General features: G+C 42.4%; 3 protein-coding genes and 2 non-coding genes across 7 annotated transcripts; 1 reads left to right on the top strand and 4 right to left on the bottom strand.

The window, feature by feature from the left end:
* Positions 1-3,821: 3,821 nt before the first annotated feature.
* Positions 3,822-3,894, top strand: trnaf-gaa (transfer RNA phenylalanine (anticodon GAA)). The gene has a single exon. It is a non-coding gene; the product is annotated as a tRNA-Phe (tRNA).
* A 357-nt stretch (positions 3,895-4,251) lies between these two features.
* Positions 4,252-10,965, bottom strand: tbc1d25 (TBC1 domain family, member 25). 2 transcript variants are annotated; one of them, XM_076275897.1, is made up of 7 exons: positions 10,782-10,965; positions 9,773-9,882; positions 9,458-9,612; positions 9,177-9,367; positions 8,819-9,007; positions 8,202-8,477; positions 4,252-7,913 (listed from the first exon to the last, which is right to left on the bottom strand). In XM_076275897.1, exons 1-7 carry the CDS (start codon positions 10,824-10,826, stop codon positions 6,207-6,209), a joined length of 2,673 nt encoding a protein of 890 aa, XP_076132012.1. In that variant the 5' UTR covers positions 10,827-10,965; the 3' UTR covers positions 4,252-6,206. The 2 variants fall into 2 exon arrangements, with proteins under 2 accessions (XP_076132012.1, XP_076132013.1); XM_076275898.1 differs by having other exon boundaries at positions 9,243-9,367.
* Positions 10,966-16,309: 5,344 nt separating this feature from the next.
* Positions 16,310-16,381, bottom strand: trnah-gug (transfer RNA histidin (anticodon GUG)). Its single transcript has one exon. It is a non-coding gene; the product is annotated as a tRNA-His (tRNA).
* Positions 16,382-18,760: 2,379 nt separating this feature from the next.
* Positions 18,761-34,989, bottom strand: nt5dc2 (5'-nucleotidase domain containing 2). 2 transcript variants are annotated; one of them, XM_076275496.1, is made up of 14 exons: positions 34,409-34,987; positions 31,568-31,752; positions 30,708-30,782; positions 30,285-30,340; positions 28,666-28,759; positions 27,986-28,114; positions 26,813-26,873; positions 26,026-26,128; positions 25,660-25,761; positions 24,096-24,177; positions 23,187-23,273; positions 22,370-22,510; positions 20,894-20,958; positions 18,761-19,733 (listed from the first exon to the last, which is right to left on the bottom strand). In XM_076275496.1, the coding sequence occupies exons 1-14, from the start codon at positions 34,770-34,772 to the stop codon at positions 19,472-19,474; spliced, it is 1,806 nt and encodes a 601-aa protein (XP_076131611.1). In that variant the 5' UTR covers positions 34,773-34,987; the 3' UTR covers positions 18,761-19,471. The 2 variants fall into 2 exon arrangements, with proteins under 2 accessions (XP_076131611.1, XP_076131612.1); XM_076275497.1 differs by lacking the exon at positions 18,761-19,733 and adding an exon at positions 19,740-20,096 and having other exon boundaries at positions 34,409-34,989.
* A 1,859-nt stretch (positions 34,990-36,848) lies between these two features.
* Positions 36,849-66,201, bottom strand: ccdc22 (CCC complex scaffolding subunit CCDC22). Its single transcript, XM_076275906.1, has 16 exons — positions 65,751-66,201; positions 65,023-65,200; positions 64,150-64,282; positions 63,926-64,032; positions 63,563-63,647; positions 62,813-62,982; positions 58,326-58,538; positions 53,902-54,093; positions 53,593-53,712; positions 49,102-49,218; positions 48,680-48,781; positions 48,448-48,555; positions 48,254-48,349; positions 48,008-48,067; positions 47,794-47,868; positions 36,849-38,092 (listed from the first exon to the last, which is right to left on the bottom strand). Exons 1-16 carry the CDS (start codon positions 65,798-65,800, stop codon positions 37,979-37,981), a joined length of 1,920 nt encoding a protein of 639 aa, XP_076132021.1. The 5' UTR covers positions 65,801-66,201; the 3' UTR covers positions 36,849-37,978.
* Between the last annotated feature and the right edge of the window lie 5,433 nt (positions 66,202-71,634).

Raw genomic sequence — 71,634 nt, 5'->3', positions numbered from 1 at the left:
TGAGGCCTAGTCCACACGTACCAAACCGATCTTTTTTTGCTCCGTCTTCCCTGGAACCGTATCAAGAATATTTGCGTCCAAACGGATCCATCTCAACACGATTCAACACGTTACTTCATACCCCAGGCCTATAGGTGGCACTGTTTCTTTACAGAAATTGACCAAAACTTGCGCTTTACAAACAGACAGAATAGGCTACGACGAAATGGCTAGTGCAAGGAAACCAGAATTGTTTGTGTGGACTGATGGTGAACTGTCAACTGTAGTCAACTGTAAAACTAATAAACTTTATTTTACGGTTTGTGAAGGGTGCAGTCCCGTCCTTTATTTGGCTAACGCAGGTAGGCCTACTAATCACCTTTACTTTCTTTGGTTGGAGGATAGTCCGTGATTCACATTAGTTTTGGCTATCACCGCAATTAGGCTACTAAACGCAAGGCTTACCCAAGTTCTAGGCTATTCTGTCGCCACATTTATGATATTGCTATAAAACCTTCGTTAGTAACAGTCAATACTTTTGCCTGCATCAAATCGCGCATTTGCATTCAGTGTGCTACCATCGGCTTAACGTGAGTTCTAAGCGTCTTTGTATGCTTATATCTGATTTCACTCGACTTTGAATGCATGTATATATGTTGTAAGACATGTAAAATAAATGAATGACACTAGCACTACGCACAAATTAATGTAGCCTAAACTTACACCGCACTTTCCTAATAACTTAAGTTCTCTCGCGTCACTGACAGTAGCTAGAATGCATAAAAAAACACTGGGAAAAACAGTGTTCAGTCCACCAAGTCATTAGCTATCGGCGCTGCGCAGCACCAATTGTGATATTTATCTTACGGAGTGTAATCGTAGGTAAAGTCATGTATGAAAACTAGTTTTGTTAGGCAATACTATAAATGCAAGTCCAGGGCAGCTGAGGTGTGGCGATGACATCATCGATATGCAAGCAGGATGTGTGGTTTCGCTGTCTAAACAAATTCAAACGGGCTACGGTTTCAGATTTTTCCACTCTGGGACCAGGTTTCAAAAAAGTGCGGTTTCGGGCATTGCATTTACAGGATTTGTTTGGACGCTCGGCCAGGACGGAGCAAAACCTCTACGTTTAACCTAAAAAGCGGCTCCGTGTGGACAGGCCCTGAATCAGCATGTTTCAAGCCACCACCATTCCTTCAGATGCAAAGAAAGGCCCACATGGTGGTCCGGACTTAGTCTGATATGTATGGCCAGTCAGGGACAGTGAGACACGCCACCTAGGTGTTTGGAAGCAGAGGAGAGTGTTGATGCTTGATAAGAAGAAGCAGGAAGGAAAGACAAGAAGTAACATCCAATTTACTAGGAGCCAGGAGGATGCCACCCATCCCAGGATGCAGCAGGAGAGGTTTCTAAGCAATCTTGACCTTTGAACTCTTCCTGTTTGTGTGTGGACAATCAGCAATCTAGGGCGGGACAAACAACAACCTAGCAGACATGCAAAGGAGGAAGTAGACCAAGGCAGCTGCAAACATGCAGGGACCTCAGCAGGGCCAACCCACAGGGTCTTTAGCAGGGTACTTAACAGGGGCCTTAGCAGGAAAAGGCAGACTGTCAGGGGTCTAACTGTCTAACAGGGTCTAACTGTAGGGCCCAGGGAGTCAGGTGTCATCTCTCCGAAAATGATGGGTGAATGACTTATGTTAATACACACATTCTGCTAGATGTGGCAGTGTATGAGTGTGTGTGTGTGTGTGTGTGTGTGCGTGTGTGAGAGAGAGAGAGAGAGAGAAAGAGAGAGAGAGAGAAAGACAGAGGAGAGAGAGAGAGACAGTCTGGTTGTGAAATCACATAGGACATCTGAGGTCGCTGCCAGTCATTGTCAAGGTGTGATCATGCAAAACATGTTTGTGCGTGTGTGAGAGTGTGTGTGTGTGTGTGTGTGTGTAAGAGAGAGAGAGAGAGAAAGAGAGAGAGAGAGAGAGAGAGAGTGTGTGTGTGTGTGTGTGTGTGTGTGTGTGTGTGTGTGTGTGTGTGTGTGTGTGTGTGTGTGTGTGTGTGTGTGCATTTTTATACTTACAACCAATACCTCTCATACATTGGATTTCCATGTGACAGACCAAAGCACACGGGCCAATCTAATGCACACTGATCAAATCAGCGAATTAGAACATAAAAGTGCCCTTTCCCCAATGCCTTTGTGTTGCCACCACTACTGCACATACCTCTTTGTCTATATTCCATACATATAACTCTCTTTGTCTATATTCCATACATATAACTCTCTTTGTGAGAGAGAGAGAGAGATAGAGAGAGAGAGTGTGTGTGTGTGTGGGCACATATCTCTTTGTCTATATTCCATATATATACCTCTCTTTGTGTGTGTGTGTGTGAGAGAGAGAAAGAGAGAGAGTGTGTGTGTGTGTGCACATATCTCTTTGTCTATATTCCATACATATAACTCTCTTTTTCTATATTCCATACATATAACTCTCTTTGTGTGAGAGAGAGAGAAAGAGAGAGAGAGAGAGAGAGAGAGAGAGTGTGCGTGTGTGTGCACATATCTCTTTGTCTATATTCCATACATATAACTCTCTTTGTCTATATTCCATACATATAACACCTCCCCAACCCTGCGTTGAGTTGCTGCATTGTGTGAGTTACCATGTTTGTGCTCATGTGGAATCCGACCCTGTCTGACCGCCATGCTAACTGGATTAGCCCTGAATCACTGGGGTGTCATATGTGCAATGGGAGGTGTGAGACTGACACAGACACAGACACACTTAAGCAATAGCCCATAATCCCCACCTCTGTATCTCACTGTGGATTTGCCCAATGCCATATAGCATTAACCACAGAGAGGAGATGAAGAGAGAGGAGGGGTATAACAGATAGACTTCAAGATACAGGAAAGAATACACATTGTTGGACAATCTCATGAATAGAGCAACTGCTCCTCCCTCTGGTCGGCATATGTCTGTTCCTATAGGCTATTACCAATTAAATACGTTTCTGACAGTTGATGACAACTGGTTTTGTACATTAGACCTGAGACATCTGGCACTATCAAGCCCTACTTGCTTACATTTTTCGAATGTACAGGATAACTTAAATTTGGTAGGCTTTTTTTCAAAATGTATTTTTTCAAAATTAAGTTTATACATTTACATTATACAATTGCAACATTACATTTACTTTGAAACAAACGCCAAAATAATGATCATACAGAAAGTTTAGTGTGTGACGGTGCTCCAGAGGGAGGAGGCCCTACCATTATCTCAAATGTTATAAAATGTAAGATTTGCCTTATATGAGTAACCAGGAATACTGGAGCATTATGATACAGTGTAATGATTCTGCGTGAAATTGACGAGCGTAAACAGGTCTATAAACCTAAAAGGAGATGTCTCCCCCTTGTGGTAGTAATCTGGTGAAGGAGGTAGGGATGTATAAAGTGACGTCATGAATGCGACGGCTAGCATCACGGCTATGCGGCTAGGCCCACTGATCTATAAAGAACACTGGATAGACTATCCCATTGTTGCCGCCCCATCAACAATGTTCTTTATAGATCAGTGGGCTAGGCCACACATATCAGTGCTAGCCATGGTGCTAGCCTAGAGCTAAAGTCTACCAATTTCTGACAAATTTAACACATTTGTAGCCAAGCGCTCAATTTTCCTATAACTTTCTCGAGCAGCAAATCTTTTATGCATGAATGTGATCGAAGAGGTGGTATTGGACTAATGAACGTTTGGAAGGATAGTAAACGAAGTAGGCTGTTGACGACAGTCAGGTAAGCATTTATAAGGTAGAGGGTGCTATAGTACTTTTCATCAGCCGAAATAGCTCAGTTGGGAGAGCGTTAGACTGAAGATCTAAAGGTCCCTGGTTCGATCCCGGGTTTCGGCATTTTGTGCCCACGGGTCTGACGCGGGTGATGACTGATCTTGAACTAACCAGCAGTACGGACGGATGTAAAAATGAAATCTGAATATATGTAGAGACCAGAGACATGCGCCATTGGTTTGGAATGAGAACTGAAAGATGGACACACTGATCTGTGCTAGTCAGTAGGCCTAACTACATGCATACGGAAGTTAAGTAGTTCCTTAGTTATTTCTCAGAGTTTTCAGACACAAAAAGGCCTATAGGGCCTGCTTCTTCATTAATCCATTAAGCCCTAGGCTATATATCTTATTTTTCATGTACATTTCTAACTTCCAAATGCGATTGATTGTTTCTGGACAAGCAAACAAAACATTTAAATTGGGGAAGTTTATTTTACAAATATCTGTATTGCTAGCATTCAGTCCAGCAACATTTTCAATGCATAAATATACAAAACAAAAAAGGTATAGGCTACTCATAAACATTCAATACTAAAAATCACACATAAGCACAAGGCCTTTAATATCTCCTACCTTAGGAAATATGCTTTTGGTCCTTGCGAGGGACCTGCTAAAAGCACTTGTAAATGTGAAGGAAAGAAATCAAAAGAACACTTGGTGTTAAGACTTGTAAATAATTTCAGTCAGAAATTGTCCCAACTAGGGACTATTGTGCAAAGCATTGACTAGAACACTTGGGTGGGCTGTTAGTTATTACAAGACCCTAACTGGCCACACAGACCTCACTAGCAAAATGTCCCATTAGTGAAAAACTTGATGGCTCATGACTAGCCTATTTCATCCAATGCCATGTGTCTGTATATTTAGGTACGTGGTCCCTGAATGAATTAACTGTTGCAGGAATATGGAAAATATATTGATCTTCACTGGTGTGATAAATAATTTCAGTGAGTCAACTCTGGTATGAGATTTAAAACAAAACAAAACTAGCAAGGACTATACAGCAACTGCATCTATACAGAATAAAAAGCTGAAGTAAAATTTGTAAAGTTAGACTGATTCACTGTTTGATTATGTAGTGTAATATATTTTGTATAGAACTTTACTTATGTACTTACTGAACGTTCAAATTCTAACAAACGTTCTTGGTAAACAAGGGAATCAAATGCTAATGTAATATGCTCTCATCACACATCTTTTCTTTTTATGTCACTGTAACTTGCTGACAGGCAACTTCCAGTTGTTTTCAAATATAAAGGGAATATTGAAATAAACATTTTGAACAGATTTCTATTTCAATAGCAACAGTTACATTGTATAAAGTGGAGCTATACAGCTGAAGTTTTCCAGTCACCCAGTTTGAAATCAGACACAACAGGATAAAGTACAAGCTTGAGTCATTTTTTCTGATATCCTGTGTGTTTGATAGGTTTTCACATTTATGAACCGGCTTGCCACCTATTGCTACAGTCAATACGTTTTCTCATAGTGAAAAAAATCGAAACACTGAAATATTTAATTGTAAGTAGTAGTACCATCAACATAACCCCAGGTATATCTTACTCTGTGGGTTTAAACAGCTTTTGGCAATGGCCATTTTAGACCATTCGGTCATTTTTTCGGCTAAATAACACGGTCTGTTCTCTTTGGAATGGACTGCTTCAATGCTCCAATAAGTCTAAATTCTAAAAGCGCTAAAGGCAAATACCAGTTATACGCATTCCTTGAATGTACAGATGTACAATAACAGTAATTATGTGCAGAAAAAACATCAGTCGTCAAGTTTCATCACAAATATAAGTAAATAAATGTGTGTTTTCCAAGACCCAATAAAATACTCAAATCAAGTTTAGGATATGTCTGCATATTCACATTGACATTTCTGAACATTAGCCAAAATCAACAATGCACATCCATATTCTGAGCAATATAACAAACAAAAATATTTTTTCCCTTTAATTAAGTAACTTTGGTAAAGCATAAGAACCAACAAAACCTACTGAAAATCATTTGTAAACCTGAAAAATCAAAGATTCCATAATAGCAAGGGCAACTCAAGACACAACAAGGCTGGAATTAAAAGTCAAAGGCAAGAATGTGGGTATGAATTGCTGGGAAAAGAAGGTGAGGAGTGGATCTGAAGGTCTCCTGTGAAAGAGTGATGTACACATTATGCAAGTGGTGGGACAGTGGGGATTTTAGCTATGGTAAATTTGCAATCAGTTAATAATGACATGTAATGACTGGGAACAATCTCAGAAAATGAAGTTTGATCTATGGTGTATATTATACGATGTGGGCTGTGGCATGGGGAGGGAACACAGGAAGTTCCCTTCCTGTGTTGAGATGCAAGTCAAGGAGAAGGAGAAGTAGTCATGAGGAGGGAGAAGAGAGAGGAATTTGATTTGTGGGCGAGGGAATAGTGGAAGCAAGGTTGTAGGTCGAGTTGGATGAGGAAGTGGCCTGAGTCGGCGACTGCTGACTGGGAATTGTTGATCTGTTAGTGGGAGAATGGAGGCTGTTGTCAGCTGTGGTGGGAGATTCCAGGCTGACCTCATCCCCTTCCTCAGAGTCCCAGACCTCACTTTGAAGGTAATCGGCAAAAAGCGCTTTAGCACGTTGCAGCACCCTCCCAAGATTGTGTCTCCGAACAAGCCTGTCAAAGTGCATGGCCAGTTCGTTATAATCTAAACTGTTCTTAATAATGTGGTCACGGTGCTCTAGTAGAATAGACAAGCACAGAAACAGCATGAAGGGATTGCCTTTGCCAAACTCTTGTGGAGGTGGCAAAGAACAGGGCTTCATGGGTGCACTGTTAGTGTTAGGGGAATTCACCGTGGTAGTGGAGGTTTTGGAGCAAGGGGAAGGGAGATTGCTGGAAAAAGGCCTGGGTAGAGAGGGGGATCTGGTGAAAGACAAGACAGGAGAGGACAGCAAAGAGCGATTCTGAGGGAAGGCCAGAGTCGGGGAGGAAAGAGTTGACTTTCCGGGGGGCGTGGAGGGAGAGTTAGCCGCCCCCGTTCCATGAGAGGCCGGAGGAGGTGATGCGGGTCTCCCAGGTGTTTCATCTGGAGATGTTGGTCTTCCATTCATTAAAGTAGACACACCGTAATGGGAGGGCGGGCTTTCCGGGGAGGTTCCTCTCCAGTTGGATAGTGAGGGGGATTTGGTGAGAGAATGGCTGGATTCGGTGTTCCTAGTAGGCAGGCATGAAGGCAGTGGTGAAACTGGAGATGCTTGCCCATTGGGTGAGCTCCTTTGCTCCGTGTCTGGAGTTGATGAATTGATCAAAGGCGCCCTCTCTCCAGGGTCATCCTCACTGTCCTCCGTTGACTGGCGAACTGGCAAAGGTGACGCAGGACTACAAGAATGAAACTCTGGGGTGGAAATAGTGGATGCCTCAAAACTGTCCTCATTTCTGGCACTGTAGTATTTGAATTCACCAAAACTGGCTTGTTTCTCAAATGGAGGGACCACAGCATTGCTCATCTTTGCCTCGTATGCTGAGCGGTAGTCTCCTTCACCATCACGTCTTGGTCCTGCCTCAACCTTTGGCTCGTCTTCTAAGGTCATCTTCCTTTCGCCATCGGCCTCTTCTCGTGACGGCCGTAACATATGGCGCTTTCGTTGCTTTTCGGTTTGCTCACCTTCGGTCATTTCCCCCTCTGCAATTCCGCAGCCCTTCTCTGAGCTGTCATTTTTGTCCGACTCCAGAGGTGGACCAATCAACTCCACTTCTGTTTCAGGGGGATCAGGTGGAAGGGAACTCCAGGTTACCTCCAGCATCCTGAGGGCGTCATCGAACGCAAACTCCCGCTTCAGCTCTAGGAGTAGCCAGCGGTAACAGAAGAACAGGTCATCGGCTCCCTTGGAAACCAAATAGGCGTAGAATTCCGGGTCGGAATACTGGAGCAGCAGCTTCAGATGCTGGAATTTGATTGACATGAGCTGACCATCAGGACGGAAGTTGCCTTCCAGCCTCTTCATGATTCCACAGAAGCAGATAAATGCATGTGCTTCATTGTCCATCACTGCGAGAATTGGTGATGCAATATCACTCATACCCTGGCAGTAGGATACCTTTGAGGAACGACAGAAAACAAACCTTGAGCTATTTCAGGACAGCATTTGTTAAGACAACAAAGTTCAGATTCATAAACTGCATCTGCACATTTTTTGCTTGGTTACATAAATGAATATTACAAAATGCCATGTAAAGTTAAAAAATGAACAGTTAGTTAGCAGAGCTGGTAGGAATATGGCTTTGTCAGTAGTGACAATAAAATCACCAGAGGTTATTATGGTCTTAACCATTACATGTACATACTGCCACTTATAAAAGCATGAGCTGATAGCAGAGGTTTATACCTGTGGATGTGTGATGGCATAGGTTGTCAGGAGGTCTGTCAGAGCTGTGAGGTGGGGGCTGTCCTCCGAGCCAGCGTAGTAATGGTGTGCTCGGTCAGTTCTTAGCACATCCTTCATGACATTTCCTCTGATGAACTCCAGATCTTCTGAGCTGACCCTGGCTGTCCACTCCCTTTTCAGCTGGTCATACTCTCGAGTCTTTCTCTTCATGTAATCCATCCTCTCTTGACCAGTCAACCCATCTGGATACACGTTCAGGAGATATCGCCACACCACCTAAAAGAATGGAGTAAGGAACAGTGACAAATAGAAAGAAAAAGCTCAAGTATTTGGCTTAATTAATGACAATTGTAAATACAGCTCATTGAATTTACATTATACCCCGTGCTATGTCTATGAGTATTTGGTTACATAACAACAATACAACAGAACATCACAAATAATATAAATGACAAACAACATAGTATCTCTGGTGTACATACAGACAACCAAGTAGAGAATAGAATTCCAATTATAGGAACTACAGTATCGTCCATTTACTGATTTCACTTTTGCACTCATAGGCGGGTACTCCTCTGATTCATCATGACAGCTCTTTCTCTTCCTCGCTCACATACTTTGCGCAACGATGGCTCCACTCCCCCGTGGTAGATGCGCAGTCGGAGGTCCTCTGGCCGCGAGAGCTGCCCCAAGCTGTTGAGATAGCTGTGGAACTCGCCGTCACTCAGGGGTGGCTTGAAGGGCTTCACCTCTTCCCCATAAGACCAGCTCAAGGCTTGCTGCACTCTGGACAGTGTCCGGCCCATCTGAGAACAGTGACATTGAGAGAGAGACAGAGAAAGAGAGAGAGAAATTGACAGATACTGATTGATCACGACAACACATTAGGGAAGAAGAGCGCGGTTTGGAAAGCGGTGTGCTTTTTTTGTTTGTTTGTTTGTTTTTACTTCAACTTGATTACATTAGGAGATGAACCTGACTGAAAGCAGCAGAGACTGGAAAAGAGTTGGCTGAAAAGAGCTGGCTGACGGGCTCAGTAACCTGGGACAGGAGGGACTGGGTGAAGGGGAGGGCCGCGGCTGCGAGGGATCGCTTCTCGCCTGCGAGCTGATCAGAACCGATCACATCCTTGGGGCTGATGATGTCCCAGTCCTCCAGAACTGGACCTGTAGACAGAAACACCACCATTAGCCCAACTCTCATGTGAATATGTCATATGCAGAGGCTATACTGTATTCTAAGAAAGCTAAGCTCACTGTCTTCAGATGGTTTGATGTCTATCTTGAGCTGCAGGTATGGTTTCGCTGCCGAGACAAATGCAGCATCTAAATCCCAATCAGACAGGAGAGAAAGGTACACTTCCACCCCCGAGCGATCACGAGACAGGTAGCTTATTCCAAAATTCCTCTTCCTGTGAACAGAACATGAATACAAGATTGTTTTAAACCATTCTACAAACAATTTCACTTTTTCACAATTTATTACATGCAACATACCGTATAATACACAATACATTCAAATTATATATCCAAGATGTTCATTCACCATCAGTCTTCCCGCCCTATACTAACCCGTTCAGTTCAAAGGCCCGGATGAGAATGTGCTGTAGGACCTCCAGAGAGGTTATCTGAGGGTCTACAGCAAAAGACCGGAACTCCACGGGCAGCATCCCCTCACACTTCTACAAGGAAATGAGCAAGAGAAATCCATGACATGCTGGCATAAGCTGAAATTAATGGCCAGTGCACAATAAGCAAGAACACCACTTAACTTTATATTTAAACTGGTCACAAAAAGTGCTGGCCATGTAATTGCAATTCTCTAATGAGTCTATGTCTACTGTGAAAGCATGCTTCCAAATTGATGTTTGTGATGAAGTTGGCAAAAGCTACTTTGATGTGAGAGAAGAGTAAAAAGCGTTGTATATCCTAGAGCAGAAGTGAAGAATTCACACTTCAACCCAGAGCAGAAGTAGACACTTTCCGATGACGTCAGTGCTGTTTAAATAAATGACTCACAAAACCCGGATTGTGTGCCTACAATCAGGACTCTGCTACTACCCCTTCTCACGAACCTTGTTGACGTTCATTGCAACACCACGTTACACATTCCTTGACACCTGTGCAGTTTCATCTGACAGCTGTCGACATAATGTCCAAAAAACTAGACTTTTACTTTCTGTTTCTATGTGCATGGGACATGTTCATTGTATCCTAGGCTAATTGATTGCGACCGTGTCCACTTGAATAAGATAAAATATTAAGAGTCTATTCAACATGAATGTTTACACTACCAAATATAATGTTAGTGTTTTCCATCGGGATTACGATGACTATAGCCAAGGGAAAACACCAGCATCTTATCATTGTGGAAATTACTGTGCAAACAATGCCAATTGTTAACAAGATTTCTGACAGCGAAACAGTTATAGTAATAGTAACCTAATAGATTTATGGAAAATAGCTGATCACACTGTCCAATTCCTGATCAGAATTATCACAAGGCAGGTATCCTGGCGGCAGCTCGATTTATCCTTAACGTTACCGCTGCTGTTGTTGTTGGCTTCATAAAATTCCTCACCTTGACTTTGACACGAACAACCCCCCTCTCCTCCTCAGCTGCCATGTTGGGGAGTCCACTCGATAATCCAAAGGAATGGGATATTTCACAGATGTTACAGTGTCATAAAAATTAACATGAAAACAATCAACAGCTGTGAACTAGCCGTTTTTCTCCACGTACCGCTTTGTCTGGTACAGTGAAAACATCGCTATCACGGAGGAGTACTTCCTGTATCGCAAAGCAAACTGATTTCAAAATACAAGCATTTTCCTCTACATTTTTATAGTTCAAATCTTTTAATAATGTATTGTAGTAGTCTTATTCTGCGCCTGTCACGTTGATATGACTCGAGGGAGGTTTAAATGTAGGCGATGACCAGATAATCATAGCCTATATAAATTCTGGCAACGTTTCAGATTGTATTCCAATGTTGCGTAAATTAACTGCATGAGCTGGAGCCATACTGATGAATGGGATATATTTCATTTGATCTAAATCTATAATACATTTATTAGCACATGTCCTGGCTTTTAATATTTGTTTTGTGCTAATGTTAGGCTATTTTTCCTGGATAACATTTTACTGTCTATGTGGCCACTTATTTGGACAGGATGTGACATCAAATAAACATTACATCACTGTTTTTGTTTCAGAAAGCGAGAGTGGTGAAAACGCTGTGGAGCAGCAAGTCAAGCACTCACACTACACTTAACATTAAGAGCCCCTGTGCGCTTGGCTGGGAATTAGGCTATATAATCGACATCGAGAAACTTCTGCACTCTTTTGGTGAAGTTTAAACTTTAAACTCCGTATACCATATTATAATTAAGGAATTAGCTGTAGGCATGTCATAGGCCAAATAGACTTGGGACATGATCGCAACCCGTGGATGCACCTGATGCACTAAGATTATGTAGTCTAGACCAGTGTTTCTCAAAGTGTGGTCCGCAAGCTATCCCAAGTGGTCCGCGAGCAGACGTGGTAAAGTATAATATAGATGAGTTGTTTGCAATATTGAACCAACTTGTATGTGAATCCAAACAGTTCTGCAACACTAGCTATGTAAGCTATGCCAATTTAAATCATATGAATCCTCTGACACAATAAGCAAGGTGCAATAAGCACGGTGGTTCAGTGAGTAGGCCTATTGTGTTGTTTTTTCTACTGGTTAAGTGGTCCTTGGTCTGAAAAAGTTTGAGAAACACTGGTCTAGTGTTTCTCAAACTTTTTCAGACCAAGGACCACTTAACCAATAAAAAAGAAATGCATGGACCACCTAAAAAAAAGATTAGAACTACTTTAACAGTATTAGCCTAATAGGCCTACTCATTGAACCACCTTGTCTTTGCACTTTGCTTATGATTTAAACTGGCATATATCTTACATAGACAGTGTTGCAGAACTGTTTGGATTTACACCAGTGCTCCACCAGTGGTCCCCTAGCCTGGGGTTTCCCATGCTGCCTTGCTACGCACGACCATACCAGAGCCCTTACGCGCGCGATTTTATTCAGGTCTGACGTTAGCCAGGCTAGTGGTCCCCGGACCACACTTTGAGAAACACTGAAGAGAGAATTTCTAATTCCGTGAACGCGCCCTGGTATGGACCATCCATAGACATTAAATCACATCAGTGATGCGAGTAGATCTTTCGGTGTAAAAATTAGTTAGTCAGTAAAGACCCATGATATTCAACAAGGTAAATTGCCGTTTTGCCCTAAATAATTTGTATTATAAGTTGTCATCACAATAGTGAAATTCAGTGATATCTTTAGTTCACAGTAATGAAGTAGTGTAATTCAGTGATCTTCACAGTATAGTCCGGTGGACAGCCCATAGAGCCCCATTGTGGACCCGGAAATGTTGAGTACACCAAAGTTTTATGATGGAAATATATAGTATGGGTTCCCAGCATGCAGAAACTGCCGGATGCTAATTTGCATATGTTGGGCAATTTGTGTAATTGAGCTAATTAGCATAAATTAGCATAATCGCCTATATTGATCATATTATAAGAGCTGCTTGGCCAAAATGGACAATGTTAGTATGTTTTTAGGGGTTACTGGAGATGCTGAGTCCATATCTGACATTTTCAAGATTCAAAATCACTATTTAAACTTGGTTTGGTCACATTTTACTCTCATTAAGCTGATTTTGCTGAGTTTTTTGGTACAATTTAGACAGATTTTTGGAGGATAGGGCTGTAGCGATATACAGTAGGGCTGTAACGATACACCAACCTAACAATTCGATTCATATCACGATTTTTGACCCACGGTTTGATACGAACCTCGATTTTTCTTTTTTTTGGGGGGGGGGGGGGCTAGACATTTTAATAGCCTACCTTAGAAGACCAGAGGAGTACAATGTAATATCTCTATTATTTTATATCCTGATATAAAAAGAGAGAATACTGAATGTCTGATATTTATGACAGCACACTCAGCTGTCTGGTTGAAACCTGGAATATTGTAAACAAAGTAGCATAGTTGGCTAGCTTATCCTAGTCTATTGATTGGACTGTTCAGTTTCCTCATGTGTGGTTAAGGTAATACTGTTCTCCTTGGGACAAGCCTTTTGGGAAACATTGGTATTGAGATGATCATTCAGTTCTCCCAGAATCCCCAGTGCGAAACATTGTGGGAATCTCAAGCACAGTCCAGCACGCTGGCGTTGCACAGCTCCTCCAACAGGCCATTGCCATCCTCAGCGCGGGCGTTCCCACATTCAGTCCAACAATTAGTCTCTGGCACTGCCACACAGCAGGTGGGGTGCACACACCGCAAGGGCCCTACTCACCCTGGGGAACCACAACCACCAGCGGCCCAATGCGGGGCGTGCTAGCAGTCACCTGGTCTGTCGCCTCTCGTCCCCAGCTCCCTTCAGAGAACGCCCTCAGGTCGCACTTTCGCAGTGTGCACCACCGCAACGTTCCTCCAACACCTGGCGGGGCATAGCCTCCACTGCCACAGACTCCCCGGCGCTGAGCACCGTAACTGGCACTGCACCTCCGATGCTCCACTCCGTCGTCTCGCCAGTCAGTTCCATCGCAGCTGGACCACGCTGCGCAATCAGGCTACAGCTACCGAGGTTGGTGTCCCTCCTCTGCTGCCTTGTCGCAGAGCTGTCCTCCGCTGTTCCGGCCGCTCCACACCACCATGATTGCGCCAAGGCCTAGACCTTCTCTCTGGCTCGTGTCATCGGATTTCACACAACAAACTTTTTTTCCTCCTTATTTTTCTAAAGAGCACCGGCGAACAGGCCGACTCGAACAGGCTCCGCCAACCGTCCGTCCTCAAGGTACCACCTCCTTGCCGCTCCACCTCTGCTCTGCTCCGCAGCCAGGGCCACCGCCAACTCCAGCCTAAAGCCGCCCGGCGGGGGCAGGGCCTCCAGGTCTTCTCACGGTGAAGTCAGCACCCAGGCCGGTGTCACCACCTCATCTTCCAAGGCCGCTTCCTCAGGCCGCTCTCCCGGTTGCGTGAAGTCCTTCTCCGCAGTGCCCACTGCATGGAGACCCTCTTCAGGCAAGCACTCCTCCCGTAGCCAGGCCCAGGCGACAGCTGGTCTCCTCCCGCGGCTTCTACTGAAGGCCTCTGTAAGCTTTTTAGTACCCCTTACAAGGGCTCTCTTCGGATCCTTTTGCTTGGGCCTCCACCTAGCGGTGAGCATGGACGGATTATGAACTTTCGGGCCCCTGGGCCCGGATGTATTAAGGGCCCCCTATTAATTGTCGCATATGTGGAAGGGGGGTTTGGGGGTCAGAAATGTTTTATTTTGTTTGATGTGATTTCCTGTATTCTGTTGCATTTTGGGGATGGCCAATACTAAATTCAATCAGATTCATAGCCTACATTCTGATGTGTTGATTATTTGGTGCTTCACTCCCCTCCCTGAAAGACATCTACACCACCCACCTCACCCACAAGGCGACCACAATTATGAGTGATGCAAGTCACCCCGCTCACAATTTGTTTGATCCACTGCCCTCTGGGAAGAGGTACAGAAGCCTGCGCTCCCGCACCACCAGACTCACCAACAGCTTCATACACCAGGCTGTTAGGATGCTGAACTCTCTCCCCCCTCTCCCCCCTCCACCCTCAGCTACATAACATCCTGGACTTTGGACCCACAATGGCTGCCTTGCACTTGTACACTTGCACACTTTGCAACTTGTTGTTGTTGTCCTGAAAACACAACACACTTCTGCTGCTCTTACATAACTTGCACCACTATGCCACTTGCTTACTTAGGTCAAACAGAACTACCTCAGCCATTTATTGGCCTGACTTTGCACTATTATATTGACTGTCTATGCACAATTGCATAATTTCAACCCAATTTTGCTGCTCTTATTTCTTCATTGTATGTGCCTTCTTATTTACTTTTTATTGTTTACTTGAATGTTATGTTTGTCTGTGGACTTAATTTGGTAAAATATGTCTTGTCTCCACCGTGTGATAGTGAGAAACGTAATTTCGATCTCTTTGTATGTCTTGGCATGTGAAGACATTGACAATAAAGCAGACTTTGACTTGAGGCAATGATTTCATGCAAAGGCTTCAGGGCCCCCTGACCCCTTGGGCCCCTGGGCTGGGCCTGGTAGGCCCGTGCAGTAATTCATCCCTGGCGGTAAGGTCTCCCACTCCCGGCTCCTCCAGCACTGATGACACAGTCTCCTACAGAACGCATGGAAAATGTGCCCATCTACAGGTGCTGCTTTGGAAAGCATGGAAAACGTGCCCATCTACAGGTGCTGCTTTGGAAAGCAGCAGACCGTCCTGATCCACCGGCTGTGGATATAACCGCGTTTGGAGGGAGTTAGAAGACAGGTATGAAGAAAGGAGAGGAACTTGCCCACCCTCGATTCAAGTCCTGTTGCTCCTCCTGATTTGTTAGATGTTATCAGCTTTAACTGCAAAGCTGGGTTAAAACTGTGTATACATGTATCTGGAAAGTGCAGCTGTGCAGCTGCAGGCTTGGCCTGTACTAATTATTGTTTCTGCAAAGGCAGTGATGTTACATGTGGCAAAATATTTACACAGCAAAAACAGCAGAAGGACAGGGATGAAGAGTCTGGAGTAGATGGCGACAGGACAAGGGATGAGGACAGTGAGGAGTAGTAGAGGCTAGTTCTTCCCTTTGTTACTCAATTGTGAGTCACAGCAGAGGGCCAGTGAATATCTATTTCCAAAATGATTGTGGAATTCAAAAATAACTTGAGGATCCAAATTATTCCTAAACACTGAACATTTTTATCATCCAAAAATCCGTCTAAATCGCCCCCAAAAACTCAAACCCATACTATATATTTCCATCATAAAACTTTGGTGTACTGAACATTTCCGGGTTCACCTTTCTGTCCACTGGACTAATAATGAAGTAGGCTAGTGAAATTCAGTGATCTGATCACTGAAGAGTCTTTGTGGGAAAAGGGTCAGTAGTGAAATTCAGTGATCTTCACAGTAGATCACTGAAGGGTCTTTGAATACAGATGCTGCTAAGTAACCTTTATGGTTTCTGAACAAAAATCAAATCTGCCGACACTGCCGTGACCCGGATTCGAACCGGGGTTGCTGCGGCCACAACGCAGAGTACTAACCACTATACGATCACGGCGAGCTACTTGTCAGCGATGCAGGCACGAGGATAAATTCAGGTAAAATAGCCTTTCCGGATTAACCGTTTTAAATTTTTTTTTATTTGTTTAGAGAAACCAAGATGATACAAAATAGAATATCTTCAGTGGACTGCAAGAATTCCAAAGTTGTTTTCAAAGTAGATGCTAACTAACGTTGTTACACTAGCCTTTAGCCACCAAAAAAAAAAAAAAGCAAATCGGTGACACTCCCATGGCACTGCTGGCGATACAGATCATGTTGTAGGCCTACCGTGAAGCTTTTCTCCATGTTCGTCTTCCGTCCGCGCAAGTGAATTCGTGTTTATCTTGAATTGGGGGCCAAGCAGCGAAGCTTGTGTTTCTACGTTTGTGTTGTGTTTCTACGTTTTCCTATTATTATTATTACATGCAATGGAAGTCAATGGCAGCATTGGCAGCCCATAGAACCTTCTGGTAAAAAGTTGTAAAATTTGGCAGACTAATTGGGGACGGTCCCATGATTCATGTCACCAAGTTTCATGTCGGCAACTCGAACCCTCTAGCGCCACCAACAGGCCAAAGTTGGAAGTGTGTTCACTCACGTAACTTTTGACCCGTAGGTCCGATTTTCAAAAGTCAGGTATCGTTGGAATCCTTGGACCAAGTCGAGTTCAACCACTGATCCAAGTGAGTTCAACGCACCCTATGACGTCATTTTCCGCCATGATGGATTTTCCGCCATTTTGGATTTCATCAAAAACACTTAAAATGTATCAGGGGTCACATACTTTCTCTGATTCCCACCAAATTTTACACAGATCATCTTCAGACCAAGCCTCACAAAAGTTATCACTTTTCGTCTTCGGAAGTATTACCGTTCGCCCGTAACAGCCAATCAAAATTTGCGGCGAAGCCGCCAAACAGGAAGCGAGCTCATATCTCAGCAACCCATTCATTTGTCATAACCAAACTTAGTACATGTACTCAGGACCCAATCAGGGGGACGCTCAAGAAATCTGGTGACCTTTGACCTCTAGGGGGCGCTGTAATTAAGAAACATGCCTTTTGGCCTGTAGCTGCTGTTGTGCTTAGAATTAAAATGCACTAGTGGTTTCAGGTAATACTGTTGGAGGTCCTTAGGCCAACTGAGGCCAACTTGTGATGTCATCATAATTGATTCGGCCGCCATATTGGATTTAATCAAAAACATCAAAAAGTTTTCACAGGTCACAAATTTCATCTGATCTTCACCAAAATTGGCACAGACCATCTTCAGACCATTACCTATCAATATATTGCTTTCTTGAACAATTGACAAAAGTAGTCTTCCGTAACAGCCAATCGAAATTGCGAAGCCGCCAAACAGGAAATAAGCTCATATCTCATCAACCCTACTATGTATCATAACCAAACTTACTACATAGATTCATGACCCCATTAGGAGGACGCACAAAACATTTTGTGACCTTTGACCTGTAGGGGGCGCTGTAATTAGCAATATTACATTTTGATCTGTAGTTGCTGATGTGTTTCGATCTTTTATTTTTTGATGTGAAACTGATGACATGTTCCATCCAGTTCATTCTAATGCGTGCATGCAACGGCAGGGCGGGGTGGGACGGGCAGGGGTGATTAGGTGGGGGGGGCTGGCTGGCGGAGGCGGAAGCAATACTCAGCCCTGTTTCAGCCCAACAAAGTCAGTTATGTTTTGATGTGACACTTGTTGAAAGTGTTGATCGCGGGTGTCTGAGTTCTATCTTGTCGCCGTGGCTACTCCGGCCTATTCTGCTTGGCCCCCTCATTGCTGCTTGCAGCTATATTTCTTTTTAAATTACTCACATGATTAATTAAATTGGCACAATTGGTTTGTAAAACAGGTCCTTAATTTTTCCTTAAAATTCCATTTTAACCCCTTAATTTAAGGTATCAAGTCAGGGCTTTGTTTGTTGTGATTAAGGGGGTAGACAAGGCCTAATTAAGGACTATTTAAGTATATCTTAATTTTATTTTAAGGTGTTAATCTATGCACATATTTCTGAATCATCAAAAACCCAGAATCCAATCTTATCGGGGCATGCTTTATATGATGACCGGTAGAGCAGAGCATTCAACACAACCAACCAAACTGCGCTAATGGCGACAAGGTTAAGGCACATCTATTTTATACAGCATGCATACAACTCAATGCTAAGATCAGAATACTCCATGACTCAATTATTGCAGATTCAGACTATGACCTTATTTGCATGGCAGTTATTCAGAATATTGTCTTAATCGGGTTAATATTGGAATATTAATGTCCATGTAAATAGAACTCATCAATGAGGGTATGCACAATATAAAGAAACCAAATCCATTGTCTATTACAGGGAGAAATAAAACTGTCAATGTTCAATAAATATTTTCAAAATATATTTTGATCAACAATTTATTCTCCAACATTTACAAAAGTTCATGGGAAAATGCCAATGTAAAAACTTGGTTCAAAATGATCTTTTCTTTATTAATAAGTTGAGGTAGAAAATAAAGTGTTAAGTCATGTAACAGATTGTCCAATGTAAATGTAATGTAAAAACATGCAAATTGAAAGTAGCTTTTCATTAGTAGTATTAAAAAATGTAAATGTTTAGAGAACCTTGTCTACATGAAATCAACTGACAATACAATTAGCTATTAAGTTTCTAACAGTCATATCCAACAACTGTTGCAATTGACCTAGAAGTGGAGATGCAACAAAACGTATGCTACAAATTAATGTAAAAATACCACCACCATGTATGCCAAGTACCTCAGGGAAAAAAACAAACAATTTTCAGGTAGTTGAAGGAAACCTGTCAGTATCCTTGCAGGAAACCTATAAGTAAACTTTTAAGTTTGTGCTACTATTTGCACAATTTTGTTCTTCAAAATGCTATATATCTGCTCTTCCAGAAGGTGGTGCCACAGCTTGAACAGCCATAACTAAGGCTGCCACGTTAGCAGAACTATCTTCCGCCTGAAGAGCTCGGCACATGTCCTGATAAGTCAGGCTCAGCACTCATCTAGAAGTAATTTCAGGTCCTAATCGCCGCCAAAGCCATGGAATATAAGACGATTCTATGACTTCTAGGTCAACGGATGTAGGCCATCTCCTCCAGGAATGGAGTCTTCATGCAGCCGGTGCAGAGCTGGTCCATCCACAGAGGGGCTTCATGCTGTAGTGGGGTGCGGCGTGGGTAAAAGGTGTAGGAGAGGTCGTAGTTCAGCAGACAGCTGATGGAGGCCATGTAAAGGTCAGAGAAGCGGCACAGACGCCTGGAGAAGTAGGTGGGGTTGTGGCACGTACGGAAAATGCTTCCAAATTGAGGGTTGAAGAGGTTCTTTGTGACAGCTCTGTGAGGAGGAACAAAAACAAAGGAAACTTCCAATGAGAGATCAGGGACAAAATACTGAGACATTTGGGACAAAATACTGAGACATTTAAAGAAGCACTATGCAACAATTTTATAGCCTGGCTAACGTCAGACCTCATCTCATTGAGATGGGGTCTGGGAACTAGACATTTATTTTCTCGTATTTGAAACGTGGTTTATGAATGCCCAGAGCCGTTTATTGGGCACTACGAATGTCTATCAAATGCGTCTGTACGTAGCTCATAATGGCTTCGGTGTGTCGTCATCGTCTTGCTGCCCTCCCTCCGTTCTGCGATTGGTTCCTTCGTTGAGGTGAAAACGAAGTCCATAGAATCCAGGCTGCCTAGCACCGTGAATAAAATTGCGCGTGTAAGGCAGCATGGGAAAACCCAGGCTAACAATTTTAGCAAAAATGACCTTAATTATGCAGGTTGAGTCTTTCTGATGGTTCTACTTTCTGGGTCGTTTGGTGGGTGCTTCGGCTCCCCCTATCGCTTCTCCTCGGAAAAAACAAATATGCAACTTTCTGGACCCAGTCTGGGTAAATCCGGATGTGACTCAGCGAAAGTATCCAATCGCGCCTCGAAAATGTAGTCAGATTGGAGTTTCGAAGAAGACTGCAAAACGGACGCCGACTTGGCTTTGTTGCTGTTGAAATTGTAAGTAGCCTACCCTTGGGTGACCTTCGTCTTTGTAATGTGGTTTGATAGTCTCTTGAACAATGTGTTTGCTCGACCGTTTTATTGTCAGCCCTGTATGTGTTTAGCTTGGTTTCTTGATGGATAGTTCGCTAGCTAGTGGGGGTTTAGTGTAGCAGTCACTTGCTACCGAAGCTGCAGGGGGAGCTGTGTAGTGAAAAATGCGAGCCCAAATCCGACGAAAACCCAGAAACAGCGAAGGAATAACCAGACCTACATAGTGCTTCTTTAAATAATTAAAACTTTATCTAAACATAAAATTACCAACACAATCAAAATAATTGTTCCATCGCCTGTCAAAATGCACCTCTCCCAACCATTCTGATTAAAAAAATACTCATTTGGTTAAAATCTACCAGAAATTTAAGTTTTAACCCCAATTCTTTTTGTCTTTCCACCAGCTGGAAAAACAGGACAACTGCACGAGTCATATTTGACTTACCTCAGCTCTTCTCTCTCCTTCAGCCAGTCTTCTAGAATCTTCTTAGACTCTGGGTCTTTGTGCATCTATAAAACAGGAATCACAATGGTACTTGCAGAGAAGCAGCCCGTTATCACATAGCCTATAGGCTAATATTTTTTTTGGTAGGCATTAGGAAAACTAAGCTACATGTCTGCTGATAGTTAGTTTCTCACATTTCGTTTTAGCAAGAAGAATGAATGATGCAAGTAATGCATCACATTAATTATTTAATTCAAAATGGTTAAATGCCTAAATCCTATCACTAGTATTTTAGGTATTGTTTGAAGCCAAGATGCCCACTGAAAAGAGTCAGATTCAGGAGAGGGAGAGACAATTCAGGGAGGCAGCAATCACTGCAGGGTTGGCTGCGAAAAAGCCAAGCCAGGTGAAACAGAGACTTTGCACTGTGATAAAGATCACATGACACTGACACAAATTGATTAATTAATCAGACTCATATTTTAACCTACTAATGGCAATGTTTCATAATTACATTACATTTAAGATGAGGAGCAGTCACAAGCCTCCAGACTATGTGAGGAAAATGTGGACCAGGAGGAGGCACAGAGGACAGGAAGGCCTAAGTGATGATCACCAAATATGAGATGAGAGGACCATGCTAGAAAGTACAGGATTAAAGAGCTGCATGCTAAATTATTGTAATCTAAAAAAACATAGGCTATTTTAGAGGTCATTTCAAAGATCTTGCCTGAGCAGAACATAAATACCACTAGTGGGCATTAAAATAATAATGATAATTAAGGTGATTCAGTGCTGTATTTCAGTGTTTTACTTCTTTGTGTATATATTTTGAAAAAGACGCTGTTATTCTCAGTCCTGCATATAGCCTGTGAGGTTTTTTTTTTGGGTGGTGGTGGGGGGGGGGGGGGGGGGGGGGATATTGCCCTTTTTTCAGGTCAGAGCAACTGCCCCTCAAAATTCCTGTGCACATCCCTGAGGCTTGGCCTTCAGCCTGAAAACATCTGCATCAAGTCAAATGCTTGTCAGTCTAGAGGTAAAAAAAATCTGCCCAGACCAGTCTAGAGGTCAGAATCTGCCTGGGCCTGTAACAACTCCTAGGAATATTGCGGTCATGCCTTTTCTAACCACAATGCCCATGCTTTCCAGTGTGAATCACTAAATAAAGGCCTTACAAATGTGATTTGTCAGCTGTACGTTTTTTTTGTTATCTGCGTCATGCCCGTCACAAAGTTTCTGAATTGCTCAACTTCTTTTCTTTTCTTTTACATTGAGTTTACAATGACCGGTCAAACCCCATTCCATAAAACATATTTATGTAAAAAATTCTCTGAACAGTACACATACACGCAAGGATTCTGCTATGAGCCAGACAACTAACACACAGGACATGTGAAAACTTGATCCACCTTTAAAGGCTTGCAGAAGCTTAACAGTACTGTGCTGTCTTCTTTGGTTGATTCTTTCCGCACGTACCTGTAAGCGTTCCAGTAAGCCTGTAAGTGCCTGCAGCCAGGTGAGGCTCTGGGCGTACTGCTCTGTGTTCACCACTCTGGTCTCCACCTCCAACTCTGGCACGATGGCGCCGGTCCTCCAGCCATGGCGAAGCATAAGGTCCTGCAAAAGAACATTGAAACGACCAAGCTTAGGGCTTCAAAGGACAGAGATATGGTGAATCTCAATTATCCCCCCTAAGGTCTAAGCCCTGAACCCTCAAAGACTTCACTGATGTCTGTTGATAAGAGATTGAGTTTGAGAGGCTATAAAAGGTCCAAAACGCTAACCCTGAATGCTCAGGTTGTGAAAGTAGTAGAAAAAAGACCACACCCGGATGAAGACCCAGTGAGGGTTGAAACCGGTTGGCATTTTTTACCCATGCTATGCCCAAACTTTAAATGAAGGATTTTTAACCTTATCCTTGCCTTGATGCGAGAGTGCCAGAAGTGAGCCCAATGACCAAGCTTTACACTTTGCTTTCCTTTGCTTTAATGGACTTCTTTCTATTAGTTCCATGATAACACTGATCTAATCTACTCTAAATGGACTAATCTACTCTAAATGGAATCTAATCTACTCCCAGTGTTGTTGGATGTCTCTTTGACTGGCATGACACAGACGTGAATAAAAGCCCACTGGTGTTTGGAGTTTGTTTATAGTACACTTAAGTTTGAACAATAATCTGTTAGCTGGAAAACACTGCAAAAGTCTGCAAAAGTGAAGACCATTGGAAACATGTTGGGGAAACAGACCTATGTCAACACGCACTATGCAAGCAGATATGAGAATGACTCACAGCTAAATCACTGTAGAGATGGTCTCCAAAATAGAGCACTTTGGATCCCCGCCAACCTGTCAGCCGTAGAAAGTCATAAAGATTTCCCTGAAACGAGAGGCATGCATACAAAGCTCTTAGATTAAATGACTTTTTTCCCTTCACGATAATGATGAGATTAAGATGGATTGACGTGAATTTACCATGACAATGTCTGTTAATCTAATTCTAAAAGAGTGGTTCATTGACTTGCTTAACAAAGGGCAGGGCTTCACTGGATAGTCCTGAGACAAATGGACTAACAGTGGTTGTCATGCGCAAAGTATGCGTGTGTGTGTGGGGGGGGGGGGACTGCAACTGCCAAGCTTAGAAAGTGAAGAAAAAGAGGGGACATGCTCCAGAATAGACTTCAATTGAATGTTTTAATTTGACAGAGACAATGCTGTAGCCAAATGTGTGGAGTGATGTGCCTTGTGTTTTTCAAATTGTAATGAGATGAATTTGTAATTTGTGAATGTCCATTCCTCCAAGGTGTCAGAAATGCACATAATTCTGTTGCAGCTGCAGATGTATGGCTACAGATCTCAGTAAGAGCAGCAACCTAAAAAAGGCCCAGTTCAAGAACAATAGCTCTTTCCACATATCCCCACAAAAGTTGGCTTTACATTTTGTTCCCGGTGTTGACACCCATTTCCTAGTCTCTACAACAAATAATCAAAAATCTAATTTTCGTGTTATTTCAAGTACCCAGAGGAAAAATATTTGGCCAGTATTACTATTTCCATAATACTGCAGTCACAGAGTTAGAAAAAGGGTCATGTAGAAGAGTTTCGTATATTGTAATAGACAATGTACTGTTTATAAATGAAATTAAAACTGATGTAGGGAGCAAATTTAAAGTACATAGAATATAGATGAATTAATTTATACCTGTTTGTAGATTTGTCCCTTCTCTAAAGCCTTGATCTTATCCCACTGGAGGTCTCCATTACTATCCAACCTTCTGAATGGTCTGCAAAAAAAAAAAGTGTCATATTTACATGGGCACATAATTATAATGTTTTAATCCACTGCTTGGTTGAATTTGGGCAGCCGTGGCCCACTGGTTAGCACTCTGTACTTGTAACCGGAGGGTTGCCGGTTCGAGCCCCGACCAGTGGGCCGCGGCTGAAGTGCCCTTGAGCAAGGTACCTAACCCCTCACTGCTCCCCGAGCGCCGCTGTTGTAGCAGGCAGCTCACAGCGCCGGGATTAGTGTGTGCTTCACCTCACTGTGTGTTCACTGTGTGCTGTTTGTGTTTCACTAATTCACCGATTGGGTTAAATGCAGAGACCAAATTTCCCTCACAGGATCAAAAAAGTATATATATCTATATATCTATATATATATATATATATATAGAGATGTTTCAAAGCTAAAGTTCATCAGAATCTTGGGATACGCCCGCTTGACAACGGGAGAGATAGAACTAACGACTGGCCTTTGGCCGTAGCAACCATCCATTTAGAACTAGTAACGGCAGTTTGTCCTGCAAGTTGAGAAATTAGTTGATATGTGTCGGTAGAAATTAGTTCTACAAACAAGACAGTTTTAGCGATTAAAACGTTAAAATTGTATCAGGAAATGAACACAACGCAAGAGTCAACAGTGGAATAAGCGGGATAATGGACTCCACGGTGGTCTGTTCACAGAAATTAATGCACTTACGAGGTTTACAACCTCGGCTGTGCATTAACTTCTGTGAACAGACCACCGTGTCGTCCATTATCCCTTACTTCAACAATTGTGTAGGACACAAGGACAGTCACTACAAATGAACACACAAGAAAGAGACATACATACCCAAGAACACTAACATATCAGTGCTGCTCTCAGATGTATTGGCTTTGTATTTCAAACGCACACTATGCTGGGTGTCATTTCATATGGGTCGTCATCACATGTTTTTTTATGTAATTATGAGATTATGAGATACTCGATTCAGTTTTTAACACTATTTTAACACGGTCATCATTAACAGTGTTGTCATCATAATAAAGTCATTGTCATCTTAATAAAGAAAGGGTAAAGTGATAAATATAACATTTAATTGTTATATTCATAACCCTAACTGAGGGGAAAGTGATAACTATAACATTTAAGTTAATGGATGTCCTTGTGTTCGCAAGCAGAAATAGACCAATGAGGTAAGCTATAATGAAGAATGTGGAATTCCATGGACAACTTGGAATTTAACAAAGAAGCAAAGACGACAATCACAGAATTCCGACATAACCTAATCAAATTCCTTGGACTATATACTCCAAAAATGCAGAAATTCTAATCACACAATTACGTCATAACCTAATGGTTTTAATCTAGCAGCCTAAATGTGACCGACACGTAAGAGTTAACACAACCTGGACAAAATACTCTTGGATTGTTGACAGCAAAAAAAAAAAAAAAAACAGTAATGTGCAGATTTGTTGTGTAAATACAGTACAGCGATACTCACTTGACACAGTCATTAAAAAAGTGTGGTTTGTCTGCTTGAACAATGACGACATCAAAGAATTCCCTCCAGTCCTTCCCAACCATGTACTTCATACCCTTATCCCTGCAAATGGAAAAGAATGACCATCGTCAAACAAGGAGGCTCCTCACATCTCATACCAGTCACACCACAGGGCTAACGTGGATCCTGGATATTGTGCATGTGTCAGCATTCATCACCAGAAAATAATCTTGATATTTACTTATAAGTGCACTGGGAATTTGATTTTTCAAAAATTGTCGATTACGTTGTAAAGGTGTTTCTAAATATGTAAATATTCATATACAGTATGCACATCAGTACACTTTAACTAGTGAGTGCACTCACACAAAGCTGAAAGGGCTGTTCGTGATCAGGAAGAGTTTCTTCCCATGATTCACCAGGCGGTGCAGGACAGCATAAGTCTCATCCCCTCGGAGGATGTATTTCTCTGGGGGGAAAAAATACAAGCAGACATTCTCAACCAACCTCAACTACTCAACCTTCAGCACTCTTACATGTCCATAGCAAAATACACTAATGTCTCAGACCACACAGCTGTGGGAACTGGCTTGATTGAGCCTCTGGGGTATGTCTGCCTAACATTATCATTACAGATAAAAAAAACAGTTCAACTGCATGGACTGCAAAAACAGTTCCCTGTGCAAGGAAATGGAATAGTCCAAGTATGTGATTTCCTGTGAAGCAGTGTTGCATAACGCTCTTCCTCAATTTTGATTTAGAAACTGATATCTCTGGTCTCGCAGTTAGTCAACAACATCTATCACTGCAGCACTTGTAATTCCCAAAGTTCTTATTTCTTATGACAACACAGTCATGTATTATTACAACGTTGTAAGACGCAGCTGGACAGACACTTGATAACTGGCTGAAAGGGATGGTTTATGAATAGAGGTGAAAAGACATTGCAGTCCTTGTACATTTAACTATTAGAGTAGTTAGGCTCATCTTTTGACTTTAATGTTAGAACACATAAAAGGACTGGAAAAACATTACAACATATCCCTTCATTTGTAAACTGACAGTTGTAAAACTCGTTTTTCAGCCTTTTTTTATTGCACCACTGAAGAGGGTGCTAACAAATGTGATGATCATAGAAGTACGGTGTTCTCACCGAGGTCTTGCATTATCCACTTGTACATGTACCCCTTTATGTGGACCATCCCTATGGCCTCCTGCAAAGACATTTTATTCATGTTTACACAGCAGATCATGACATTTTCATCCTCTTTTCCATACTCAGGTCAAAAGCACACTCTCTCACACTCCCACTTTCTCCCTCACAGCTTCCAGTCGCTGCCAATAAGGCGTCAGAGCTGACCACTAGAGACCGACTCCATTCGCATTCCAGTGCGAATGTACAGTACACCCTGTTCCTCTGTACCACAGTGGCTTTCACCAAGAGAGTGAAGGGAAAGAAAAAGCAAACCTTCACCTATTTTTTTTTTTTTTTTTTTTGGGGCTTTTTATGCCTTTAATTAGATAGGATAGTGGAGATTGACAGGAAGCGAGTGGGAGAGAGAGTCGGGGTGGGATCTGGAAAGGACCACGGGGCGGGAATCGAACCCGGGTCGCCGGCGTACGATGCAGGTGCCCCAGCCAGTCGCGCCACAGCTGGGTCAACCTTCACCTATTTTTGAAACCAAAGAGATCTTATTTGAAACCAGGATGATGATATGGGAAGCATGGAATGAGACTAACTTTTCCCATCCAGCCCCTGCAATTTATTACACTCTTTATGCAACTCCAGAATGAAGCCATTGAAGGGGCTTGGTTGTGTGGAAGAGCCAAGGAATGGGTGCTGCCAGATCCTGCAGTTAAATTGGGTCCTCAGCAGCACTGCCAGTTGGACTTAGTCACTGACTGAGCGAGCGACTCCTTTTCACAGCGATGGGGTGTGTGATGGGGGGGGGGTGGGGGTTGATAGGAATCAAAAAGAAAAGACCTCCCCCTGGCACACTGACCAAAAAGTTTGCAAACAAAAAGCTCCCCCTTGATAGGAGTCTGGACAGAGTAAACATCTAAAGCCCATTAGGGAAACAAATTGCATTGGATCACTGTCCAAGAAAATAAACAAGGTCAAATGCAAGTGCAGATCAGTAATAAATTACACATTCTGAGATTATATCCACTTCACAACAGCTATTATAACCTAGGTCGAAACTTAAGCCTGAGGGCAGCTTAGAAGCCACTTTTGTAAACTACTGGAACAACCATATGGGTTACAACATCTAAATGCAGAGGATGTTGACATGAGGGTCGAGGAGAAAAGGCCGAATACACTCACCGATACGTCCCTGTAGAGGTGCACGGGGTCGTACTCGATGTCATTGGAGATGAAGAAGTCATTGGCAGCAGCTAGCAGAGTCATTTCTGGGATTGAAAACACATCCATGTACTGTTTCATTTTGGGCCCCTGCCAGTTTGGGAGAGAAAGCACACAGAGCTGAACAGTCTATTACAAACGGGTGATGTGAATTTGAACACATGCTGGGAGTGGATTCGGTTAAACAAAGGCTAGCTGACTGCTAGATATCGCAAAATAAGGTCATGCAGAAGGATTTGAAAACAATGTCAACAAAATACTCTCTCCAGTATTGTTCCCTACAAAATTGTCAAGTCATAGATACAAGCATTCCTGCAAGCTTAAAGCTGCTGAAATTGAAGATTTGAAATGATGAAATGAAATTAAAATTTTCACTCAAAGCCAATCTGCTTCACTGGGATGCAGTACTTGCATTAGTGTCTGCAACCTTGATTATGACTAATTACCATTCTCAAATAAGAGAAGGGCACAAGTCAAATATAAATATAGCTTATAAGGATCTCTGCGTCTCCGGTGCATTTGAAGACAGAAGAACAGGCAAAGACCACAGGGGGACCACAATAAAACATGGACCTATTAAACCTGTCTGCATCCCTTTCTGTGAGTAAACACAAGTCTTCAGGCGGGCGTCCTCCACTGACCTTCCCATAAAACCCGCTGACTTGGTGAAGAGGGACGTGATTGGTGCCCCCATAAAGCTGCATGACCTCCTCATCAGGGACAGCCTTCAAACCCCTGAGGACATTAATCGGGTTCAAGTCAGTGAGATAGAGTGGAGGACAAGCCCACACAGCTTGCATTCGTTTAGTTATGAAATTTATTGTGAGGAGGATAACCCCTTCAGATGAGACATCTCGTTTTCGAGGGGGTCCTCGTGACACAAGACAAAGACAGTACAGCACATGTACATTCACACCCTCTAAAGCTCTCCCTCATCCCACCTCGCCCACCACAACCACCCCGCCGGGTCCTTAGTGAAAACCAGACCATGTATTAAACATAATACAGTATTAAGAGGCATGACAACATTTAGCCCATACACATATGTATTTACATACCAGTAAATACATATACACACATGATATGGTCCTATATACGCACACTTACACCCATAGTCACATACTGTATAAACACAAAAACACATGAGTAGAAAGTAAGGACAAAAAGTATCCCACATGGTAGTATAGAAAACAAAGGACCAGTCACACATGAGAAAAACATTTACAGGAACAGTTTACTTGCAAGGGTTTTAAAGGAATGCAAAGAAGTGGCAGATCTTAGAGACCCAGGTAGGCAATTCCAGTCTGAAGGGGCTTTAAATTTAAAGGTACATCTACCACTCTCTTTGGAGATGTTTGGCACAGTGAAGGAGGGATATTCAGTGTGTCTCAGTCTATAGCTGGGTCTATATGGAATTAAATAATCCTTGAGGTAAGAAGGATTATCAGTGTACACACATTAAAAATAATCTGAAACCAGTGGTACGGTCTTCTGGCTTTAGGTGATAATAAGTTCAGTGAGTCATACATTACACAGTGATGAGTAGTAAAAGGGCATCTTAGCACAAATCTGCATATATTATTGAACGCAACATTTAATGATTTTTGGTGTGATTCTGATGTGTTTTGGTAGACAACATCCGCATAGTCTAAGATAGAAAATATTAGTTGAGACACAATCCTTAACCTAATCGGTTGAGTAAAACAATTAATGGAGCGATACACAATTCGTAAATTACAGTTGATCTTTTTTACAACAGAATTAATGTGACACCTAAAGGAGAGTTGTGAGTCAAGCCAAAGGCCCAAGTATTTAATTTCATTAACTAGTATCAGTGGAGTATTATCTGAGAATTTGAGAGAAAGAGTGTTATCTTGATTTGATGTAGCTGATCTGGTGGGGAACAGCATACTGTGTGACTTTTTCTTGTTCAGACACCAGCAGACAGATTACATTATCGTGTTGCAAGATCCTTCAAAAATGTTGGCAAATGAACAGATTGTGATCATCCAAACATGTGTAAATAACTCGACTAACATGCTCAACACCTACGTAAGTATAGGCTCAACAGGGTGTTGAATCTTTCCGAGCCTCACAATAAACTTTATGAATGAAGTTTATATTGAGGCTCGGGGAGGATTAAAAGAAAATGGTGCACATAAACCAATGCATTTCTACCTTAAACTCGAGATTTATTACAATGAATAATGTGTGCAGATGTATATAAGAGTAAGAACATTAAATTGCACAGATTTCTCACCTATACACGGTCCCCATCTGTATATAATGAAAGGCATCTATTTTCATCAGAAGTCCCTATGGCAAATAAATATTAGTTATGAGTGTTTTTATCACAACAAAGCATAATGCATAATTCATCCTTAAGCAAACTACGTGAATTTTTTATTTAGTTTATATAGAATATTTAGTATTTAGTATTTTCTTATCTTCTACTGTCTCTATTGTACAGTGGAGTTTTCATATATGTATATACTTATATTTACTTTTTCTGCTGTAAGTGCATGTTGTGTGTGATGTCTGTATGCTACTGAGACCTGGCTGGATGTATGGATGTATGGATGTATGTGTATCTATCTATCTATCTATCTATCTGCAATTAGATTCAAACTCAACCAGTCATTTTTGTCCACGGAGAGAAAAGTACACGCTTGCAGGTCCGTACCTTGTGGATATCATAGTGCAGCCCTCGTGCAGCAAAGTTGGGGATGTAGTCATATTTGCTGATACCTTGTGGATACTGCAGGAGTAGGAAACAGGGAAATCAAACAAAGGGTATTGCATCTGATATTGAAAGGACTACAAGAAGAGAATCCACAACTAGGCCTGATGCCTGTATCCCATCTTTGGTATATGAACATTTTGAAAGTCCATTGTTGTGAAACTCTGCTATTGAAAGTTGGTGACCAACTTTATCTAATCTCTTCCAGGTCAGAAGGGGTCAATAAAGGCCCTCATGCTTTTGATTAGAGTGGCAACCACAGCAGAGTGCATTGTGATGTCCATGTTTGGGAGTTCTTTGTGGGCAATGAGACCTGAGGCAAATGTACCGGTAGGTTCATTGATTGAGCTCTGCTGCTATCAATAGTGAATGATCCATATCTGGTGGTATAGACATAACAGGATGCTGGGTACACTGATTAGCAAATTCTTCTACTTCCTCCCTTTAACAGTCACTTATCTAATTGTATTTCCAATGAACAATGAATACAATACTCTTTATCCAAGACCTGTTGTGATGTGTCTACAAAACAGAACATGGAGTAACTGCACTAACCTAGTATGAATCAACTTTAAAGTGGCTCTGTAATCTCATCAAAGGTGAATTGTCATCCTCATTTACAAAAATCAATTTGCTAGATGTTTCTGTGGACAGTTGCACTAGACATGTAGTGCAACTGTCCACAGAAACATCTAGCAAATTGATTTTTGTCAGACTAGACTCTAGAGGAACCTAAAAGATAACATATTATGCGTTATGTAGGATGTTTCACAGTGATGAGAGATTGGGCACTGCAGACAGACCTTGTAATGTTCGACAAGGAAGTCCCGTGCTTTGTTGTAGATCATTTCATCAAGGGCACTGGAGTACAGGGCCAGGGTGTAGTCGTAATCAAACCCATAGATATCCACTTCATCTAGATGAACTTCATTATTGGCATACATTGTGGCTGGGTTAAGCTGATTGCAAACCCCTGGAGGGATAAGATCTGTGGATAAAGCAGGAATAATACATTTTAATGTAACCCAATATTCTGGTTTAATTTTCATTTGATCTTAGGGACTGTACGATATTTAGGGGGGGGGGGAGGGCCAGTCGTCAGGGGGGGGAGGGCCTAAGAGAATTTTTTAAGCCTTAGGGGAAGGCCCAGGAGAAATGTTTTGGCCTGGGGGAAGGGTCGAGGAAAATTATTTTTTCCTGATCCATGATATTTTTTTCCCCTGATCAGGCGCGCCTGCAGGTGTACGTCCGTACGCACTGTGCGTACCATCAGGCTCAACAACGAGAGAAAATGTCCCTTGTGTGTGTGTAATGTGTATTCACACCAAATTGGCCCACCATACCTTCCCAACTATGGACAGTATCCCATTAGCTGCCATCAGGCTATTTACAATTTTTTATTACGTAACTTAGTGAACACTTATCAAAATTAACGCGCACACATTTTGTTTGAGCAGCAGACACAATACGCATGCAGGCATGTAGGCTACTTGTTTTCTTTTACTCGGCTATCTATCTATATATGGTTATCAGCACACAATGTTGAGCTAATTCACTAATTCAATACTCATGATGGACCTCAAGTTTAAACAACAGAAAGTATGGAGGCAGCAAAGCTAGAGGATTTATTCCAGATGGGCAAGAACAGGGTAGGCAATTGGTGTGCTTGTCAGAACGTTAGACTGCATTACAGCTGTTTAAAGCCAGACGTCAAGAACAAAACAAGGTAACTTCAGCCTGTATAAGGCTGTATCAAGTTGTCCAAATGAATAGGTCATAGTAGACGTTGTTGTTGTATAATTGCATGTGGATGTTGTTATGCTATGTAGGCTAATTGTTGCTGACCAATGCACGGCTAAACCGGGAAACGGACAAATATTGTCCACGCGTATTTTATTTTATTTTTTGCGGGGGGGGCGATGGGTCGGGTGTGCGTACCATAGCATTCATTCCTGCAGGCGCCCCTGCCCCTGATCAATGATCCGTTTTCGATATTTTAAAAGGTTTGTAGGCCAAAACATGATTCGCGTCTCTTTGACAGAGTGGGCGAGTCCAAAAAGTCGCAACCTACCCTACCTGAATCTCCCACAACTCCCCTCGTAAGCTTGCACGTCACCCATGGTTATGAGTCATAAACCAAATATTTTAATGATATTCGGGTCATTTGCGGGCGGGTCAGTTAAAATTAATTAAATATATATTTTCTACAAATAGGCCTACTTAAAATATCACGAGAAGGCTAGCATCAATACAGTAAAGGATCAATACAGTAAGTCAACAGTAAAGAAGCTGAAGACGCGAGTTAAAATAATAAAGACACCCCTTCAGGAAAAGCGATATAGGCTATGGGAAATATTGGGAAAAGTTCTTAAAGAAGATGACAGTTATGGTCTATGTAGGCCTACTTCTTGCGAAGCCATTTAAAAGTATGACAGCCGAAACGGGCAGCCTGCAGGAATAAATCTTATGGCACAGACTACACAGCCATATCTATCGGTATGTATAGGTTCGCGCATGCATAAAAGTTACCTTAGTTCGTTGTGTTTGTGACTTTAAACAGTGGATGTGCTTTAGTAAAGCATTGTGCTTCATTCAGCATTTTAAACCAGTTCTTACGCTACCGTTTTGACCAGCAATGTATCTCTCTTGCCTACCTTGCCTCCCCATTTCTATTTTCGAAAGAAGTATGTCCATGGCCAACTCTTATCCTAGTGTTCTAATCCTTGGTGGTTGCGTGCGTGCTTGCGCTCTTATTCTCATTCTCTCTCCTGCGCAAACAGTATGTCCTGCATGCCTTCGTGTAGTTCTACTGCATAAAGTTTCGCAAATAAATTAGTTTGTTTTACAGAAATGGACTACTGCATGCAGGCTATAACCAAAAGCACACATTTTGTAAATAAGCGGGTCGGATCGCGGGTCGGGTATAATTTTGTCCTAATTAATATTCGCGGTCCGAGTTGCAGTTGGGTTGATTAAAAAAATTAATTTGCGCAAATTTAAGGATATGCACAGGCTGTCCCAATTAATGCTACATAACAATTTGCCATTGTGATGACCAACTCTGCTTTTTGGTTTCAGAGATGATGAACAAATCTTTCCTAAATGCACAATTCTACTTTAGATGTGAGTGAGTCTGTATGATCCTTATCAAGCATTTTCACTTCGTACATTCACATTCACACATCTTTCTAGTCAACATGCAACAATTTTAAAGCAACACCAAAGAACTTTCCCTCTGTCGCACGCACGCTATTTGTTTATCCAGCACCAGCTTTGCAAATAACGATGTCCACAGACAAGGTAGAATATGTTGCACGATTTATGAAAGTACGATGTATTGCGACATCAGATGCAAGTCGTAGTTTCTTATGTCTCATTCCATCGAACTACAGACCCGCTACCCGATCTGGCAAACTTACATAGTGCGGTTATAGCCGATAGAGGGCCGCAACGCGAATGCAGAAGTGCCGTTCACCCTGTTACAAGTTGATGAACCACTGCAACGATTTTGGAAACATTATCTTAAGGTACAAAAAACTCTATGGTGTTGCTTTAAGAGTGAAACTGAGAGCGAAATGGCGTTCCATTGTCTGCATGCTTGGTGAAGATAGCAAAGTCGTACACAAAGGCAATCTATACCGTACCGTGAACGAGTCGTTTCATTTCATTGTATTTTGCCCAAAGATAAGTCTTGGGATCAACTTGAGGGGCTGTGGAGGAATACGCTCTTCCCGACCTGGAAAGCAATTCCTCGCCTCTCTTCTTTCCAGCTTGGTGCCTGTGAGGAGCTGGAGATGAATGGCAGCCTGCTGAACCACTCACTTTAGTGTCACCACTCGCAGCATTTTTGCTGCTTTTCTTTCCATTAACATCCAGACCACTCGATGCTAACGTGCCACATGTGAAGGCAGGAATCTTCGATGCTGTGCAAGTTGCTGTCCTGCGACTTTTCCTGCACAATGCACGGCCAAGCGCTCCAATTTTCTGGTAGGAAATGTTGAGTGACATCTTCTGTGTACTTCGCGTTTATCAACTCCAGCAAAGAAGACCAACTGTACAATGAAAACACCTAACGGTTACATATGTTCAGCGCTGCTCGTGGTCCCACTGCGGGTCGCTGAAATAAAGTTAAATGGTAATTAACAGCGAGGATTAGTAAAAGACTGAACTCTTTCACCAATCATCTGAGGAAGATATGTTGTTGCGTTTGTTCTTGACCAATGGGTGTGTACATGCCAGTCTGGCCAATACGTGGCGAGATAAATAGCAGAGAACTGAATGCGCATGTTTTTGATTGGTTAAACCAACGAGTCAAGCAGGCGAAATCTATGCCACCGCCTACATGTGGTACGTGACCGAAGTCTAGGAAGGGGGTAGATGCTGAATTTCGGAAGTCACCCTGACCAGAGAATGTCCTTAGAAGGGCTCTGCCCTGACCCACTGAGATGTTACGACTGGAAAATAGCCTGGGTGTTCCTATGCTGCCTTGCGCGCGATTTGATTCACGCTGCTAAGGCAGCCTGGAGACCATGGAGCAAATTTTCGCCTGAGATAGGAGACCAATCACAGAACAAGGAATGCACAGACGCATTTGATAGACATCCGTGGCACCCAATAAACGGATCTGGGCATTTTTTTCAAATACGAGAAAATTAAAGTTTGGTTTCCAGGTCTCATTGAGAAGTGGTGGCGCTAGCCAGGCTAACTGGAAAACAGAGGATTCAATGAATTTGAACATTAAATCGGGCATAATCCAACCATTCAATTATTGTATGAGAGGAAATGGAAAATTGATAGGCTTAGCTTATAAACAATGCAATATACCCACTACAAACAAATTAAGTACAAATTTAGACTGAACAGCGACAGATACGTGAATGTGTCTTTTATGCAACATCCATCATCCTATACCATCCAAGCAGCCTCCTACTAGTCAGCAACCTCCCTAAATCTAGTGGACCTAACCATAGGCAATATTACATTTTAGGGTTTCCGTGATATGGTTGTTGTGCCAATGTGATCATTTTCAAAAGCAATGGCAAACTACACCACCACGTGGTGTTGCCACATAGCATAGAAATCTAGACGCACCCTAGCGGCAGCAAATTACATTTGCTTCCAGGGCTAGTCTAACAACGCAACGTTGGCTTGTGAGCTCGAAAAATTAAACTTCTATCAGGCCAATCAAATCGTGTTAGGTGGGCTTAACATAATGATTAATGGCAGAGTTGCAACGGTTTGGCTTGAATTCTCTGCTACTTGAAAACAAAGAAGATGGATGTTGCTGTTGGCCAACAGTGTGACACGAGTTAAGCTTGTTTTAAAATGGCAAAAGTTTGAACTAGCCAACTAGCTCCGCTGGTGGGAAAACGCATTGGACTCAGCTGTCCTATTGCGTGCAGAGGAAATTTGAAAGACAACCGATTATCCCGCCCCTCGGACTGAGCACTGCGAACGGTGAGTGCCCAGACCCTACATTTTAATGTGGGTCTGGCTCGTCAGGCTAGTTGCCACATACACTAACCCTGAATTTAGAACCTCCACTCATGTGTAGTGCACTATGTCCTGAATAACTAAAGTGGTTATTCACTATAGTGCACTACATAGCAAATGAGTGGCTGTTCTGAATGCAGGCTAGGAAATAAAATAAAGCACGCCTCCCAAATACAGGTTACCCAGCCAGGTTGCATGTGTGTGTGGTGAGTGTGTCTGTGCATGTACTGTATGTGTTGGGCCAAAACTATTATTACCCTCATCAGCCATGTGGGGCTACAAGCACACCAAGTTTCTTGTGCACAGGACAGGTGATCGGTGTCCTGGATCACACTGACCAAATATTGAGATGCATTATCAAGATAACGGTCCTGCAGTGGCAGTCATTATACATCTGAACCTCTGAATGTGGCACATTCACAAATAACTGATATGACACACAAAAGGTAACATTTGCATATTTCGCACTTGTGTTACATTCATAGAGTTATCACTTCTGAGAAGTAATGAAGGTTAAATTAACAAAAAATAATAAAAAAAAACAAAAAACATAAATAAATATATAAATAATATTTTCAAACAAACAGAAAATATATTTCAATGAGCCTGCTGTTGCTTAGGCTATTGTTTAATTATCAGATGGACACATGGAGGTAAGATGTAAAATGTGTATTTTAGGGGCTTTCTGATATTAATATTGAAATGGAATTCTAGAATTATCTTCCATTTTCACAATTTGGAAATGCATACAATAAGTGAATCTTGGCACAGGCTCCAGCAATTCTCAACATGAAGGTTCTTCCCATTGATATAGCCTGTTCTCGAGAAAACAGAGGCAGACGGAGTCACTTAACATGAAGATTACAAAACAGGAATAACAAGTTTTCCCAGACATTCATACTGTAGTCTACTTTGCAGTTGACCAGTTCAGAGTACAAAGACTGCGTAGCATTACTTGCACCATAGGTGTTCACATTGTACCTTTCCAGTCTAAGGCATTAAACTGTCAACAGGCAGCATGGCAGCTGGAAATTCTGCATGTTGACATTCAAAATGCTGATTAGTCAAGAACATAGATCCAACAGCTACCTACAAAAGGTCCCCACGATCAAATGGTCTGTTAAGATTTTTCTTTCTTTCTTTCATTCAAGTAAATCATAATTCATTTTTCAGAGTCTGCCGACTTAGTTTAACATCATCTGTTTTGTTTTAGTTTATTCTTCCATTCTCGCTGTTAATGAGCCGATTTGATAAATATGGAACAAAAAAAAAACAAAAAAATCAATTATCATAAGAGATGTAGACAATCAAATGATTACGTTTGATGCAAAAGCAGTCTCTGTTAGGTCTGTCACCCAATATCAGAACCAACTGGACATCTCATTCAAATCGCCAGCATTATATTGCCTCAAGTTTGTGCCCTTAAAACAAACGGAAAAAAAAAAAAAAAAAAAACAGTTTTATCAGTTCAAAAAGAAAACAAATCTCCTTTGTGCACACACTGTGGCCAAAAGCACAGTGTGCACAGTATGTGCTTGGACAGGAGAAGCAATGAGGTTGATGAGGGGTGGCTGGTAAGTGCAGATAGTGAATGCTTCTTCGCGTCTCTCCTCTCCTCTGGTGGCGGTGTGGGTCCCCCCCGCGGCACACGCCATCGCAGCGGTCACACTGCTCCGTTTGGCAGCCTCCTCAAAGGGCACTGTGGTGGGTCTTCAAGGAGATCAGGCCTCCTTTATTTTGGCTGCAAGAGTGGAGTTCTCTTGCCGAATGGCCTTGTAGTCTTCCAGGATCTTCTCCAGGTTGGTGATGGTCTTTTTGCTGTTCTCCGTTTCAATCTGCAGTAAATGGATGGGACAGACACACATCAGTCTATTTCAAACAGTCTCAATCTGTTTGAAAAAATTTCAAGTTTCAGTCTGCAGCAAATTAATGGGGTCAACACACCAGTCTATTTTTAACAGTCTAGTTGCAAAAGCCTATTTTACTTTAGCAAAGAGTAAGAATGTGCTGCATACCAAAATGTGCGAAGCATTACAGTTTTATTTGAATTTCTGTGAAAGGAGCTATGTGGAATTCTGTTGGCTTTGAGTGGTCTTGAACGCAGCCACATGGCACTTTCATTGACCTGTGGGGTATTCCAGAAAGCAGGTTTACTGGCTTAACTGGGTATGTTAACCCAGAGTAAACGGTAAACCTGGGATTCCAGTTCCAGAAAGCAAAAAAATGATCAGGCTATGTAGTAACTATAGTAACATAGGCTCTGAACTAAACCTGGTAGGGGGTAGGTTTTGTTCAGGTTATGTTCAATTATGTTGGGTTATTTCAGTGCATGTTCAACCAGGCCGCTATTTTTACACTTGTCACACAATGGCGTTTCATTTTGACGAAGGTCCGGTTGACAAAGAAGCACAAAATCATGTAATATTCATCCGTGCAATTCACCGTGAGAGGGCGATAAGACCACGACATCACATGATAGCCTATCCATTCTTTTCCAAACGAGTTTTTCAAGAGCGCTCGAGTTTTTCAGCTGAATCCTAAATATACAGTAGGCTACTTGAAAATCATTTTCCATCCCTACATTACGCATGGTGGATTAGAATAGAATAAAATAAATATTTAATGTAGGCTAGCTAGCCTACGTCTTTGGCTCACCAGACAGATGGACAAACAACATCTCAGACACATTGAAGATTGGCTATAATTAAAACAAGTACAGTACAAAAAAGGGGAAACATAGCCTATAGAAAATTTATAAATAAGTTTAAATATAGCTGTACAGCTCAGCCAGCTTATGTTGTCACTAAGTTTGGTTAAGAATGCTGATGGCATTTGGGATAAAATATTTTTTTAATAGGCTACACACGCTCTCCGACTGGGAGTTTTTGTAGTGTTGGAGACGCAGAGCATATCGGCAAGCTGTCGGTCGGTCCGTAAAGTTTGCCTTGCGCTAAACCAGTTTTTATTCAATTTTCCAAATGTGCACCGAAATGTGTCCAATAGGCTACCCATGCCTTCCGACATTCACCCTTCCAATGATGGAGCGCAAAAGTTTAACTTGGCCCACAGCTGCAGAACCCGCGTTAAAATAGAAAATTAAATTTGGGATTCTCAAAGAATTCTATGGCCCACTCAATCTGTGACAAGATAGGCTAGTTTAAGAAAGCATAATTCAAAGCAGTCAATACAATAGGCTACGTGATGTACAGTGAATTATTCAATTGTGCTTTTGACATTAAATAGGCTATCCTAAACGTACGCATTTACACGGTCAGTTAGGCTATTCTCTGCCAAGCAAGGTCTCGGACGCAGGCGCTTAAGTATTGCTTTTTTTATTATTACAGTTCTCTCCTCCTCGTAAGCCTCGACTACTCCGCCTCTGAAAAATGGTTTCGACTCTCAATAGATGATGCCTTTATAAGTTCGCCGTGAACGCGCACAGGGTTGATTGAACTAACTGGTAACCGGTGCTTTGGAACCGACAGCTCGGGTTTAGTCGCCACAGGTTCAGACAACCCAGAGGTTAAGTTTTATCTCAGTGTTTGTTAAACCTCCTTTCTGGAATACCCCTCTGCACTGTAGTTAACACAACAGCCACACAGAGTCAGCTTGGTGCCAGCTAAGTTTGTATGCTAATTTCAGTAGGTATTTGGACAACACTGACCCATAGGTGTTTTTAACATTACATCAAAACAGTTGTTTCTTCTTGCTATTTGTATGTCCTTTTTGGATGTTTTGAACTAAAATAAAGGGTTGAAGGAGAAATTTTGGATTACTAACATTTATTACATAGAAGTGATTAACATTTAATTTTCTTATATTCTTTGTATGCTTTCTATACATTCAATACTGTGCATCAACTTTGCTTTGTCTGTCATTTGCTCTTTCCATGTCATGATTTTCTAATAAAGGTCATGCGACCCCTTTGTCACGAGTTAAGGGTATTCTGCCTTAGGCAGTAATATTAGGAATATCCCGACAGGAACTAAACTATGGTAAGAGAATGTTGACGGATGTATATGTATTGTATTGACCAATTATCTACTTACTTGGAGTAGCCCCATGACTTGCGTATGGTGCATGGATCACATGCTATGTCCAAGAAGTGTATATGTATTGTTGTATTTCTGCATGTATGAGGATTTTTGGAAAAGACCATTGTACTCATGTGATTTGTATTACCAATGTAATTAACATGTATAAGATGGGGTGCCACCGAAGCAATCTGCTCTACTTGTAGGAAGGTAGGCTTGTGAGCACAGCCGAAGAGCAATCGATAAAGGATCTGCTAAGAGAAGCAATCGGTAGGATTGGCTTAAAGCGCTTGATACGGGGATTGGATTGGTTGAGAACATTGCTATAGTACTCTTATAGTTTGCTCTGTTTTAGGCGTGAGGTAATTTGGCTAATAAAAATATATTAAAGGGACACTGCTATGGGGACTAGTAATAGTAAAACTGTTAAATTGCCCAAAGGTATACATAATCCTGGATGTTTAAAAGATATGTATAAGAAATATGGACCTGAATGTGTAGATGAATGTTTATTGAATAAGTGGAGTAGATGGACTGAAGGAAAATTTCCTTTAGATGGTACGTTGAGTTTGGAAAGGTTAACTGAATGTAGGGCTATGATTGAAAGGAAGGCTAGGCCTTTTAAGCATGATTTGTTTGATAAGTGGGAAATAGAAGCGGAAAGAGAGGAGAAGAGAAAGTAAGTTATATAACAGAAAAAGTTATGGAACAGAAAGAGCAGGGCCAGAGAGAGAAAGAGAGAAGGTTTGTGCGGAGCTATGGACATTTCAACTGAAGTCTATGTGCAGACGAGTGAACCTGACCTCCAGCCCTTAGTCCGTAAATCTCCACCAGCACCCCCTGCACCACAACTGGCTGTGGCTGTGGCTGTTCCTGCTCCTAAGCCCCTGCAAGTATTCACCTACTGAAGATTGGACTAAAATGGCTATTTCTCAGCTTACAACAGACTGCTAGAGAATTCTTGGGAAGAGTGGCAAACTTTGTGGAGGAAGGAGAGCAGGATTTAGGTGGACTGAAAGAAACGGTTGCTGGAATTGTGGAGACGTAGAACACATAGCGAGATATTGTCCGAAGCAGGGTGATTGGAGACAAGACGGGGATAAATCATCACAACGACGCCTTCAGGGTCCGGTCTGGACACAGAATGGAAATTCTGAATAGGACAGGGAGGACTCTGAACAGGGGACTCCGGGACCCCTCATCAACACTTCTGTATCACCCTTTATCCCCAACTGACTTTGAATGCTGCCGCACAACCTAAGCTAACTCTTTCTCTGAATGATAATGATGTATCTTTTTTAGTTGATACAGGAGCAGATGTTAGTACACTTGGAAGGAAAGATAGTTGTAAGTTTTTAACATTAAAAAGCAATAGAGTTATATATGTAACAGGAGCTTCAGGCCAATCAGTGGCAGAACCAGTTTCTACCCCTTTAGTGGTTCAATATGAACATCAGACAGTAGAACATTCTTTTCTCCTGAGCAGTGTTTGCCCTGAAAATTTACTAGGCCGAAATCTAATGTGTAAATTAAATCTTACACTTTTTCTTTCTCCTGAAGGAGTAGGTCTAGAAGGGCCCATTTATCTGTATTGTCAGAGAGTTAACCCCACATGGATAGGATATGAGTGTAAAGACATTAGTTTAGCATTAAAATCTCCGATCTCGGTTCTAGAAAAGACAGAAACCCCTGAGCAATTTCAGTGTACAATCGCATGTTTTCAAGGCTCTCCAGATCAGCTGTATGTGAAAGAGTGGTACCAGATAGGAAATAGTATTGAGACTATTGATGTAGCCGGCGTATTGACCTCTAAAATCTACTCTGCAGTAGTAGTAGACCTGTCTCCAGGTCTGAAATATTTGTTTGCAAACCCAAATTCTTATCCACATGTTGCATTGATAAAAGCCCAAGAAAATTGGATTGATTTAGGGCCGTTTGTGAAAGCGTGTGTGATTGCTAAAGATTGGACAGTGGTCCGAGATACCCCAAATTTGTTTTATTCACCATCACAAGATGCATATTTTTTCCAACAATGGTGTTCTTTGAAAGTTACTCCTGTGCAGAAAGGGCTCTCTGCATGTTTAATACCCTCATTAACCCAACCCGATGAATGGAGGGTTCTCTCTTTAAAAGAGAAAGCAGATCTGTTAGCCGCTGTTTCAGATAATCTCTGGGCAGCTGATAGTTATGACTTTGGGACTCTATCTACTGCTCAACCATTAAAAATATGCGCAAAAAACATTGTATTACCCGTCGAAAGCCCAATATCCGTTGTCGAAAGAGGCTGAGCAGGGGATAGAGCCCGTATTCAAATAATTATTGGATAGGGGAGCTATTGTGCGTTGCAGTTCCTCCCCAGTTAACACACCAATTTTGCCCGTTAAGAAGTCTGATGGCACTTGGAGATTTGTGCAAGATTTAAGACTTGTTAACGACGCTATTCACCCGAGGCATCCTATTGTGCCAAATCCTTGCACAATTCTCTCTAGTCTGCCATCCACTGCGAAGTTTTATTCTGTAATTGATATTAAAAATGCGTTTTTTATGATAAGAGTACATCCTGCCTCTCAATTTTGGTTTGCCTTCACCTTTAAAGGTCAAAGGTATACTTGGAGTCGTTTGCCTATGGGATACACAGAATCACCTTCAGTGTTTAATGAGGCATTAGTGGCCTGTCTGACACAATTTACTCCACTGGCAGGAAGTACTGTTATTTCTTATGTTGATGATGTTTTATTAGAAAGTCCATCAAAAGAATCATGCCTGATTGACACAGTGGCATTGCTGAAATACCTGGCCAGGGTGGGACTTAAAGTCTCTAAAGAAAAGTTGCAACTCTGCCAAGAGCAAGTTAAGTACTTGGGTCATATACTTACTCCTGGCTGCAGGGCCCTGGATGCGTCACGCATCACTGCAATTACTGGTTGTCCGAGACCCAGGACAAAGCAGCAATTGTTAAGCTTCTTAGGAATGATTTGTTATTGTCGTGCTTGGATTTTAGACTTCTCGGAGAAGGCACAACCTCTCCGAGCACGCGCAAATGCTTGTAAGAGTTTGACTGACATTGTAACTTGGACTGACGACTGTGAGACTGCTTTTGTGATTTTGAAACAAGCTTTAGCTTCAGCTCCAGCTTTGGGATTGCCTAATTATGATTTTCATTTGTTTGTGTGTGAAAAAGGAGGTTACATGTCTGGGGTATTATGTCAGTTGCATGGTGGACAGTATAGACCAATAGCCTATTTGTCAAAGAGACTGGATCCGGTAGCAAGAGGCTGGGTGCCTTGTTTGAAGTCTGTTGCAGCTGCTTCAAATGCAGTAATGGCTTGTGCGGATCTAGTATTAATGCATCCTTTGACTGTTCATGTTCCACATGACGTGCATGCATTGCTTTTACAAGCAAAGACATCACATCTGACAACTGCCCGCCTCCTCTCGTACCAACATGTGTTATTGACGTATTGACATACGTTGTACTACCCTCAACCCATCGACATTATTACCTACCGCCGAAGATGGCGAAAGCCATGATTGTTGTGATGTCATAACAATTTGTACTAAACCTCGTCCTGATATATCTGAGGAACCCCTTACTAACCCTGACTTAATTTTTATGTCGATGGTTCCTCATTACGCTTGGAATCTGGAGAGGTAGGGAGTGGCTACGCTGTGGTGAATCAATTTGAAGTGGTTGAATCTTACTCGCTCCCTCCAACTTTTTCTGCCCAATCTGCTGAGTTGATTGGACTTTTTCAAGCTTGTGTGTTGGCAGCTGGAAAATCTGTTTGCATATACACTGATAGTCGTTATTGCTGGGTAATTGTTCATGACCATGGAGCAATATGGAAAGAAAGAGGCTTTCTTACGGCTACTGGTAAACCTGTACAACATAAAGAATTCATTGTATTGTTGCTGGAGGCAATTCAGCTTCCTTCTGCTTTAGCAGTGGTTAAGTGTGCAGTGCATATTAGAGGCGCTGATGAGGTCAGCCTTGGTAATGAGAGGGCTGACTCGGCTGCTAAAAGTGCTGCGAAGGGGGGAGTTGAGAGGAGGATACCACCAGAGTTTTTAAGACTTTCGAACAAAACACAATTGTTTTTTAATTTGAATTTGCATATACCAGATATAGTGACATCAGGTCAAGCTTTAAAAGAAGCACAAAAATCGGCAGATACAAAAGAAAAAGGAAAAATTGTAAAAAGAATAATGATGATTGGTGGCTACATACTCCAACAGGCAAGCCTGTTTTACCAAAATGTTTTCATATAGTTGCTAAAGTTACTCATGGTTTAGATCATGCGAGTGCAACAGCTATGGTAAAAACAATAGAACAACTTTATTTTGCACTAGGATTCACCACCATGGCAGCTGCTTACTGTGATAGGTGCATTACCTGTCTAAAACATAACACCGCACCCACAGTGAGAACCCAAGGAGGGCATCACCCACCACCATCAGACCTGTTTGAACATATTATGATGGATTTTATTCAATTGACAAAATGCAGAGGTTATGAATATTGCCTTGTAATTGTGGATATGTTTTCAAAATGACCAGAATGTTAATGGAATATTGTAATCTAAATTGACTAAAATAACTACTACAACTGGGATGGATTGGGTGACTGCTCTACCTTTGGCTCTCCTCTACCTCAGAGGCCGTGCATCAAGATCAAAAGGTTTAAGCCCATTTGAGATTTTGACTGCCCGTCCCATGCCAATTCCAGGTTTACCTAATCCTAACCTAATGTAGTTGGTACCTTGTCTGGTTACATGCGAGAACTGATTGTTGCTCTATCTTTTGTTTCTTAACAGGTGCAGTTGACTTTGCCTCAAAGTTTTCTGGATACATACCCAGTGGAACCAGGTGCTTGTTAAGGACTTTCGAAGAAAACGCTGGAATAAAGAACGGTGGCGTGGACCGTATCAAGTTCTGTTGTCTACACCTACTGCAGTGAGAATTGCGGAAAGAGACTCTTGGATTCATTTGTCACACTGCAGAGTGGTGAAAGAACCGGAACATTATCATTAACAGATTGTGACTTTATGCTTGAGGTTGACCAGTGGAGGTTTTGGCAAACTTCACCAGTAGGCCTTTGGATATATGTTCCATCGGGGATAAGGGAAGTGTTGCAAGATCCTGCTGTTTTAACCTGCATTACAACTAGAAAGTATTGGACTACAAATGTAGGGAAGTATGCTCTGATTGTTACACATTTTACTAAGTACACATGTGAAGTCATTCCTTTTTGAGGGTAGGGAAATCAATTAGTGTGGTACACCAGTGTCCATTAAAATTAGTGGATTCAACCATCCATCATCCAAATCAGTGGTGGATATTAAAAGTAGAAACAAGATATCAGTATACATTAAATTAGCACTGTTTTATTTCCAGTTTAGCTAGATATTTCATCATCGCTGGACAGTGACCTGGGGAGGGCCTACAAACCCAAGCCAGCTCTGCTGTTGAAGATAGAATAAAGCTTTTGTTGTTTTGTAACTGGGAGTAGAGTGGGGCTAGTGTTGTTATTCTGTGTGTTCTTACTGATTATGCCCACTTCTCCAGAGGAGGAGATCTGTTGTACTAATAAAGCCTGTCAACTGGCTTTCCAAGCTAGAACAACTGTAGCAGGGACGAATGAGACCTGCTGGGTGTGCCAAGAAAAGTCTTTTCAAATGCGTGTTTTTCCCTACAGGACTTCTGATGATTCTGCATGCTCTGCATTTCGACTGTGTACTAGTAAAGATTGCCTTAACATAGTAGGTATGACAGGGATAGAAAATTTTTTAGGTGGTTCGTCCTTGAATATTATGTTAACATTAATGGATTCTGTTTGGATAAATAGAACTGGACAAAATATTTGATAGAATGATATTGAAATGTGAAATGAGTTTTACCCTGATATGATGACCCGGAAATGTTTTTGGACGATGTTATTGGAAATTGGATTTTTCTTTTTTATTTCTTTTTGATTACTAAAATTTCTTTGTGGCCTTAAGCCCCAAAGGGGGGAAATGAAGGAGAAATTTTGGATTACTAACATTTATTACATAGAAGTGATTAACATTTAATTTTCTTATATTCTTTATATGCTTTCTATACATTCAATACTGTGCATTAACTTTGCTTTGTCTGTCATTTGCTCTTTCCATGTCATGATTTTCTAATAAAGGTCATGCGACCCCTTTGTCACGAGTTAAGGGTATTCTGCCTTAGGCAGTAATATTAGGAATATCCCGACAGGAACTAGACTATGGCAAGAGAATTCTGAAGGATGTATATGTATTGTATTGACCAATTATCTACTTACTTGGAGTAGCCCCATGACTTGCGTATGGTGCATGGATCACATGCTATGTCCAAGAAGTGTATATGTATTGTTGTATTTCTGCATGTATGAGGATTTTTGGAAGACCATTGTACTCATGTGATTTGTATTACCAATGTAATTAACATGTATAAGATGGGGCTTCGCCCTAGAGAACTTTGAGTAGTGTTACTGGAACATGATGTTGCTAGTGACCTGCTCCCGGTATCGTGAATAAACCTGCAGTGGTTCCTCACAAGAGGATGCTTGGATATTTTTGACCTCAGGGTCATATCTGCCTTCCACAGCTTTCAATCCCACCCTGAAATTTCACAGTGCACTGCACAAAGATCAACCGCTTTCCTTTAGAAATCATCACCATCCCAATTTTCCACGTTTGAAAGAACACTGTTCTTTTGTGCGGTTCATTTACTTCACCCTTTACTGGGCACATTTCCTTTTTCAAATAAAAATTCCAAATTTTGTCAAATTCCAAACTATGTTTTTTCTTTAAAGACTTTTTTAAGATTTGTAAAACAATGTGTATTGTTGTTGGGATTTTGCTCTTTGATGCTTTTTGTGTACGGTCAGCTTTTTTGTGTATGCATAGAAGACACAAAGAGTATTTTCAATAATTCCATATTTTTCCACACTTTGTAGATCTATGCAAGCACCCTGCTCTAACCATTCCCTACATAGGTCTTCTTTGTCATTCAAATTGAATCGGTCATAAATGCAAAAAGGATACATTCATGTACCACATAGCCCAGGTATGATTCATATGCACTGGTATGATTCATATGCCCTGACATTAAGGTCACTCGGACCAGCTCTAACAATTGGCATAACCATCTCGTCTTATTTGAAATGAGAGCCACTCATACCAGACCAATGCTGTCCTCTGCTGGCTGTCCAAATCCACTGCAAGCAAAATGCTATTCAATTGTCCTCTGTTAAATTCAATATATTATTTTTTTTTGTGAACCTCCACTGAAAAGAAATATTATCTCAAGAACATTTACAGACACCAATGCCCACATCCAAAGATGCAAACCCATGGCTACAGAGGGAAGGGAGACTGACACTGAATATAAGCAGCTTGCCCAGTTTATACTGGATGATAAAGGCAAAGGGTTAGTACGGTCTGACTAGTAGGTACTTGGTTAAGTAGTGTGGTGCAAAACTCAAAGCCTACCTGCTCCTCCAGATCTCTGATCTCTCTCATGATGGTGCCTGTGTCCTCAATTGTTTGAATGAGTTGTGTACAGTTCTGATATTTAAAAAAAAGGACAGTGTAAGTCAGACAAGCAAGAGCTTCAACAGTTCTCAAGGTGCACCTCTCTGATAACACAATCGTAAATAAAAACTGTATTAGTTTTCAAAAAGGTTTGAGATGGATAGGCTCTTACCTCATGTAGGGCTGCCAAATATTTGTAAGACTTGCGGACCGACTCATCTTTCTTAGCATCCTAGAAAACACACAGAAGCATGTAAGACACCATATAGGACACTTAAACTCCAAAAAAGCTGAGTGCATTGTTGACTATTATTGTAAACGTATAGTGATGTACTGTAGAGTGTAAACCACTCACAAGACTAGTATGGAAGCAGAGGAAGGAGCTTCTCAAATGTTACATCACTGTTTTGATATGTACCTTGAAAACCAACTCATCTGTCACGGCAAATGTGCGGTCCAGCTTCCCAGTCAGACTGTTAATCTCTTTCTGCAACTCCTTAGTGTCGGACAAAATCTAAAATGACAAAAGGAATCAATAAATAAATCATGTACTTCAACAGAAACACATCAATTTCATAACCATCAAAATGAAGAGTTAATGTGGTGTAGTACCTTAGTGATTTCCTCTTTTTGTTTCTTAATGTTGCCGACAATCTCCAGAATTCTCATAGTGTATGCTGACCTCGAGGCATCTTTGGGCAATTTTTCATATTCTGTTAGCTGCAGAGAAAAAAAAAAACACTTAGAAAGTAGAAGAAACATTCGATCATGATTTATATGGGCAGAGTCTACCTTGTAACTGGTTTGTGATTCAATTTTATACCATTTAGAAAGATTTTCTCACCAACTGTTTGTAAAGTGCCTCCTTCTTCTTTGCCTCTTCGGCAGACTGACGGATTTTATCATGAAGCTCCTTGATTTCAGCCAACATTCTAGAAGATTCCACCTGGGAGAGAGATGAAAATTTGACATGAGCTGCATCACTTGATGCAAAGTTGATCACATCTGTGCATATGCAGCTACCATCTCCTGCCAATAAAAGCTAAAAAGATTAGGGATGCTGCTTTTTACCCTCAAAGCTACCACACAGTGTTAAACAAAACACTCCAATAGATGCTCTATGAAAACTTAATTTACAAAGTCAGGAAACATAAAAAAACTGGCAAGACTCCAACAATTTCTAACACTGGAAAAGGTAAGTAAGAAATGCTAAGTTTGCTAAGTATAAGCAAACTAAATATAGGTGGTGTAAAATGTAAGGGGTACCTCTTGATCGCTGCAGAGCTCATTCAGCCTGCGCTGTTCCTCCAGGAGAGGGGCTTTGTGTTTCTCCCATTGGGCCTTCAGACTCTCCAGCCTCTTAACACTAGCATCTACAAGGCTCTGCCACACACACACACACATACAGCCAGGATACAACAGTCCAGGTAGAGTTTGTTTATTCCAATTCAAATGGATTCAATAGAGTACCGAACTGTGACGTTCCGTTTCCACGACGGCAGTGTCACTGGATCCAAACAAACTTTTGAAGTGGCTTCAATAGTATTGAATGTAGACATGTGGCATCATTTCAAGTTAATAAATTGTTTTAAAATGTAAGCTATAGCCACTTAAACATGTTTTACCAGCTAGGCAGCAGGCAGGGTCGGGTCAGATTACTTTGAAATGTAATCCATTACTGACTACAAATTACATGGCAATTTTTGTAATCAGTAACATAATCAGTTGGATTACCAAAAACATGTAACGTAATCTGATTACTTTAGGATTACTTTTAGATTACTTCAATAAATATGCCCATTAAGTAAAAGACACCGCCACAGAACTGATGAAAGAATTCTCATTCTATTTTTCTCCACTCTTCTCCAAACATGCACAACTCATCTTAACCTTTATAAGGGCACACCTGGACAAAGAATTTAGCTTTAGCTGGATTTTTTTGACCCAGGGACATGGCCCGAGATTGGCATAAAAAAGGGAACCATTAAACCCAAATGACACCATGTCCATTTCAATTGTGGGGGTGAGAAAATTATTATTTTGGGATGTTTTTCAACCAGGGGGACCTGGTGACTTTCTCAAAGTAAACGGTAACACTAAAACAAGAGGCTACATTAAGATTAGGAGGAAAAGATCAGGCAGTGTGCCGAGAGACCTGCCCCAATAGTATGTAAGTTAATAAGTAAGTATATCTTTTGAACCCGTGAGGGACATTTGGTCTGCATTTATCCCAATCCGTGAATTAGTGAAGTCGAACCGGCAAGCCCAAAGGCCGAAGCCCTAACCAGTAGGCCATGGCTTCCCCAAAAGGCAGCATTTGAACATTAAACCACACAATGATCCAAAACATACAGCCAAACAAGGCAAGAAATGATTAACAGAGAACAATATTAACATTTTAGAGCGGACCTCAATCCGTCAAAAAAGTGAGCACAAGGCCAAAGTGATGGCAAATAATCGTTCCTGCCTCAAAACACAGATTGCTGCTAAAAAGGTGCAGTCTACAATCATTGTGGAGACATGAAGAGGCTTGGTGGGTATTATGAACCATTTTGAGAGCTGTGGTGGTAAATAAAGATGTTTCCAGTGATTGTTTAAAAAGGGTATGAATAATTTTGAACACGCAATTTTTCATAAAAATGTTAAAAGATAAACACTTTTTTGTTATTCCATGTTTTTACCACATTGTTTTGCAACCTTTTGGCATGTGCAAGTGTCATTTTAAGTAGGAACAAACATATTGGTCAAGAGAAAATCAATATTTGCCAGGGGTATGAATCATTTTGTTCTTAACTTTATCTTAAAAAAGTCTAAAAAGTGAACGTTTTGTCAAATTAAAAGATAGCTAGGCTATCATAAAAAAGTTGCATTGTTTGCATGATAAAATGTAATCAGGTAATTCCCAACAATTTAACTGTAATCTGATTACACAATTTTTTTTATTGTAATCTGGGCTGATTTTTGTAATCTGATTACGTAATCCAGATTACATGTAATCCGTTACTACCCAACCCTGGCAGCAGGTTAGCCACATAATACGGATTCCCTGGCAGGTGTAATAAAAAGAAACAAAATTCCAGTGGATATTTTACGTCTTATGAAAGACTGGCGGGCAACTGTTAAGAGTGACGTTTTTTGCCTAAAAAATAAAGCCAAGACATGTCCGTGAATTTAAGGATTTTAACCGCAGGCTGAAGTTAAATGCCAGTCTCTTTTTTTACGGAGGAAACCCATGCTAAAACAAAATATTTAAATAGATTACAGGGTTCCCGCTCTAAGTCAAATGTACAATTCCATGACTTTTCCCTGACAAAAAAAAATGAATTTCCATGACTTACTATGTAATGAATGGCACAATATACCGACCAATGATTTCAGAGCAGCCGCGTAGGGCTCAAGAATCTTTTATGAGATGAATAAATGGGCATTGAATAAACAAAGTTGGGCTACTCAAGCAAGCAGTAAAGCTAATAACCAGATATACACCAATTCTGCGTGGAAATATTTGTATTAATATATTTTGGCAAGTAAATTTTAAACTGCGACGACGAAATTCCCTGATATTCCATGACTTTGCCCCAAAAATAATACAATTTCCTGACTTTCAATGTCTGGAATACACTTTGCAAAATTCCATGATATCCAGAAATTCCCTGACTCATGGGAACCCTGAGATTAAGAAAGCCACCACCACTATGGTCACCTCTATGGTTAGATTGATTTGTTTTAGGGCTGGGACAACGCGTCGATGTAATCGATGACGTCGACGCAAAAAATAAGTTGACGCAAAATGTGCCCGTCGATTCGTCAAGCATAACGCGTGCCGCTAAATATTTTTCATTTGACACCTTCAGTGTTTCCCATGCATTGACTAATCTGTGGCTAAGTGCCACGAGATCAAAACGGGCCGTCACACGTCTATGTTGTAGGCTACTACAGTGTTTCCCACAGAATTGGATTCAATTTGTGGCGGTAGCTGACTTGGACAAGGGGTGGGGGGGGGGGGGGGGTTGAGGCGTTTGAGGGAACCCTTGCAATTGTAACACAGTTGAAAGGCTGCTGATGTGTGGATGCAATTCATAACGTTTTCTACATAGTTAAAATAAAGGTTCGTACTTCTCCTTGGGACAAGCACTTTTGAATTTTGGAAAACACTTTTCCATTTACATCGGGATTTTGCAAACATTCAGTGTCAGAGTCAATAAAATGAGCCCTTCAACGAAATTGACAAGCAGCTGTGAGTAGGCTAAGCATGCTAAATTCGACATCCAAACAGTATTCTAACGTTAGCTTTGAGATACTGCTTGATTTTATAACTTAACTTAGTTTCTCTTCAATGTAGCCTACTATGTTGTGATAAGACCTTAGCAGAGTTCACTTCAATGCAGCAGTTTTGAACAAATTTGCGCAGCATGGTCAGATGCTAAGCGGATTTAATAGCAATTTAGCCAAACGTCTTCTATGCAATGCTTCTATGTGGCAACAACAATCCTTCAACAATCGTGAATATTTTGTTAAATGCACATGCAGAGGAGTGGCAGCGGGCTACGAGAGAGAGCGGGGCGGGGCAAGGAAAGGCTGCGTGCGTAAAAAGGATGCAAGGATTTGACCTTATATTTAATTAAAATTAAATTAAATTAAATTAAACATAGAATATTAATCTGTGGCGGCCGATTTTTATTTCGTGGCACCCCGCCACAGATTAGTCAATGTATGGGAAACACTGTACTATTTAAATTAAAGATGAGATAAAATTCTTTCATTGAGCTGCACTTTGGGCTTCTATACTCTTTGCACACGCAGCCTTTCCTTGCCCCGCCCGCTCTCTCGTAACGAGCCCGCTGCCCCTCCTCTGTGTGCATTTAACAAAATATTCACGATTGTTGTTGCCACATAGAACTATTGCATAGAAGACGGTGGGCTAAATTCCTATTAAATCCGCTTAGCATCGTGACAATGCTGCGAAAATTTGTTCAAAACTGCTGCATTAAAGTTAACTCTGCTAAGGTCTTATCATAGTACATTGAGAGACTAAACTAAGTTAAGTTATGCAATCAAGCAGTATCTCAAAGCTAACGTCAGAATACTGTTTGGATGTCGAGTTTAGCATGCCTACTTACAGCTGCTTGTCAATTTCATTACTCATGCAGGGCTCATTTTATTGACTCTGACACTGAATGTTTGCAAAATCCCATTGTAAATGGAAAAGTGTTTTCCAAGACTCAAAAGTGCTTGTCCCAAGGAGAAGTAGACTACGAACCGTTATTTGAACTAACTACGTTATGAATTGCATCCACACATCAGCAGGCTTTTAACTGTGTTAGTGTTACAATTGCAAGGGTTCCCTCACGAGCGTCTTAAAGTGACAGGCACTCAATTAGCCCTACACTACTGAACTTTCTTGAATGCTACCTCTGACCAAGAATGCATTACACTACATTTGCACTTGTATAGTCTTTTATTTTGGAATTTAAGAGCAATAAACATATATTGCAATGTTAAGGAATTCATGTTTCTTCATTTAGATATGTAAATCAACATGTATAAATTGCTAGTAGTCAATTAATGGGGAGATAATCGAATCGAACTGAAAAAAATGAATCGTTAGATTAGATCGCTAGATTAATCGTTTAAAAAATAATCGCTTATCCCAGCCCTAATTTGTTTAGATCCAATGAAATTGCTGCATTGACAATGCTACGTCATGGCTTCGGTACTCTATTCCTTTACATAGTATTGTAGTGGGAGAGCACCAACCTGCAATTTGACAAGATTGTTCTGACCATCGGGCAGGAGATCAATCGTCTGTTTCTTCACTTTTACCAAATCCTCCTTCCTAGACTTGCTCTTCTCTAGTTCTTTCAGCTCTTCGGTCACCTGAGACACACAGAAGAATAACAACGTTGCTGAACATGAACACTTAATCCTTCACAAAAAAAAAATCTATTTAAATTAAGTTAAATCTGCTTGCAGGCTCCTCCAAAGAGCAGCATTTTGGAGAGCTGGGCCCAGATGATTGACAATGACAACGCTACAGCATTTCTTTGGGACGCAAACTCCTGACACCTGGTTAATGGACGTGGCTAGCTGCCTCATGTCTCCGCCCACTTCCTCCATCTGGACGGAGAGCTGGTGCAGTTGCTGCTGGAGGGCGGCAATCTCCTCCTGTTGCTGCGCCCGCAGGTCCTCCTCCGACTGGCGCGAGCTGGGCAGGGAGCTGGTCGCTGCTGCCATCTGCTGGGCACTCTTCTCAGGCTCCTGGAAAAAGAGGAGCAGGGAGGTGGGGTAACGATTGCCATGACAACATTTCTGTTAGCATGTTCACATGCATCACTCAAACTTAGTTAAACATTACTGTTAGCATCTTGAAATGAACTATTGAAACTGAGTTGCAGTGAAGATATAGGTTTTTATCAGTGCTGGTGGTCATCATAGAGACTCGTGTGAAATCTGTAAACAGCATAACAAGAGGTCAAGGACATGAAATGGGCCAACATCCATTTTTCAATCTTGATAGTCTGTATGTGTATGATTCTGTGAAAAGATAATAGGTCTTTTGCAGAGATTTGATACCTTAACAATCTCTGATGTAAGTACAAAAAAAATCCAAAATGGAACTTTTCCAAAATTAATTCTAAAAGAGAACGTCTTCAGTTACGCAAGCGCCTGGTGTAGCTTCCCCATTACACTTCCATCTCATGGCCAAATCAGGCAGAACAACATTAACTGTTGTAAGCCAGCTACAGAGCGTGGAAATGAGTAAGACAATAATAACTGTGTGTGACTTCCTGTGCGTCTTCCACTTTACTATGGCCATTATGATTACCATGTGACATGTTAAAATGCTGTGGAAACTATTTTTAACAGGACTGGATTGAACTGAACTGAACAGGACAGGCATGTATTATCTTATCCCCATTCTTCACAATAAAAACAAGACAATGTCTTGGAGAAAATCCATTGTTATACTTGAGTTGGCTTTTTGCTGAATGTTTGAAAATTCCTTTCTGCCCTTACATGTGACTAGCATTCCTTCCTGCATCCATATCCATACCAATTTTCCAAACTGATAATGCATTCTTTGTCTGTGTATTTATGGAAAGGCTCTTGGGCGTCTCTAGGTCTATCTGACAACAAAGATGGGTTACACTACAGTCAGTGTGTTGTGCATTGTGCAAGTGCCTCTAGTGGGGACCTTCTTAGAGCCAGGTGCAGTAATCACATTTATAAGGACACTTCTAAAAGTATTCAGAGATTGATGTTGCCTGTTTGTATAAGAGGAATTATTCCAGCAGTCTAGCAAAGGGCAGGAACGATTGCTGGAGTGAGTGATGGCAGAGCCAAACTAGTAAAAATCTTTATGTTGAAAGATATGGTGGTTTTTCATCTGAGCCATGTAAATTGATTTTACTGGCATCTGCCATGGTCCATCCAACTTTTTAATGCACATTTTGACCATTCAAATGAGAAATTCTTACTGAAAATGTTTGAAATTCCCATGAAATATTTTGTATTTCGATTTGCTAGAGGAATGATTAACTCACTATTCACAATAGGGTAAATGTGACTAAGGTAGCTGAACACAAGTTTATTCACAGAAATTAAAAGTGCATTCATGAGCAACTGGAAAGTGGGAAAAGTCTTACTTCTGAGTAGCAACGCCACTCCTGAATATGCATTAAATTCAGGACATTTCACTTTAACCTGGAAGCTTGTAGAAAGCTCCCAGGAGAACATTTTGATGTCACTAGACATAGTGAGTGACAGACAAAAAAATATACCTGTTCCATGCGCAAATAAGTAATTTCATTGTTTATTCACAGTATACTTAGCCTGGAAAATCTAGACCCTGGTAATCTAGAAAGAATCTAGAAAAGGGTCTGGCCACAAACAATGTAATGGCCCAACTCGAGGGGCGGCACCAAGCATGCATTTGAAAATCTCATTGCACGCAATTGGATAACACTAGACCAATGTTTACTCTGAATGATTCCGGACTTCGACGCAATTGGATAACACTACGACCAACGTTTACTGACCTCCAACAACGCAGCGCTGTCGTTATCAGTTTAGCTCAACTCTGGCCCGCATATATCAGATACGCCGATTTGACTGGTTCCCCGGGATGCAAGGGTTAAAAGTAACATGCATCATTGCTCATTGCCAGAGTGTCTCGCAGAGACAATTCCATTGTGCTCTCGCGAGAACTCTGAATTTCCAGGGTACAGTATACTCATAAGTGCAGGTGATTGCGATGTTAAAGAGTACTTCCCACTTTCGTGCAACTATGTGATGTTAGCCTACAACCATTAACAACGCCACCAGCTTGTTGTTGTCAAGTGAATATTCTCAACTTTTTGATCCCAGAGCTGTTCACAACCCCTCCCTTCATTTGCCATTCAATTGAGGCAGCCAATTGGAGCACATATCCATGTCAAATGTGTAGACCTCATCCAAAGCTGAATAATGTCTTGTAAAAAAGTACATGCTTTCAAATGGCTTTTTGTACAAAAAGCTTGCCAAGTTGTTTCTACATAAATAAATATCTGGGATTCTAAAGATGCACTGCTCCAATGTCCAGTTTTACAGCATCACCTCAAAGATTGCTTGCTTGACTTTGTACGTTATGTAAGGGATAACGGCCGCCGAGGTTTCCCGTGATGAAGCAGAGGCAAAGAACTCCTAGACGCACGTTCCATAAAATGGGACACCTCGAAGGCCGTTATACCGCTTATCACCTGGTTGCCACTATAGGCAACAGTCACACCTTTATAGCATGCAAAGGAAACAAGAGTGGTTCTGTTTAAAAAGAAGCTGACTTGTTCAGTTTGTTGTACAACTTTCTATGGCCTTAACAGTGATAGCATGGACAGTTAGCTTGTTTACAGTTGTTTCCATTGTTACAAAGCCTGCTTCCAGGCTCAACCATCGTCCTACTATGTATGTTATAGTTACCATTCATAAGCATTGATATGGAACGGTAATTAAACTTTTTTTACCAAATCTACTTCATAGGTGTCCCGTTATTCCGAATTAATAGCCACCCCACCAGCCAATCAGAAAAGAGTTTTTCTTCTCTCCAGGTGATAAAGTATATATAGCTTGTTCCCTGAGAGAGAGAAAAAGAGTGCGCACAAGCTCAAAAACCAAAGGCAAAAGTGCCCGTCCTAAAACATCTGATATTTTTCTTCCACCCCGGCACTGCCAAAACCACATTCACTCTGTCCACAATGGTCTGGAAGTGTTTCACTGGCAAACATGCATCACAGTTGGTCCAAGTGATAAGCAAAATGTCTGGATCATCTAAAATAGTGCCTCAAAATCTTTCAGACCAAAGCCCACTTAACCACTAAAAAAACCTCATAGGCCATCTAACTCCCAAAACCCTAAACTCACTGAACCATTTTTATCAAGTCTTTTCACCTTCCTTGTTGTGTCAGAGGTTTAATTTGGGTGAATAGTGCCTTAAAGGACAACTCCGGTCTAAGAACAGCCTATGATCTATGATGATAAACAAGTGTAAACCTTCGTTGGGGACCAAACTGACATTAATCAGAGTAGCTTTGAGTAAGAGTGGAATATGCATTTAGGAATAACATACAGATAGCCTTGGGGGCAAGTTCAAGGTCCCTACAGACACACCAAAGTAATTTTAACTTTGTAAGTGTACAGAAAGGGTTTAAAAAGGTTTACATAACAGTTGTCTCAATATTGCGAACAACTTTTCTGTGTGTCATCTTTGCTTTGAAGTCGTGCATAAGCAGTTTCAGAAACACTGATCTAAGGCATAATATTTTACCACATCTGCTCGCGGACCACTAGGGATAGTTTGCAGACCTCACTTTGAGAAACACCGATATAATAGATCAGAGCACAGTAATGGAGATCACAACAGCGCAAAGCAATAGCGAGGGGGTCTGACGATGGTCAGATAGATAAATAGATAGATAGATAGATAGAAGATAGAAGATAGATACTTTATTGATCCCCAATATGTATAAGTATAAGTATATATACTCTTTTGATCCCGTGAGGGAAATTTGGTCTCTGCATTTATCCCAATCCGTGAATTAGTGAAACACACTCAGTGTACACACAGTGAGGTGAAGCACACACTAATCCCGGCGCAGTGAGCTGCCTGCATCAACAGCGGCGCTCGGGGAGCAGCGAGGGGTTAGGTGCCTTGCTCAAGGGCACTTCAGCCGTGCCTACTGGTCGGGGTTCGAACCGGCAACCCTCCGGTTACAGGTCCGAAGTGCTAACCAGTAGGCCACGGCTGCCCCAAATGGATGAACAAAAAGTTTCTTAGGCACCATACTGGTCTCACTTTCTACATCAGTTACATCTAAAAAAATCTAAGACACAATTCTTTTGCTAGTTACAGGTTCTTCCCACCGTTATGTTCAAATGAAAACGATGCTTGGACCTCAGTGACAGAGAGATGCCAGCTCAAAGTGACCAAAGCCTGAAGTGTTGTGTATCCTGTGTACCTGTGTGAAGGTGAATTTCTCTGTGTGGGTGAATCGCGTGCCCTTCGTGAGGACGTCTCCTCCCGATGACGCCCCGCCAAACAACTGCAGCAGCTCGGCGAGGTCGGAGGTCGAGCGCTGAGCACCCTGGGAGTCAGGCCGTGGCTGAGCGGTCACTCGGAGCTGCTCCTCAATCCTCCGCTGCAGGCGGGTTCTCTTCCGAGAGCGATATTCCTACAGACCACAGGAGTGAGCACATCAAAGACAAGAAAGACATCAAAGACTGATGACACACTGAATAGAAGGAGATTGGACTGGCCCTGACCTGCAATCCTCAAAGCCTACTTTTGAGCTGCTTTGCTAACAGAGGAAAATGACCTGCTCTGAGATTAAAGACCATTTGAGAAGTGTCTGAAACCATTTTTTTGCAGATTGCATTTAAGCATTCACAATCCTTGGAGGGAGATCAGAGTTGGGAATGCTTCACAACCACACACTGACCAAAAGACACAATTACAGATGAAACTGAATAATACTTCATCTGACCTTTTACGGAAAAACTGCTTGCTCCAAAAAACAAAGCTCTTGTGACTATTTTGTCAACAATGCGATAGCAATGATGAATTTCTAAATCAAATTTTGAATGCTGTCACTGTGGCCGTATTATACTGTAACCGAGTCATTAACTTGGCAACCACTCTGCATGACTTCATGCCAAAAAAAAACTCTTCCTCCATACTCTCTGCTGCTTGCTGCTGGAGTCATATGCCACATATGAATAAATATGATTTAATTTACTAATGCCTCAGACTGAGGCTGGCCTACTCTTTTGCTCCTTGTTGCTCCGTCAGAAAAGGCCAACCCAGAGACCAGGGGCCTCATGTACAAAGACTTGCGTGGATTTCATACTAAAACATACGTACACGCAAACCTGAAAAGTAGCGTACGCACAGAAAAATCCTGATGTATGAAACTGTGCGTACGCAGCATTCCATGCAGCTTTTCTTTGTACATCCCAATTAACGTGAAATGAAGCATACATGCACGAGCATTACACTCCACCCTCTCTCCTCCCTCAATCACACTCATTCTAATATGCTAACTAGGACATTCGAGAGCGCAGACCTTAGCGAAGACAAAATGGCCCATCCCGCAATATTAATAACAATGAAAACTCATCTGTGGAACCATTCATACTCAAACCTGTTGCAAAGTTTAATAATTGAAAACATCAAATGAATAAAAAAGTTTATTTCCAGCGAATGCGAGGTAGAAGTGCTTATCTGACAAAATGACAAGAAGCTTACGTCTTTATCATCTGTAATTAATAATAAAACAAAAAAACAGAAGTGGCAGAGCATGGCAGTGGCTAGGCTGAGACCGTGGCAGAATTATTGGCCAGTCTGCAAGTAGGTGACAGTGTTCGCATAACTGGGTTTGAATGCATTTGGACCATTACAACATAACTGCATTTATTAAAAAATCATTAAATCAATCGTGTCCAAGTAGCCTACCAGCATCGTGCACCCGAATGGAATAAACTAAGTTGATCCAGGCCAACACGCCATAACATTACGATTTCTGAGTCAATATATTTGCACACAAGTGTGACAATGCGAATGCTTACTGGAGGAAAGTCAAAGTAGCCATGCAGTCAATCATACTAAGAGAAATAGCTTATATTCACGCTTATTAGTCAGCCTATCTATTCACATGCATCCTGTCCCATATGTATTTCTTTTAAAATGAAAACTATCAAAGATATGAAGGGAAAACACTCGGCAAATGTTAAGGCATGAAGCAAATGCGTGAAGCCGACCCTATTTATCACAGGTTTTGTGGAAAGCTCTTCAAAATCTAAAATGTTTGATAAGCCAGTCATCAACAATCGCGTAACCAAATATTGGCGCTGTGTAGGTTATGTTTCACATTTCCTTTTAATTCTTAACCTCTAATAAGTCTACAGTTGTCATTATAGATAGGTTGTTGCATAACTTAGTAGAATTTGCGCATGTTGCATGTCCAAATATAGAAACATAGGCTTACTTTCGAAGTGTTATCATTTTTAATAACCCACGTTTCACAATATAGCCTACTGTGCAAATAAAGGCCTAGACTCGCTGCATTGCCTCTAAGTGTCGCCAACTGACGATACACATTGGAAATGTGCGTACGCCAGACATGAAGTTTGCGTGGAGGACCGCACATTCTCACGTTCAAGTCAGTCATCGTACATCCGGACGTGAACGTGAGAAATGGCGTACGCAGCATTTTTGTGCATACGCAAGCTTTGTACATGAGGCCCCAGGTCAAGGTGTCAGCAGCACAGCTCTCTGCTGGGTGTGACACAGAAACTTCTGGGAAAGGTCAGCAGACAGCATGACATGAGGCGTTTGAGGAAGCATGGTACATTTCACACACTACTGCAGGTCTTTTTACAGATACAGTGCAGCCGGAAAGTTTAGACCCTTTCAAGTTTTCCACATTTTGTTATGTTTCAGACTCATCTTAAAATGGATTCAATTATTTTTTCCCCTCATCAATCTGCACACAATACTCCAACATTCCACAAAAAAGCAGGTGTTTGGAGTGTTTTGTAAATGTATAAAAAATAAAAGACTGAAATATTTCTTTTACATAAGTATTCAGACCCTTAGTTATGACACTTCCAATTGAGCTCTGGTACATCCTTTATCTATCAATGGTCCTTGAGATGCTTCTACAACTTGATGGGGAGTCCATCTGTGCCTAAATTAATTCACTGGACATTATTAGGAGAAGCACAAATCTCTTTATATAGGGTCTCACAGTTGATTGTGTATGTCAGAGTGAAAACCAAGCCACGAGATAATTGCCCCGAATTTATTTTTTTTGGAGCACTTTGGTCAACCACAGGTTGTTTTAAATTGTGCTATACAAATAAACTTGACTATGACTTATCACCTCATTGCATCCTGACATGGCCTATGTTTCACACCAAATGTAACACCACACTTGGTTTAGGCAATAAACCAACTTCCTACTCCAAATGTGTCTATGCTAATGTGTGATGTGAAGACATGGCCAGCTAAATAGTAGAAGACGGTAAAACTAAACTGAAACCAACCAATGAAAATGACTAAGTCGCTACACAAGATTGAGGTAATGCGAGATTGGTCAAAAAACACAGTACACTTTCTAGCTGACCTGAAATTCCTTTATCGTTTACCTCTAAGGTCAGACTGACCCATGCAGTGAATGTCAGCCTGTTTCAACAGAGAGCCAAAGCACATCGGTGCAAAAGAGTAAGTCGTTGCTTTTTTCCATCTTATATGGTTAACGTTAGTTTTCTTCCCTGGATCATACAAAAATGGAAGGAAAATAACCACATGCACTTCAATTCAAGATAGATGAGTTAGAAAAAAAGAGTGTAGAGATCACTATGTCTGAACACCAAGTTAGCGAATACATAGCCTAGGAGGCTATAACAATTAGGCTACAATCCTATGTGGTGGAGATGAAAGACAGGACAGCTTAATGGTTATCCTAAAGTTAGTAAAGTTTATTTTAGATATTTGTGGGTTAGGATGCTTCTGTAATACACTCTTCTTAAGTTAGGATAGAAAATCAGACTTGGGAATGGTTCTTCTGAAATGGCCTAAATCAGAACCAAACCAAACCAAAACCAAGTTACCAATGTTACCAAATAGTTAACATAGGATTTTCAAGTTAGGAGGTTTGTCTAATATGGCACCCGGACATTAAAGCACCATCACCAACATCTGTACAAATCTCACATAATCCATGTCATTCTGCTAGGAATGCTCAGTGCTTAGAGGCGCAGTCCTGACTAAAGGTTGTTAATACTTGCGCTTCACTGACAATCCCATAAACCCATTCCTTTCATGCTCCTACAGCAACGTTTATGATTGGCAGAAACAGTTTGCAGCTCTTTCCAAGCCACTGTTTGTTCCCTTTTTACTGAGCCTGGACTGTGTACAAACACCAGAGTTTTCTTATATCTTTTAAAGCACACACATTGGATGGACAGCAAGAGGAACATCAGGAGAATTGATCTGAATTTGATTAAAAGTGCAATAGGTTATAATCAATAACTGCACTTCTGCAAATCTTCAACCACCACAAACTCATCATTACAGTGTAGCCTAACGTCCCACATAAAACGTGGCAGTTTGCTGAGATTATATTCTGATGATTATGAAAGAAAACAGTGTTGAAGGAAAACAGTGTTGAAGGATTTTTCACATAGATCTCCATTTCTCGGGGTCATCGAATACACTCGGTACAAATAAAAAATGGTGCTACCTAGCTCGAGTTGCTGCAGCCAACAGCTAGAGCAGCCAGGCAGCTACAGTGCTCCACTCTGGGGGCATGCTTTTAAAAGAGAAACAGAGATCTATGTGAGAAATTGCAGGAATTTTCCTTTAACTAGATCTGACTCATAGGCAGCAAGAAAAGCCACATTTGTGTCGCCAGACCCAAATCTAGCCCCAGGGAAGAGCACTAACCTCGGGGGTCAGTCGGGACAGGAGGCCCTGGCTGTTCCACTCTAGTTCCCACTCCTGGGCGGCACTGAGCTCGGCGGCATGGTGCTCCAACAGGGAGGCAGGCACTGAGATTGGCTGAGAAGGTTGGGCAGTCACCACCGGCAAAAAGTCCCTGTAGTACTCCTTGACCTCTGTCATGGGTTCATGCAGATGTGCACGTACACACACACACACACACACACACACACACACACACACACACACATCAAAACACACATCAGAACACACACATCAGAACACACACATCAGAACACACACATCAGAACACACACATCAGAACACACACATCAGAACACACACGAAGGGTGGGGCTGTGTAATTCTGAATGTCAAAGCAATCACATTCTGAGGGCAAGTTCACACTTGTGCTTCTAATTGCATAACTTTTGACACCTGAGGCACTCTGCACAACAGCAACACAGCAAAAGCGCTTTGCATATAGCCACCGGCATGAGTGCGCAGTCACTTGCCACGCACATCAGCTCCCAAACGTTATATTAACCATTCCATACACAATGGACTTTGTTAAGCGGCGTTGACAGATAGAACTGAATAAACATCAACAGCAGCAAAGTTCGACACTGGTGAGGGTTGAACAGAAAACAATGGAATCAAACGTAACCAATCGTCGAAGGCTAAAACCACACTCATGCTGGTGCCGATGTGCGGAGGCCTTAAGTCCAATGGCTCTCAGGATGGAAATGCAACACACCTTTGGACTGCTTGTTCTGGGGTACTTTGAGCGAATACGGTACACTCAGAGGCTGTGAGTAAAACCTGTGACATGGACCACGGCTCTGAAATCACGGCAAAGAAAACAAAATACACAAGTCAAATCTCATGTTCTCATGCATCTCATGCAGAGAAATATCACTGCAAAAAAAAGCAATTGCAAAAAGCAATGCAACTACAACGCATTACATGTTAAGCCTCAACAAACAACAAACCATGAGGCAATAAGACCTCTAAAAATACCTGAATAAGTGAGAGAATTAAGATAGTTAAAGAAAGAGGATCATGGTGAGCGGGAAGAGATACTGTGATATGCATTGCATGGTTTTTCCCAGTAGCACACCTGTGTTTTGCACTGGAGAGGCAATCGACAGGTCGGAGGGAGCCAGGGGATGGCCAGCTGCGCTTTGATCTGATCAGCGATGGCCTTCTGCAAGAGCACAGACTTACCTACATAGTTCAAAGGCAAAACGGAGAGATGTCACCCACAACTAAGAACAAATACAACAAATACAAGTACAAAAGTACAAAAGTATCAATCAATCAATCAATCAATATCAATTATACCTGCTGGCTGATCTGAGGCCTCTGCACTTTCTCTAGGGAGCCTCTCAACCAGAAACATGAGCAAGGACCTGATCTCTGGTTCATTGCTGTAGAGAAACGTCTGGTAGCCAATCTCCCCCTTATAGCCCAGGTCCTAGGTGACACACAAACCAATATAATCAATAAACACTTCTTAACAGCGTACCAGCAACAATTCTGTTAGCAGGCTGTCGTGTAAACCATACTCCTGCCCTGTCCGCTTAGAATCTAGGCGTGACTGTTGCCTTCCATGGTTGTTGTCCTCCGCTTTAATGCCAGCAGCAAAGCAAACTGCTAAAACAATGCAGTTGTGAACTGTTTCAACAAATGTTGTTCATAATGATTTCTTTCACAGTCTACCAAGCTCTGTTTTTGTTATAACCAAATTCCCCGCGCAAATGTTGTGTTTTGTATGGTCTCATGCTTCACATTCACATGAGTTTTTTTTTAAAGCCACAGCTTAACTAACAAGTGCAGAATCAGTGTAATAACTGGTGCGTCATACATATTTCAAGCCCATGCAGACAGTTCATGCTTCACAGTATTGCCTTACTCTATCTGAACAAAGCAGAACATATCTCTAGGGCAAAAAAGCAATGATCATCATATTCCAGAAGCACATCTTGTTGGTTATATATTTTACTACAGTTGGGCTTGTCAAGCACTTTAACCAATTTATTTTGTAAAATTACTATAAAGACACGTTTTTGGCCAAAACCAAATTAACAAAAGCTAGGCAATCAAATACAAATGATAGTACCAATTCACTGTCATCAAACAACATTGCTGGACAGAAATCATGCTGCCTCCTCATCACAGCCCATAGACCAACCCACTCCAGCTCAGGTGTCTTACCTGAGAGGCCTGAGCTAGACTCATGCCCAGGCGAAAGCGGGCAGACATCCCTGGGGGCAGCAGGTGGGACAGGCCGCTGCCCAGCGCAGGGTCGATGACACGGAGGCATCGCACCACAGCCTCGACGATCAGTTCGCTGGTAAACTGCTTCACACTCTCCACATCTTCTCCTACATCCCTAAAGAAAGAGGATTATAGATCACATTCAATAGTGACATTTCAAGTAAAAGAGCTGAACAACATCTGCCACAACATTTGTAAGATGTCTCTATGGCATTATGTTGCCATAAGTAGTGTTTTATTCCCATGGGTGATGCTGACACCATGCATACCAAGCATTAGGGCAGAGATCACTAATAAGCATGTTTACAAAGACCAGACGTTATACCAAGCAAATTGGCTAATCAAATGCACACAAGGGTCAAAAGGTCCCGCAATATAGAAATGTATCCTATTGCTTGAAATTATCCAATCTTTCACACAACAAATTGAAAAGGTAAGTTGCACTTCAGTTGAATTAACATTTAACATTACTTAAGTTAGGTTAGGCCATAAGCTAACTGTTAGACGTTGAACACCTGAAAAACAAGGAACCTGTAAAAAAGTGAAGTGCAACTGAAGATAGAAAGGTTGTTCTGTCATAAAACAGTTCCACTGAATGGGTTTATTTGCCCATGAGAAATAATATCACCCGTTTGAACAATCTCATTTCACGTCAAGTTACTTACGTGCCAACCTGTCTGAGCGAATGAATCAAAATTCTGTCAACTTCCTCCATCGCTGCAACAAATTAGCAGCTTCGTGATAACTCTCTTCTGAAACGATAAGCTCCACCACCACAGCCGAAATGGAATTCATATGGTTATTATACAAAATCACTTTTAAAGCGTTAACTGCACATCAAATTAGCTTACGAGCAAGCTAGCTAGCTAGTGCAGGGTGGCTAGCTTCTAGCGACCAGAGGTTTCCAAAAGCCAGGGTAGCGAGGGAATTAGCTCAAGTATGCTAGCGATTCAAAATACACGTTCGTCCCATGTTTGTAAGAATGAAGCATTCGAATATCTTTTATCAGTGCTGTATTTTTCACCACATCGCCTGTTTTCAGTTAACTGTTCTGCTCCTATGTTTGACAATCGAAGAAATTCTGCATCTCAAAGTAGACAGGAAGTCATATGCATTCGCACTGACTTGTGGGATATTTGGTTTGAATCGCTTACAATCGCAGGAGAACGAGGAATCAACACCAGTAAGAAAACTACAAGCTAAAGTGCATTTCGCCCATGGGTCTCATGACCAAGACTGACGCTCAGACACGTGCACAACATCGAGTGGATATGGGATGGAGCCTAGAATCTTTAGTATTAGTATTGGGAAATACATAAGGGCACTGTTGTTTAAACTTTGTTCGAATGAAGCTTGTATTTGGCTTAAGTAAACTAAACTGTGCCTATTTAACACGTTTGTCCTGTTACAAACATCATCTTCAAGTTTGTTTTGGGGACAAATCCAGCTTTAGCATGGGAATTTCCTTAAGCAGCAAAGCAAAGCTATAATGTCATTTCATTGTGATAGATCTACTTCTCTAAAACAATTATTCTGTAAGCATGCAAAAATTGTGGAATGGTAGAGTTTTTTTTATGTATTCAGAGATGTTCAATTGAGGCTATTACCCCTAGTTTTTAGAGTAGCTTGGTCTAACTGTCTGCCGACTTATTTCAGCCTTCTTTTTTCCTGTAAAAAATTAACTAGGCCTATGTAGAGGTGCATGACTGGTTGCCAACCGTCCTGAGTTGTCCCGGACATCCCGTATTTTGGGTGATTTTGATTTGTCGCGTCAGGCACAGCTCCAGTCCCGAATTTCAATCAGCCTCATCGACCAGTTGTCAATGGCCAATAGGCTACTGTAAACGCACCTGGAACAAAGTGCCCAGTGCCGCCGCTACCACTACGCGCGCATCTCGCAGTGACTCGCACCAAGGGATAGATGGAGTAGGCTACCAAAATTTAGCCAGAGAGTAGCTTTACTGCAAACTGCTTTTTCACTCTTCTTAGAGAACGTTTACAATGTCAAAATGCACCAACAGCATCTTACATAAGGATGATACTTTTTGGGTCCTCTCAGTCTCATGCAGCAGATCTAACTTGAACGTTATGCTACTCGTTTTAATTGGGAACGTGAGCGCGCACAAGATGAGGCAGTTTCAGCTGGCTTGTCATTGTTGATAATTGATTTCTCCTTTTTAATATGATAAACTTTTAAAAAGAAATCATGAGGACAACAAAAACAACGCTATAGGAGATTTCGGAGTTATCTGTTCCCTGACCATTTATAAAATGTCAGAGGGCACTTTGACATAGACTGCATGCACTGTGATGGAATATGAAGAGTGGTCTTAGCCTTTGTGTAATGGAATTGGTGAGTCTTGAAGTCTTCAATAATTCGTTTCACTTAAACTAAGCATTTACTTGAAGCACATGATATGCCAAAATACATTCCACTCAGATAGCTGGTGGCTACCAGGTTAATTCACTTTTAATTGAAAATACCTAGCTTCTATGCTTCTATTTCCAAAGGAATGAAGGTTGTTTATACCAACTTAATAATATGCTTATCATTGTAAATATTGGGCTATAAATGTGGCACAAACAAGGTTAGAGTTTGTGACTAGTAGTAGTGGAGGTGTGCACATCCCCACCGGTGAGGTGCAGGGCAAATGTAACTAGAACTGCAAAGGAATGAAATGCCCGCACTCTGCTAAAACTCCCATATAATGCGTTGCAACGTTTCGACCCGACTGGGTCGACCCAGTCGGGTCGAAACGTTGCAACACATTAAATATATGGGAGTTTTAGCAGAGTGCGGGCATTTCATTCCTTTGCAGTTAGAGTTTGTGACTAGCCATAGGCTAAATTTGAATGGAGCTGGCAAAATATTATACACTGCGTACAGACAATGCTCTTACAGTGACAGTGCACCATTTATAAATGAGTTAAATAGCATCAAATCGGTAGTAGCCTATTTATTAAGAAATATATATTTTATATTTTAAAACAAAATTACTTTGTCAATATTGTCCTTTGAATAATATAAAGCAGTGTTTTTTTTTGTTTGTTTTTTTTTTGGGGGGGGGGGGGGGGGGGGGCACTGAGAGTGTCCCTCATTTGGGGTTGAGGAAGTTGCAACCCTATGCATGACTGCCATATTATACTGTAGTGAACTGAGCCTAGCTGGTTCATGACTGAACTCCCATAATGCTGTGCAGTGTATGTGTGTGTGTGTAATGTTGATGTTGGTTTTAGCAAAGATTGTTAAGGCGGAGCAAGATACTTCATCAGGAGCCACTTCCGGGAACCCGGATCGCACGAGGGGGGGGGTCAAAATCCCCCTTTATGCAGAGCAGAGGCAGCGACTGCTCCATTGAAGTCTATGGGCATAGCTCAGAATTTTACCACATATGCTAAGGTCTTAGTTCTATAGAGTTAGGAATGTGAATTTCGGGCACGTTTTCATGATCCTCAAACCCTTGTGAACATTTCAGGTACATTTTTAGCATTTTTGAGCATTCCAGTCTGGAGAAAATCGACTTTATATCAGGTGTGCGCTGGTTATTTATGCCGCTGCTGTTGGCGGGTTGCAACGTACGCTCATCAATACGTCATCGACACGCCTCTTTATGCAGACAGGATTCGATCCCCATTTCGCGCCCATAGACATGAACTACGACGAAGTATCTTGCTCCGCCTTAACAATCTTTGGTTTTAGTATGAGTAATTGCGTTTACCTTGTCATGTATGTGTTAGCTGTGGGATGACGACCCCTACTGGACGGGAGGAGAAAGCTGCAACTGATGCCCTGGCGATGATGAGTTTCCTGCCAAGACGGCTCTTCGACAGCGCGCTCGCCCATGGCCACCTGCTGGGCCCAGCAGACGGAGCCAGCCGGCAGCGTGACCGTGACGAAGAGACCCGCCCCCGGACACAAACCGGGCTGATGGCAGCATCCCGCCACTTGAACCCGCTCCACACGGGAGCGATGGAAACCGGCCGGTCCCCGGTACGACAGCGGCGATAGAAGGACGGCCCAGCGTAAAGTTGCCCCACTACAATGGCGAAAGGCCGCTGGCGACATACCTGGTACAGGTCCGGCTGGCAGCCGAGCTGAATGGCTGGTCGGCGAAGAGAACGGGCGTACAGGTGGCGTTGGCTCTGGAGGGGGACGCGCTACAAGTATTAGAAGACCTGCCACCGGCGGAGCAAGTAAGCTGGACCGCAATCGAAGCAGCTCTGCAACGACGGTTCGGCCAGAGAACTCGCTTCCAGACGGCGGCACAAGGACGAGAGACTGGGCAAGTTCGCGGCTGACCTGCAGCTGTATGCCCGGCGGGGCTACCCAACGTACAGCCAGGGTCTACATGAAGAGATGGCACTGGAAGCGTTCGTGCGAGGCATCCACACAGAGCGGCTAAAAGAACACCTTCGCCTGAGCGCCCCCAGCTCGCTGTCCGCGGCCCTCGCGGAAGCCGAACGGGTGGAAAACATCTTCCGCACAACAGAGTCGAGGCATTGCGTACGCCAGACATCGATGGAGGAAGACGGGGAGGAAATGGAGGTGAAGCGGCAGACCACGGCATAGCCACCACAACGCCGCCCACGCGAGTGGAAGAGGCCGGCCAGCGGAGACGGATGCCACCGGTGTGGCGAGCCGGGACACATCGCATGGTACTGCCCAGCCCCGGCACCCCTCACGCTCGCGCCCCAGTTACTAGAAGAAGGTGGCACGGCGGGAGGGGCTATGGATTGCATACGGCTGGGCCGGCGTGTGGACTGCACGCTAGACGGGACTCGGTGTCGCGCCTTGATCGATACTGGCTCCACCATCTCGCTTGTGCGCCCTGGTCTCTTACCCGGCACGCTGGTAGCCAGACCCAGAGGCTGGGAAAAGACAAAAACGCGCATCACAACAGTTACCGGAGAGCGAGCGGAACTGTATGGACAAAAAGTGGTGTGCGTGTGCATCAACGGTGAGACGGCGAGCCGCCGGCTTTGGTTGGCTAGCATTCAGGATGATTGCATTCTCGGCCTGGACGTGCTAGAGAAATGGGGGGCTGTGGTGGACATTTCCCGGTTCACACTACACTTGGGGACGAGCAGCGTAGTGTTGCACACGGCGGGGAAAACAGAGCATGAAGTGCGGAGAGCTGGCCGCGACGAAGAACTCTCCAACTCGCTTCACACAAGTCCGCAGGAAGCGAACTCGCAAAGAGTACTCGTCATCCCAGACTCCGCCCCTCCCCACACAAGCCCACGAAACTCAAGCCCGCGAAAACAACAGGTCTCATCCAGGTCCGCTCGCTGAGGCCGCCACTGCTCAGCTCACGCCCACCAGGGAGGAGCCAAGAGAGCGGGTTGAGCAAACACCACTCTCCGCTCAGAGAGCGCGGCCCTCTGTAGAGACAAGGCAAGCCGTAAATGAACTCTGCACTCGTAGCTGTGAGGGGCTGAGTGAAGCACAGGGTAGCCAGGTGCGGAGACTACTAGCAGCGTACACCGACATCTTCGCCGCAAGAGATGAGGACTGCACCCGAACGAGCCTGGTCCAACACGATATCGACACCGGAAATGCCCGGACTTCAGCCTCATCGCTTACCGTTCGCCAAACGACAAGCAGCTGAAGAAAAGATCAAGGAAATGGCTGCGGCAGGAGTGATAGAGCCAAGCAGTAGTCCCTGGGCTGCGCAGGCTGTACTCGTCCGGAAGAAGGACGGCTCGTGGCGGTTCTGTGTTGACTACAGGCGCCTCAACCAGGTAACCCGGAAAGAATCCTACCCGCTCCCCCGCATTGACGATGCGCTGGACAGCATTGCCGGCTCCTGCTGGTTCAGCTTGCTGGACTTACGCAGTGGCTACTGGCAGATTGAGCTAGCCCCGGAAGCTCGGCCGAAGACAGCGTTTACCATCGGGCAAGGGCTGTGGCAGTTCCGGGTACTTCCATTCGGCCTATGCAACGGGCCAGCGAACTTTGAGCGGCTGATGGAGCGTGTCCTGGCGGGCATTCCACGAAAGTGCTGCGTGGTTTACCTGGACGACATCCTGTGTCATGCAACAGACTTCACCGGTGCCATAGGACATCTGGAAAAGGTTTTCGACGCCATACGGGGTGCTGGGCTTAAACTGCACCCGAAAAAGTGCCACCTGTTCCGGAGGCAAACCGGATTCCTGGGCCATGTCGTGGGGGCCGCCGGAGTGGCCACCGACCCAGCTAAGGTGGAGACGGTGAGACGTTGGCCTGTTCCGCGCGATGGTGCTGAGCTGCGGAGCTTCCTTCATATTACCGGCTACATATTATTGCTACAGTCGCCAGCCCGCTGCATCGTTTGACGCACAAAGGCCAGCTCTTCGAGTGGACGCGAGAGTGCGACGCGGCATTCCGGCGGCTGCGGAGGGCGCTATGTGAGGCCCCAGTGCTCGCTTTCCCTGACCCTCAACTGCCGTTCATCCTGGACACCGACGCCAGCGCCGTGGGCGTCGGCGCCGTCCTCTCTCAAGCAGGCGAGCAGGGCGAGCAGGTGGTTGCATACTTCAGCCGCTCACTGGACCGAGCGGAGAAGAATT

Source organism: Alosa pseudoharengus, unplaced genomic scaffold (genome assembly GCF_046254945.1).
Source record: "Alosa pseudoharengus isolate Yale_2024_CS ecotype anadromous, Long Island Sound unplaced genomic scaffold, YU_APseudo_1.1 YU_APseudo_1.1_scf_9, whole genome shotgun sequence".
In the NCBI taxonomy this organism is placed as follows: Eukaryota; Metazoa; Chordata; class Actinopteri; order Clupeiformes; family Clupeidae; genus Alosa; species Alosa pseudoharengus.
This window is presented reverse-complemented; position numbering and strand designations above follow the sequence as displayed.

Coding starts and splice junctions, on each gene's coding strand:
- nt5dc2 (XM_076275496.1), bottom strand. CDS start 34,772: ATGTCACTCAACATTTCCTACCAGAAAATTGGAGCGCTTGGCCGTGCA. Junction 30,341..30,707: donor TGCACTATGATATCCACAAG/GTACGGACCTGC, acceptor TATTTGCCATAG/GGACTTCTGATGAAAATAGA. Junction 22,511..23,186: donor ATCTCTACAGTGATTTAGCT/GTGAGTCATTCT, acceptor GTTCTTTTGCAG/GACCTTATGCTTCGCCATGG.
- ccdc22 (XM_076275906.1), bottom strand. CDS start 65,800: ATGGAGGAAGTTGACAGAATTTTGATTCATTCGCTCAGACAGGTTGGC. Junction 58,539..62,812: donor TGTCCCGACTGACCCCCGAG/GTTAGTGCTCTT, acceptor TGTGGTCTGTAG/GAATATCGCTCTCGGAAGAG. Junction 48,782..49,101: donor AGCTCTGCAGCGATCAAGAG/GTACCCCTTACA, acceptor TCTCTCTCCCAG/GTGGAATCTTCTAGAATGTT.
- tbc1d25 (XM_076275897.1), bottom strand. CDS start 10,826: ATGGCAGCTGAGGAGGAGAGGGGGGTTGTTCGTGTCAAAGTCAAG. Junction 8,478..8,818: donor TGGAGCCATCGTTGCGCAAA/GTATGTGAGCGA, acceptor CCATTCTTTTAG/GTGGTGTGGCGATATCTCCT. Junction 7,914..8,201: donor ATGCCATCACACATCCACAG/GTATAAACCTCT, acceptor CGTTCCTCAAAG/GTATCCTACTGCCAGGGTAT.